Source organism: Pipra filicauda, unplaced genomic scaffold (assembly GCF_003945595.2).
Source record: "Pipra filicauda isolate LSUMZ 115617 unplaced genomic scaffold, ASM394559v2 scaffold258_size1095741_pilon, whole genome shotgun sequence".
NCBI lineage: Eukaryota > Metazoa > Chordata > Aves > Passeriformes > Pipridae > Pipra > Pipra filicauda.
The window spans coordinates 310,978-383,066 of record NW_024104374.1 but is presented as its reverse complement, the minus strand read 5'-3'; the positions used below and the strand labels follow the sequence as shown (position 1 = coordinate 383,066).

At 40.1% G+C, this 72,089-nt stretch overlaps 2 long non-coding RNA genes across 2 annotated transcripts; one reads left to right on the top strand and one right to left on the bottom strand.

The window, feature by feature from the left end:
• The first annotated feature begins 15,497 nt into the window (after nucleotides 1-15,497).
• LOC120323424 lies at nucleotides 15,498-20,223 on the top strand. Its single transcript, XR_005563830.1, has 3 exons — nucleotides 15,498-15,649; nucleotides 19,284-19,489; nucleotides 20,111-20,223. It is a non-coding gene; the product is annotated as an uncharacterized LOC120323424 (long non-coding RNA).
• Nucleotides 20,224-22,898: 2,675 nt separating this feature from the next.
• Nucleotides 22,899-66,958, bottom strand: LOC113992336. The gene is made up of 4 exons (XR_005563829.1): nucleotides 66,879-66,958; nucleotides 38,302-38,397; nucleotides 28,921-29,038; nucleotides 22,899-23,108 (listed from the first exon to the last, which is right to left on the bottom strand). It is a non-coding gene; the product is annotated as an uncharacterized LOC113992336 (long non-coding RNA).
• Nucleotides 66,959-72,089: the final 5,131 nt, after the last annotated feature.

Here is a 72,089-nt window from a genome sequence, read left to right as displayed (position 1 = left end):
TGAGTGATGTTGATAAGACACTTCACCTTTTCTGGAAACATCATATCTCTGTTACATCTGGTTCCAAGAGTCTTCCAGAGAAAGAAACTTTCACAGCAAGGTTCCCTGCCAAAGGACACTGGTGCAATTCCATTGGTTTCAATAAAGCTCTTCCAGTTAGAACCAGCAGACTTGATGTGTGTTGGAGGAAGTGACGAGGAAGAGAACAATTGTTATTCTTATTTCTTATGCAATTTCCTGTGACAATATCCAGTTTCTAGGTCCTTACACAGATAAGACAGCTGTGTGTGAAAATACCCTCCTGTAAACTTTTAATTTAATATAAAAAATATCACCCTCACTTTTTTTTTTACCAGGCTGTTACTTATTTGATATGATATACAGATACATAAATGTATATAATAAATTAAATAGGAGAGTTGCTATTAAAAATGTATTATCTGATTATAGTAGAAGTTAACTTCTGGGATGAAATCATGTTTAATAACATACTAGTTAAAATACGTAATGCAGTTTCAAAAAATAAACAGAGCCTACATCTAAGGGAAATTTGAATTAAGGCTTTCTCTCAATCTTTACAAATGATTTTTTCTTTTGTACATAAAATTCAATAGTAGTATGAAAAGGAAAATTACATAGCAATCACAACTGCGACTGTATTAATTCTTTATTCTACTTTTCTTTGCTATGCATGATTATAGTTGCATGATTATGCTTAATCATTCCTGAAGAAGCACTGTCTTAACAGTTATATTCTTATGAAGCCTTTAAAAATTGCGTATTTAAAAATACTAAAAATAATCACCCAAAGAAATGGCTGTATCCAAATAATCTCAGAAAGGAAAATAAAACACAAAATGGCTGATGAAATCACAAAACTAATTTCAAAATTCCTCTCGTAAAGATTAAAAAAGACAATGATAACTTACATTTGTTCTTTCAAATGTAGCAAAACCTTTTTTTTTTACATGACTGATGACATTTCAAACATAATTTCTCATCTATCTGTAATGAATTCTCTACCTCTGAGACTCAGGATTAATTTTAAACAGGATCTAAAAAATAGCAATAATTTGTGCTTTTGGGAATCCTATCCCCAAATAATCTTTTTTTTTTTTTTTTGTGTGGACCGTCTGACAATGACAGTAAATAAATAGTAAATTCTTATTGTTGAATAACATTCTATTGGGATAACACTATAAACCTCACACAGGCAAGATGGGTGATGTACCTTTAGGAGTTCTGAGGAGTTGCCTAAAGGATGGGAAGGACCAAGCAGTAAAGCTTGAGCAGGAGGCAGAAGCTCTGAGGGGACCTTGCAGGGGACAGTTCCTGGTGACCTCCAGAAGAGCAAACATATAAAGTGGTGTTCACAAAGTGTAAGGAGTTGCCAGGCAGTGCTGGCAGAGGCACCACTGAGTAAGGTCAAGAAGGTTTGAAACTGGGGTGTCAAAAGAGGTGAGCAAGCAGGAGAAAAGGACAGGCTCTAACAGCTCACAAGGCTGTTAGAGCCATGCTCAGCTGTAGGGCAGCCTCTGCACAAATCAGTCCATCAGCAATGGGCCAGTAGCCAGATAAGTCCTTGTCTCCTCCCTGCAATGGGAAATGATTATCAAACCTGAGTTACCGTGATGGATGCACTTTTCAGTAGAAAATCCACTGTACAGGACTACTGTACCCAGATATTGGGGCCACTACTATCTGCCAAGTGGGAATTGTTTGAAGAATTGGGAGGACCCCCAAATGTGAGTTGGAGGGTGATCTGTCACATCAAAATGCAACAATAAAACAATTTTGAAGACTACATGATCTTACACTAAGGGTCAAATGGAAGCCAGTGTAAGGAAAAGAAAAAGACAACCACAAAAAACCCTGTAGTCCTGGTTTTGAATCCATGTGAGAGAATCTCTTCACTCTTTTGCCCATATTGAATTGGATCATCACTAATGGGTGCTAGGAAATGCAGAAAATTTTATTATAAGCTCTGTGTTTAAAACTCTGATTTCAAGCACATTTTCCCCCATGCAGGCTCAGGACTTATGACTGCTTCAGAAATTAAGGTTTAGAGAATGATGGAACATTTGAATGTGTGTATAGTCTATTGACAAAGGTGAAAAGTAGCCTATTTTAATAATTTTTTCTGAAGACCAAAAATTGAAAATAATATTTTAAAGGAAGGATTCAATTAAATTAAAATGAAGTAACATATAGTTGTACAGAACCCCAGGCTCTAACCATACCCCTTATGGCTCATTTCCTCCATGGGTAAGTGTACTATTCCACAGCAATTCAGTATGTTTTCTATCTCCCTCTGTTTTTCTGGACTGTGAGTGTCATTAGTCATATTCTCCTATACTGTTACACATTGAAATACACTGGGGCTGGGGGTGCAGGCAGAAGGTTGTTAATTGCCCACTCGATATTCTGACTGCCCTGTGAGGAACTGAGAGCAAATTGCTAGAAGGAAGCTGGTCATGGAAATATAAAGACAGGCCGCAGGTTTTGTTAAGTTTCACCTGTGACAAGAACCCATCAGAGGAGAGAGCGAGAGAGAGATCCTCCTCCGCGGGACAAGTGTCTTTTAGTAGTTGCCTAAGGAGTTGAGAGACCCATGATGTTCTCCCCTGAAAATGCTGCTAATGGACATGGGATGTGCTTGTAGCACTCTGAAGCTGTTGTTTGCATATTAGACTTAAACTACTAGTCCCAGGGCAAAGTGCAGATGAAATGTTTTCACTGAATGACCCTGTATATTTGGAGCTTCTTCTTTTCTTCGTTTTGAGAAAGGTAATATTTGATATGATCTTGTTGAGACCTTGAAGTGTCAGAAGCATTTGAATCCCAGGTGGGAAAACACCTAAATGTGAAGACCATATGTGCACCAGTTTAGTTTGCGATTTTAAAAGAGTTTTCTCTGATTAGCCAAGAGAGAAATGTGATTTTGAGCCTACTTTAATGAAGACAAGGGAATAGGGTGCAAGGTCATTTTTTCCTTAACAAAGGAAGAACATAGAAAATGTGAGAGTTTGAAAAATCACATGGCTGACAGTGACATTGCTATTGTGCTGGCTCCCTGTCCAAGTAAGGTTCAATGTTGCCTTTATCAAGATAAGCACGATTAGTTCCCTGGAGAGTAGAAGAGAAATAAAAGGCCAGGTCACCTATATATCTAGCTTTGGACATAACTAAAGAGCATCAACAAATTTTGCTTACACAGATCTCATTGGAGTGCTTTGAATTTAGGATTATACCTTGTGGGACATGTCTTTGGTAGATGACAGTTATACCTCTTTGTCTGATGGATAAAATAGGCTAACTCTATAGAGAGTAATTGGTTGTGCATGATGCTGATGTTGGCATTTTGAATACGTTCTGAAGCATAGAGGGTGCATGAAGCGCACAGCACTCTGAAACACATCTCAGTCCCTTGAAAAGACTGGGTCAATCACAAGCCTTACATGGGGAAGAAAGATGTATATCTGGGGAACCTCAATGGAAATTTTGACTGATGAAAGAATTGTCCCTACTACCAGAACCTACACCTAGTCCATGGGTCGCCCAAAGAGGACTAAAGATTGAGCAAGGCTGGGACATGCCATCTGTAGGACATGGCTACGATATCTGAAAACAGCCCTGAAAAGGTAAGAACTAAGCTGGGGCACCAAAGGTGTTTTTGGATGTGATTCATTATCTACACCGCCATCAAAACAACATAGAGCATTCGAGAGTCGTGAAGAAAACATGATGGAGCTAGTAAATTGATAAAGGTGGAGGAGGAAAATACTGTGAAAGGAAAGATCTCATCTCCCCATACAGAACATAACTAATTTTATTAAGACTATGAGTGTCAGTCATTATTTATTTATGCCTATAATTTGCTAAAGGGTAAATCTGGACAAGTCAAGATCTTCTTGTTACCATTAGTGGTACACTAATTGAAATATTTTGTTTTGCTTCAGTATGCTGTCTGGATTATGTGGCAGAGAGCTGTATGTTTGTGCAAGGATGTTTGATGGGCCATTGAATTAGCTCAGCATTAGAAGACAGCAGCACTTCACTGTTCTTAAATCTTTCTTGTTCCTTCAGTACTTCCTGCTACATTTGTCTGAATCTGCCCTTGCTCAAGCTATTGACACAGAAAAGCAAGTTTTGCCAAGATTATTTCCTTACACCTAATAAATTCTAAAATGTCTAAAGCCTTGTTCTTTGGGTGAGTTTTCTTCTGGTTTAAGGAGAAAAATAGCATTTTGAGAACAAAATCCTTTATTCTTGTTTTGTGTGGTATTAATTTCCTTCCTAGACAAAATCTTTTCCTAACAGCTCCATCCCACATAGGCACCATCAAAACTTTTGAAGGCAGTGCGTCTTAAATGACTTAGTACCTCCTGCTATGTTTGGCATCTACATGTCTAAGTAGAGAGGTCTGGGAATTTCTCAAGGAAAGGAGTTTTATTTGAAAGTGCCCGTTCATAGGGAAAGCACACCCGAGTATCAGGAAGTACACCCAAGTATCAACTCTGCCTGCCCCAGAACCATTACTGCCATAGCTGACCTCTTTGGGAAGGAGTTTGTTCCCATTTCAAGTCTTGTCTTGTCCATTTCAATTGTAGCTCAGTTATTGGTACGAGGAACTCAAAAGATATCACGTGTCTCCAGTTTTGAGATGAAAAAAGGAGTTTTCATCCAAGTTTGAATTACAGTCCAAAAGAATGGGCCTTGAAACCTACCACTGCTCTGGGTGCTCAGCAAAGGTTGTTACAAGTTCTGAAACTCTCATCCGCAGTCCGTATCACACATTAGCATCCATGGTCCATTTAATATTAATTTTTTCTCAACTTTCTTAAGGGAGCACTGGAAAATACTTCTCTTCCTTCCACTCCCACTTTTGCAATCTTGCAAGCTGAGACTCTACTCATCAGTCAGATGAGCTGCTGTTATAAATGTAGTCATATTCCCCTTTAATAAAGCTATAATGAGCCTACTGGGGACCTGACTTCCAATTACATACTAGAGTTTTCTGCTGGAAATAGTGACTTTTGGCAGCACAGCTCTAGCAGTCATCATACTGTCCTTGACCTGGAGCTTGTTTTTTGGAACTGATGGACTCTCAGATCTCTCACATAATCCAAAATGTTGGATTTTGGTGGTGAGAAAACCATAATAAGAAACATAAATAGGCGTAGGATGGAGGCAGTGCACACATAAAGACATGTTCCTGTGAGCAAGGCCTGACACATGTACATACCTTGACTGATTTCCCACCTAAAATGAAATAAATGATAAAGTTGACTTTGTTTTCAGCAGGATGTGGTTTTCACCTCTGCATGCTATATATCAATCATTTCAGTCTTCACGTTTTATTACTGGTTTTGTGTTGAGACAATATGTGGCCAAGTTGTATATCCATGTTTTTCAGCCTAGCCACATTTCTGTAGAAAAATAATTTCTGAAAAAACATGAAAGAATATGAGGAGTCAACATATTTCATGAAAGAGAGATTAAGATTGCATATTTAACATTACTGTTTAGTTAGCCAATCAGATTAACATTTCTACCCTGTTTTTACCTCTAAAGAAACCCACAAATTTAATACTAATCAATATAATACTAATCAAAAGATTATATTCTGCAACAAATATAAATGTGTGGACTGGTATCAATGAATAGGATTAAGAGAGGATTGTGATTCTCAAAATCCTGTGCGTAACAGCAAGATTGTTCTCTCAGCAATGAATATTGCCTGCTGGAGCATGAGAAAACTCAGAACTTACTAAGTGCACTAAAAGCAAAGGTTTCTAGAGAGCTACGACAACTTCTGAAGATTAGAGCAAGTTTGGGGTCCCGTTTCCACATGGTTTAGTAAATTTTTGAGAGATACTGTTAACCCTCAGCTCTAAGACATTTCTTATGACATTTTCATTGAAACCAGTGAAGTATTATGGAGCCTGACCAGATGCCCAGATCTAATGCTTCAGAAGAAAGAACTGGGCCAAAGAAACTTGGGAAGCATGGGAGGACCCTACTTTTAAGGAAGTTACTTTCTTTAAGGGAGGTGTTCATGAGCTGTCTGTTTTTTTGTATTCCTAGTGAGAAATGGAAACCATAGCAGAGCAGGCCATCAGGAGAGGAGTCGGCCCCTCCACAGCCGGTTGGGATTTTTCTGAAAAGGTCTAAATTTGGACGATTTGGTATCTCTGCAGGTCAGTAAGTGACGGGTCTGGCTGTGGAAATGCAATAAGCAACAACATGCTAAATGAAGGACAATCCAAATTATTTTTCATATACTTTGATTAGAAGGGAGCTGAGCGGAGAGCAAAGGGACCTATCGTAGATTGTTTCCCTATGCCATTTTGTTTCTCTTTCTTTTTTTTCTTTCCTAAATAATGTGCTGTTTGAATAAGCCTGTTTGATTCACTGCTTGCAAGCAGGGAATATATTGCTCACTAACTATTCTGGCAGTTTGATTTGTTTTCTGTCTGGTTTTGGATGGTGTCTCAATATGATGTTAAAAGTGGTCATCTAGATGCAGAACCTGGTGCTTGCTGCTGCCAGTTGTGGTTTGGCAAATGGTTTGCCCAATTAAGTTGTATACATTAAATGAAACTGTCGCCAATGTGCCAGACAGCTATACTAAATGTTCAATTAGAAATCCATCCAGTTTCTTTAATTCCAAGGAATATTTTACAAACACATCCTAATACACAGGAAAGCATTCACCTACTGTAATGAAGTTACTTTTGGAGTGCAACACAGGAGATGTAACCACTTGAAGCTGTGAGAAAATGTATCAGCAGCACACATCTGATTCTTCTCATTTTCTACACAATTCCATGCCAAAATTTCTACAGCTAAGCAAATAATATCAAACAACATTGTATGGCATCTCCTTCACATGGGTGGCAAGAAGAAGCATAGCATAAGGGTTATTATAAATATTGTGAATCTGTTTGATAAAGAAGTTTTCTAAGTTAATGTTCTGAAGCATATCAAGCTAATATGACTATTAAATTTTTTCAAATACCTTTACAGCATCCTGAGAAGGAGCCAAGAAACTAATTTTTCTTATTTTGCAGCATTTGTCATACACTGAAGTCTACAGGCAGTTTGCTAGAAATACCCTTGTAAATACTGTCTGAGTGAAGACTTTGTGGAAGCAGAGTTTTCAAGTACAGCCTTGTGAAATCCTGTGTTGGTTTCACAGACACTTTCTAGAGTGGTCCCACTGGGCTCAGTTCACAAGATTCTTCATCTTTACCTGCAGGCTTCAAGTAGCCTCAGTAAAAACAAATTTAAACTGGGACATTTTTTTCTTAACCTGCTATTGTTAACACATACCCCCAAAATCCCAGTTGTATATTTTACTTACAAGGACCTCTTAGGTTTTATCCTAGAGGTCTTTTAGTCCCCTCTCCTCAGCTTTTGTCACACCTGAGATTTTCCAAAGAATGAGTGCCAGTCCCATTGTCATATGACGTTGTAGAATGGGGAGGACTGCTAGGCTTTCCCCACAGCCCCAGAGCTGCCTCACTTGCTTCCTATTTCTCTATAGGAAAAACAGGGATGGATCCTGCTGCAGAACTATCCGTGTTATCACTCTTTAAGATCTCCCACTGAGGTGGACATATTACTTTGGATTCTCCACTATCCTTGAGTCAAGTAAAGTCAGAAAACTCCCAGTTTTGTCTTAAAAATCTGTAACTTAATGTGTCCCAAACACGGATTATATGTAAAGTTAAAGGAAATGGACAGGCAGCGATAAAAGCAGGTGATGTATATATAAATGCTGGGCTGGGGAAAGGAAGGAAAAAATGGTATTGTGGTAGAATTTGTTTAGAATGTCTTTCTTGATTGACACTCACGTGTAAGTAGCATTTAGGTAAAATATCCATTTACCCTCTAAAAACAATGTGCTCCTATTTAATATTTTTATCAGCGGTACTGAAGTACAGTGTGCTTGCTGGAAGCCATGCAAACAGCCCCAGCTCTGAACTGAATGGGCTTTTGTCTCCTTTAGGAGCAGAAGGATTTTCCTTATCCAGGGAAAGAAAGAAGTCTTTTCAGAGAACAAGACTTTGTGCCAGGTTCTCTGCCAGGAGTCATGGGGTCTTTTGAAGGATCTGGAGAGGCCACATCACATTGGTAAGCCTAGCAGGTCTTGAGGGCCAAGAAGACAGAGGACCTCTCTGCAGCTCCAGGCATTGGCATCCACACTGCCATGCCAGACAAGCTCACCATGAGCAACAGGTTGCCACCTCAGGGAACACAGCATCCTCTTTTGTTCCCTTCCCACTTCTTCTGTTTACTTTCACCACCTGCTCTAAACATCTCTGACAGTCCCAGTTTAACACCCCTGCCTAGTAAAGTCCCGTTCTGCAGGCAAGAGAAGCAAATCTGTGCTCTCTCCTGAGCCCAACAATACTGCTTATTAGTCAGCCAGACAGTTCATGTCTGAGTGACAGAAGGGCATTCCTCTCAGGGGGAGAACATGCTGCTTCCAGAGAGCTCTCTTCCACCATTTACCCATATCAAATCTAGGAAACAGGATATTGGGAAGTAAATTCAGCACAGATGCATAACACATGAAGGTCTGTTGACTTCAGGGTATATTTGTATTGCATTTAGCCTCGGGAATCTAAACCAGAGACAGCCTTTCCTCCCCTCCCCATTACCACTCTGATGTAGATGTCAGTAGACGCATACCATGACACCTAATTCAGATTCAACATGATCGTCAATGGAGTTGCATTATGTTTTTCATTTACTATTTGATTGTCTGCTTCTGCAAGGAAATAGTTCACATGGTAATCATGAGACAGGCAACCATTATAAAAACTGTGTTGTTTTACCAAATTGAAACTCAACCTGTATGACTTGGGGGGTCACAAAACTCTTCCTGACCAGAAAATATATATCCTTAATATATAACTCCTGTCAAATGTGTTTGGAGAAGTATTTCTGAGTTACTTCTTACTTCATGCTGCAAAGGGCCATAAAACATCATCCATAGCAATGTCATCATAGTTATTGTGGTTGGATTATCTCTGGGTTTGATTTATAGAGTGTAACACATCTTTGGTAACTAATGCTAGTTTGGAAGAAGAAGTTCAAGGAATAAGAAGCATCCAGCAGACAATCCATTCTTATTTACTCTTTTACTCCACCACATCTGAGTCTGCACACATTTACCTAGTGCAAAATGTTCCTCTTTTATCTGCCTGTCTCTCAGACAGAGATATATTTTTAAAACAAATAAAGGAGAAAATAAGACATTCTCCCACATACACCTGTCCCGAATAAGGTAAAAGCCCAAACAGCACGTGGAAATGTTAATTGTGTTGTTAAATACACTTCTGTAAGGAGCTCGATATGGCAGTGCTGACTATGGAACAAGCACTGGAATAAAACGTATCATGAAGACTAAATTTAAGCAAACGTGAATGTAGGGGGAGTTTTTTTGAAACATCCTAAACATCCTGAGTTTTCTTTGGTTAGCACCCACTAAATTAAATTATGTACAAACTAACTGGGAAATACTATCTATCTATTAGAGATTAAGCCCCCTTATCCCTGTAATTAAAGAAAGTGTTTTTTCCAACTCAGCAATCCTTCAGCAAAAACAAAGATAGAACTCAATATTCTTGATAGATCTTGGATAAAATGAAGACAGGAAACAAAACCTTTCAGACTGATTTTATGGTCTGGAAAGAAATAGGACTGCATATCTTGCCTTATTTCAACTCTCAGTGGCACAGCATAACCTCTGGACGAGTCTGTTGAAGTCAATGGAGTTGTGACAGGGATTGGTACCAGAGCTCATGCTCTGAAACTACCAATAAATAAAAGACCAGATACATATTTCTTCACTGTTTTATGTTAAACAACTTCTTGTATATGGCAGTAGAAGAAGGAAGGAATTTTCACACGTATTTTCATGTAGCTTACTATGAGCACAGAAACATTGTGGTTTGGCAGATGTTCAGCCTGGTCTCTCAGAAGAGGAGTGGTGAGGGGCTTCAGCAACTGCCCTTGGCTATTTCTTGCTTGGGAGCAGGGGGGACCAGACTGCCTATTTCATTGTCTGTGGATGGGGCACGTGATCACACTGTGAGCACACCCTTTTCAGTGCCTGTGACAATTTAGCTTATACTGAATATACACCAGCTGTACATACAGTCTCTTATTGTGCCCCTATATCTAAAATCTACTTTTGTGTGGTTTTGTGGTTTTTTTTTATTTATTTGGTTTTTTGATATGATTTCTGGCTGACCGGCAAGGAAAGTGGGACTTGAACTTTAAGAAAAGGATCAAGAATCAACAAAAGGAGTTTAACTTCCAAAGTTTGTGTAATAGTAATCTTCTGGGCTTTTGGGGGAAGTGTGCCATTACATTTCCAGAAATGCTGGGAGTGGCACATTGCCTGAAATAACTGTAAGAGGCAGCAGAACAGGAATGAACTTTCAGCACCTGAGATTTATGTGTCAAAGATGCTTCAGCCCTCGTACATGTTTTATGAGCATTAAAATAGAAAGTACAGTCCCTATGTGTCAGGCGGTGAACGAGAAATACTTCTATAAGATTTAGTTCTTTGAAGTCAATTTTTGAAATTCCTTAAACCCCTGAAATTCTGAGTGATTGCTCCATGGGTGTGTGAAGGTTATATCTGGACTTCAGGCTGAGTTCAGCTGCTGGCTGTAATTGCAGGGGAATTTTCGGTGCCAGAGAGATCCTAGGAGGCCACGGGGAAAAAGGAGAGAAAAGAAAAAAGCAGTTGTATTTTGGAGCATAGTTGTTTAATAAACATGTTTTTCCAATAAATAAGTCTGGGAACCTCTTCTGCTACACTGTGCCAGTGTGGGTATGCCTGCATTTACACACGGAAGCTTGACAGCATGGATGCTTGACTCACCAAATATACAGTATAAACTCCGTGATATGCTGAAAGTGCCAAGCTGAGATGCAGATTTTGTCAGCTTTGCTCTCAGTGAGTAGGACTATGCTCTGCAGGTAGAACCTAACTATTTGAGAAGGAACCTACTACACAACAGAAGAAGGTTGTGTTGACCAAAATAAGCATGGGTGTTTTTTTTAAAACTGCTAATGTGGGCAGAGTTTCCTTAGAATGAGGAGATTTTTCAATGGTCTTTGAAGACTCTTTAATTTTTATTTGTTTCCCACGTCTATCTCATTTTAAGCAAACACCTGCTTGCTGCTAATCTTTTGCAGCCATATTCTAAACACCCTGTATACAACACTTGTCACAAGCATGATGCTCTGGCTATGTCAGTGTACATGACCATGTAGAGATTCATTTTTAGAGCAGGATGGTACTCCGGGAGCTGTTCTTTCAGCTGCATCACGTGGGCTTAACCAGAGAATATGCAGACTAAAAGAGGAGGGAGGGCTCAACTAACTACCTCCAGGGACCTAAAGTACAGCATTGCACCTGTTTAAGGCAAGTTTCACTGCAGTTAAAAAGGAAATATTTTCCACAGTTTTATTAAGAATACAATGTTGGGTTTATTTCTATAAGTTCTATTCTACCTTTCCTTAGGACTTCCCTTATTCCTGAAAAATGTAAAGGTCTGTTAACAGAAAGCATGGAGAATCCTCATTAAAAAAATACGTGTACTGCTGGTTCATCTGAGAGGCAGAGGTGGAGGGGGCAAGGATTCACTGAGTGATTGCTTCATGAATGTGAGTCATCCTTGCTTAGGATGTTAGGTTGACTTTCTGGACATCCTTCAAAAAGAACAGAAGGACAGTATTTTGAACAGCATCTACTTTTGCCTTATGGGATACATAAAAATAAAGCAAGATCAGGCTTCCTTTCGTTGGGTCCCAGATGGAGAAGAGAAGACATCCACCTTGCCTGCTTCATCTCTCCTCTTTCCTTGGGAACCCAAAGTCCAGTTAGGGTCAGTACTGCAGCAAATGGTGTTGACTTTTGCCAGACCTGCACCTCAGGTTTCTTTATCTATGCTGTTTCAAAGAGTAACAGTTGTTCATGTATCTTTGCAAACATGATGGCATGCTCTTTTGTTCAGCAAGGGTGATAAGCAAAGGAGATGCATTGGTTAATGATCATCCTCTCACTCCTGTGCACAGGAGCACACACATTTGGGCTCTTTCCTGATGGTAGCTCTTGCTGTGGAAAGGAAGACTTTTCTTGCATGTAGAAATGTTAGTTATTCTGAGATGGAAGGGCCTAGTAGATTCTTATATTCAAAGAGCAAACACTGCCACTATCATTATGAATTACTATTCCTGATGAGTCTAATTCTTTTTACTGCCATTACAGCAGATGCTCACATATCTATCCTCAGTGGCCAAATCAATCTTTCTAAACTTCTCATAAATATTCCAGGAAGAATACTAGTTATTAAAAAAGCATCTCCTAGCCTTGGCAGGAGAAGATAGAGTTGCTCCTCCCAGTTGGCTTTCAGACAGTTTACCTGCAAAGCCTAAGGGACATCAGATATGGATCCCTTGCTGAACATTGCTGTTATACAGGCAGATATTCACAGTGACAGCATACTCCCCTGTTAACAGCCTTTAGTGCAATATTTTTCTCTCTGTGGCTATGCCTCTTTTTTCAGCTTCATCCATCTTCAAGTGTGTGAGTTCTCTTGGGGTTAATTTTAAACTTTGGAGACTTTTAACATGGGGAATTTCTCAGAACACAAGTCAAGTGAACAAACAGGCATCCGCTGGCAGATCCTGGAAAATAGAAAGCCTTGGGAAATAAAACATATGGGTTGCTCAAAAGAGTTGATCTTTAAAAGAATTCAGATTCATAATTTCCCAAACTAGCTGGATTATCTGCAAATAGATTTCTTCTTACCTGCTAATTTCTTTCTCTCTGTCATCTATCAGATTAGCAACCCTAAGCTGCTAATCATCACCAGTGTGTCTCCTAGAATGGCCGCTCCTATTTTCCTGTCTCCTCCTGGAAATCCTGTTCCCTATGGTCTTGTTTTTTACATAACAAAGTACAAAAAGCTAGAAAAAAGTATTTCCCATAAGTTTATGGCTTTATGGTGTGTGGTGGGGAAAAAAGTGTTTTTCCCCCTGGAGTTAAAAAAATAGTAACCACGGAGGGGATGGTGTCATTTGATGTTGACCCAATCAGTGCCCCTGCAAAATTTAAACATATCACAGCAGACTGGAAAAGAAGGATGATGATGTAGTTGGAGTAGTAGTAGCTATGTTTTAGACCATGAGGAGAGAGAGAGGGGCCAGGAGCCCCACTGGGGGCCTAGCCCCCCCCAGCCCCTGGCTGGGGGCTACAGAAACTCGGAAACAGTGTTAAACTGGACCAAGTTCTGTGGCTAAAGAGCTGAGGGAGTCTTTCTCCACTGTGAGTGGGCAACAGGAGCAGTGGCAGAGACAGCAGCAAATGGAGAGCTGTGGCAGAAAGCCAAGAAGATAAGAAATGAGCAGCAAAGACAGCATGCAGCTAAGCTGAGAGACATAGAGCTATCCAACGGAGAGAGAGAGAGAGGACTAAGCTCAACAAAGACAGTTTTGGGGTAAGACTGAATCAAATCTCCCTAAAATCCCTTTGAGACCCCTCCTGGGAGGAGGAGGTGGACTCCTACTTGATGGAAGTCCTAAAATGCAGCATGCAGCAGAGAGAGAGAGGAGCTAAGAACTCAGAGACATCCTGGAAGTTGGACCGGGACAGCCGGATGGAATGGGGGGGAAGTGGCCTTGACCCTGCCGCTGCTGCCACGCAGGTAGTTCTGAGACAGAGCAAAGGAGCTCTGATAGGATGCTTAGATAAGATAGCATCTGATAGGATGCTCTGATAAGACTGAACTGAAAGCTGTCCTAAACGTTCTGACTCAGGGGGAGCTTAAATCCCCTGAGGAAGGGACTTCGTGATATGCCTGCGATGAAGTGAATTTTGCCCCTGCTGGCAGTCCACAGGCGAGACCTTCGCTGAGAGTCGAAGGGCCGAGAGGGGTGAGAGGAGAACCCCTTGTGTGTGTGTGGAAAGAGATACAGTTACAACTGCAGCTATGACTGCTGCATAGAAGAAGAGAGAGAGTGCTGCCCTAAACCTGGAAAGGATTTTTCCTTCTTCCCTTCTGGACTTTTATTGGAGGGAAAAGAGATTTGGTCCAATGTAAATACTGCTTTACCATAGGAAAGTTAGTTAGAATTGTGTATATAATGTACTATAATATTTATTTGTGTAATAATTGTAATATGATTCCCTTCCCCCCATACTGAGTCTTGTGTTGTGTCTGGAAAACCCCTCTCACACTGAGGTGAGTTGTGGGAGGGGGGCTTGGACTCGGAAATTGGATTTTTGGGGGTCTCAAACCACCACATGGTGTTAGCTTCTGTTGGTTGCCTCTTTGATCTCATGTTTCCTCTGGTCTTAAATTGGCTCGTCTCTTCCATTGCCATCAAAAAACAAGAAGTCTTAAAAGGAAATAAGGGTTGAGACACAATTAGGAATGAACCTACGGGCAGAGGGTAGGTACACGAAAATAGGCAGTTCCAGTCCCAGAAGGTTGTCAGTCTGTAATGGTGAGGTTGGAAAAGAGTGGGACAGGAAAACCATGGAGTGATTTGGCTAGGGGAAGGCAGTTGCATAGTAGCTGAGTTAAGCCCTGTTCTTAAGTGAGTTTATTGTTTCCTATGCGCTAGGCAGAATAGCCTCTGAAATGCTTGGGGATAAAGGAGGTGGATGAAATGTTGCCTTTCAGATCAATTTTTGGCTCGTATCCTTCATGTTCTTCAGTTTTTAAGGGTTCTTCAAGGCTGCCTGAAGCCTTGCATTGGCTGCTTTTTGGCATGGAGTTTGGATAAAACTGAAACCTAATTAAAAATATAATGAAATTCTGAAACAGTGGAGCTATTCTTAAGATTTCCTTATGTTTAGTTATCATTTAATTTATAGAATACTTGTAAGGATTAGCACAGAACAGCCCAAGAGAAACATATATGTTATGAGATAGTATGCTTTAGGTCCCATAGTTGTTGCTGGCAGATTTCCCCCCTCCGTATCTTTTTGTTTTGGTGTGCTTTCTTTAAGTCAGAAGGGGAGCTTTGCTGGTGCCAATACTGTTTTGAGAAAGTAATCTTATCCAGTGTCCTCCTACAGCATGAAAGCACAGCACAGGTAGCCGGTGTGGTTTACAAGGGTATGAAACTATGTGCAGCAAAAAGCATTTGAATCCTCTCTATATATCTTTAATAAGAAGAAACATAATTGGAAAGCAAAGAGTGAATTCAAAGGAGATTGACTAGGTCAGATTGGATGAGGCATTGAGAAACCTAGTGTAGTGGAAGTGTTCCTGCCCATGGCAGGGGAGCTGGAACTAGATGATCTTTAAGGTTCCTTCCAACCAGCACGATTCTATCATTCTATGACTACTGCTCCCTGTTAAACTCAGTATGTTCCAAGGCCTATGCCTCTGGAAAGTTCATCCAGTTTAGGACGTGGGGCAGCTGGATGAGTACAAGCACATACTGTATATCCAGTGGGTCTCATAAGGGCCACTTTAAGTACCAGTGATCGCAATTAAATCCAAACGGATTTGAAACTTCACCACCTAATGACATTGCACTTGGGAAGCAGTTGATTCACTGGAGTTCAAATAATGATGGATCAGCATTGTACATTAGCAGGACAAAGGTAATATTTTCATTTTTTTTTAAACCAGGTTGCTCATCAATAACTGAATAAGTTTCTTGATTGTATCACCTCATAGTGCCACAATAACCCAGTTGCGGAGGCACAAGATCGAATATGTTTAGGTTTGTGTTTTCTCATGCTGCTGCATGGGATTCCTTCCCATTCCACTGCCAAGCAAACAGCCTGATTCATTTTCCAGAGCTATTGTCTTCCCTTGGAAAGTGAATCCTTTCTTCTTCTCATGATCTTGTGTTTCCAAGTTTGTCTCTATGATTAGATGGAAAATGTTGTAAGGAGTGTTAGAGGGACACTAAAACTCTAGCTGGGAAAGTTGCACCTACAAACAAGGGAGAGACTAAGGCTCATTGTTACCTGATGTTATGTGTGAATACCCCGCTTTCCATGCTTACATTGATCTTTCAAAATAGATTAATTAAAATGTTTTCATAATACCTTTTGAAAACATACTTAATTAAAATCACCCTTGTTTAGAAATTTTTTCCACTCAGCACAAACTTCTGTGATTCTACGGTTAGGAGGTTGGAACTTCCAATGAGGAAAATCTGAACGAATTTTTTACAGTTGACAGTATGGAATCTTTACTGATGCAATATAATGAAATTTTGTAATACCTTTAGGTTTCTTGTAACCCCAAATGATTCATAATTCCAATTTAAATATATAGGTTTCTTATGAGACATAACGATTTTCTTGTCCAAGAATTAGATCCACAAGAGGCAGCATATTGAGGGGGGAGTAGGACTGTTGAGAGAAGTCAGAAATGAGATAGAGGAGGTAATGGTGGTGCCTTTCTCCTGACAAAAGTGCTCTGACCACCAGAACATCCTGAGCCAGGTGTACTTTCCTTCTTGGGTTTTTCCTGACTTTGGACCATGCATACGGGACTGATAGAGGGAAGCGCTCTCCTGCCTGCATGTGAAATTGCACAAACTGTCAAAATTAAGGCAAACTTGCTCATAACTGTATATTGGAGGCTAGAGTGACTTTGTTGTAAAGATTGGAGAAACCTCTCAGAGCACATATAGTTAGCTGAGCTGAGGTTTGAAGAATTTTACATTTACGCTGAGCCACACACAACTTAGGTCCTAAGTCTTATCCCAATCTATTTATGAATGCAAACCAAAAACTCTCCCTCATCTACACCCTTCCTCCTTTCAACAGGACCAATCCATGGTCCAGTGCAGGTCAATTAACATGGCTGACAGGTTTCAGATGGTGTAAATTGTCACAGGATAAAGCCACCTGAGCTTAAGCAGCATGGCAGAAAGATGATTTCAAGGAAGACATCTGTCAATCATAAAGAGGTTGGAATTCCAAACCAACATTTCACTATTAATTTCTCAAACAGGAGAGCTGAATCAAGACTGCGGATCGTGGAAATTAGTCTGTAGAAATTCATTCCAGTTACCATCAGCATTATGGTGTAGGTAGACTCTAAGTTATACTATATAATATAATTCAAACAACTGAATATTCCATAGTCTAGTTATACCTTATGTTTCTGAAGAAACCCAAATCAAGCAAATGTGCTTCATCAGGTACGTAACCAATTTCACTGCATGTGTGTATGTAGGACCTTTTCCTCATTACTGTGGCAACCTTTTAAAATCCTAAAGCCTAGAGGATAATTCCAGCTGTCCACAAAAGCAGTCAACCGTCCCTTTTTCAGTGAGTTTATGATATATTTTCATGGTTGGATATTAATAATAGACTCGAGGAAACATGGAAAATTTGCCAGCACCTCAGAAATAGTTTCCATAGGAAATCCACAGCAATGCACTTGATATATATACAGGTGAAAGGGCATACACCATTCAGTATTTTTTGTTAAAGATCTTTCTTATTTATTTCTACTTTTCCTGGTCTTTCTTAAAATCTGCATTTCATAAAAAGGAGCAAAAAGTCCGTTTGAAATAGCATAAACCAACAATGTGTTATTCATAAATGTCAAAACGTTCTCACCATCCAAAGCCTCTTTAAATGGGGGCCATTTTGAGTCTTTAGTGTCCTAGTCTGTTGCTGGTACTAATTTTCTAAGAGCTATGATCCTGTTCTATAAATCAGAGAGTTTGAACCCTAAATGGATGTATTGCCAAATCTTGTGGAGAAAGATTCCTCTTTCCTTGCAAAAGCACAGCTCCTTATACTCGTCAGTAAAGTTACAGAGGTCAGTGGAATAAAGTCCAGGCCCTCAGTCTCTCCCTGGGTCCAGAGTAAGGCCCACAGCCAACAAATGAACTTTTCCATTCCAGCATAATGATGGGGATGATAGACTATGTATACATCAAATGCATAAACAGAGAATTAAATTAAAAACCATAATAATTATAAAAATACATCTATATTTTTAAATTAAGACATTATGTGTGGTTTCAAATTTTTTTTCATTCAGTTATTCATGACAAAATAATGTTTAGAGAACAGATAAAGGCAAGCAGGAGGCTGCAAGTAATGGATGTCTAGAAAAGCTGTCTTAAAAACAAGTATACCTGTGAGGAACAATTGGTAGACTGTTGGGACTTTTATGGATAATTACATTACACAGGCTCTCATAATGTCAGATGTAATATAATAAATAGGCTTCTCACTTTGGTGTTCCCTATAGTCAGCTAGAGCTGTCTGGAAGACAACCGTTCATTTTTCTGGTTTGTGTGAAAATTATGCCTTTTTGTCAGGAGCTCTTTACTTTGCTAAACACCCCACAGCCCAGCAGTTGCTCATCACAGTTTTAATTAGATTATACCAAACTGTCAGTGTTAAAACACTGGTGGTGTGTTGTCTTGCTCAGCTCTAACTCTTGAGCTCCTCCAAAGCGCTGAGCTTGCCACAGTTTGGGATGGACTTTTCCTTTGGAGGTCTTAAATACACCAGTCACCACTTCTCACTGTGGGGCTGCCCTCTGCAGCTGGTGGTGCTCTGCACTTTGCAGAGAGTACTCAGGGTCTGGTAAGACTGGCTATCTACTCTGTTATTTTCCTATGGAACCAATGAAATTCTTCTTGGATTTATTTTGTGTGTGTATGCGCACGTGCTTTTTTGGTTGTTTTGCTGGAGGGTTTTTGGTTAGTTTTTTTTTAAGCAGTATAGGAATATTAGTGTCCCCCCCCCAAAAAGGTGGAAATACATATGGAACCTATTTGCATTTTGCCCTTTTCTGGGCACAAATAGCTCGTGAAGTCTTTCAGGAAAGCATCAAGGGAAAAGAAGTGACAACTCTCGAGCTGCTGTGAAGTAAGAATTGCATTGGAGAGGCAAATCTCAGGCCCATGCTTCTCATTGTATCCTCCCCTGCATGCCCCAGTGGTGGATACATATGGTAAAAAGGCATTGCTGGTTTGCATTCAGCTGCCCTGCACTCAGCTGGGCTCTTCTTCACACCTGAGTGCTAAAGGCAGACTCCCGGACGGATGCAGGAAGGAAAGTGGAGCATCCAGCTTCAGCTGGAGGTCTGCCAGGATGTGCTGATGTTTGAACTACTGCCCAGACAGGCACACACAAAAGACGGAATCTGGGAACAGAGGCTGGGGTAGATTTTTTTCTACAGTGCTCCCTGTTCACACAAGACAGGGCTGGCAAACTGACAAGCACCACTTGTATGGTCTTTTTCTCCCAGCTTCTCCAGCATGATCAAAATGGTCATTCTACCATGAGATGGAGGATCAGCTCTTTCCCATCAAGTGTCTCTATCTCTTTGAAATGGCTGCTGACTCTGATGGACTAGAAATAAGCTGGACACTTAAGCATGGAATATTTCACTGCATTTGTGGACACGGCTTGAAGCAAGTGGATTTTTCAGGCAGTGGGGTGAGGAGAGTACTGGTGGGTACTTTTTGTTTTATTGACTGGGATTTTTGTTTTCACTTGTGTAATCTTTATTAGTTCCCCACCCTCCCCATCCTCAGTCTACAAGCCAAGTGCCAGTTCATGGGATAGATCTGTAAAGGAAGAAAGCTCACAGTTTGCCCAATATTTACCAGGAACAGAATCTTGCCCTAGGCATTTCTGTTTGTCATCTGAGGCAGAGAGCAAAATAAATGTAGCCATCTTTCAGAGGCTGCTTGAGGAGCCAGTCATTTTATGTTGTAATGACATGTACATTTAATAAAGATATAGAGTATTCTAAGGAGAGTAAAACTGCACTCTTATCTTAGAGACATATAGACATTAAGAATGAAGATTTCATTTAATTGTGGCTTGCTGCTGTGCACAATTTACCAAAATGGCAGTAAACTGCTATTGAACTGTAACATCTAAAGATGTCTAAGTGCCTGGATAATTTGTGGTTTTTTCCTCCTTTGGAAGATAGTAATAAAATAGCTAAAAGATAGGAAGAAAAAATAGCATCAAGGCCTTCAAAGCAAAAAGAGCTCAGGGGCTCTAATCACAGGAGCCATCACCCACAGGAGAGGTACACCTTGACCCCTTTACCTTTGTTCACAGAGCCATTGTAACACAATGACCATTACAAATAAATAAAATGATGGACTTTTATCCCAGAGAGACACAATCCAGCAGTACTGGTTCTTTTGTAAGTTTGTGAGCACTTTAAAGAAGTTCCCACAGGTAAGTTATGGGCTTAGTCTTCCTTAATTGGATTTTACAGGCCTCTTAAAAGTAGTGTGTGATCCCTTCCTCTCCCTGTCCCATGTTCCACAGCCAGAGGTAAAAGACAATGGCTGTAGTTGTACAGGATTTGTGTCCACAGTTGAAACACTTTATTGTCACTTAGTGGAACTCTGAGGGTCCTGGTTCTGCCCAGGTGGCCCAGGGAGCTCCCTTTGATCCCTGCTCATTAGTGGGGATCCCTTGGGATTCAGACCAACACCCACTGACTTGCCCATGATGATTATCTGGCTGTAATACTTGAACCCTATGGGACTGACAGAACCATTTGCATGTCTTAAGAGTGTCCAGTGGGGCTTTTGTTTCAAAATGACTATGATAAGATGTAAGTCAATGGAGCTGACAATATTCTGTTTAAGTATAAGATGTAGGAGGCACTTCATATCCTGGCACGGCAGAGAGGACCTCAGGTCATGATGAGGAGGCATGGCATCCGAGTGACTGGAAAGCATTGGCCTCCTCAGTAACAGAACTGGTAGCAGTTGCAGCTCCAAGATAAGTGTGGGAGAAGATCCAAACAGGCAACCAGTAGAGGAGATCAGGAACAGCACAGACAGAAGGAAAGAAGTGGTAGAAACTCCATGAAGGAAAAAGAGTTCTGAGTTTTATTCAGGCTTTTTCTTTCTATAAAAGTTTTCTTGTTTGTTTGATACAGAGTTATATTTTTTTGTGGTTTGATGGTTTGGTTGTTTGTTTGTGTGGTTTTTTTGTTTTTAAAATATAATATAAACAACATGATGCAAGCTGTGATGATCATTGTGTACTCTGGGCAAGGCAAACATTAATCCCAGCTGCAGCAGATTTTTTTAGGCTAAGCAAGGGCCTCCTGTTCCTTGGAGTTGGTAAATGAAGGATACCCAGCAGTCACCTCTATGTAGGGATGAAGCATGCAGAGCAGAGATTTGATAGATTGCAGTGTTATGGCATCAGTGCAGGACTACCTGCTTACAGTGACAAAGAAAATTGACACCTGGGTAACATTTATCAAATGTATTATTTTGAAGCACAATCCCAGTACTGTGGATTATTCTTATTAATAGAAAGTGTAATCTATCTCCAGGAGATAACAAATAAGTAAAGTTTATAGCTATTATTACCTTCAGATACATTCAGTGTGAGCATTTTGCACTGAAAGTTATCTTGCATTCATGTAAATTACATTGACTAGAAAATACTAATTCTGTCCCCAAGATAACAAATGTATATGTAAAACATTCTAATCTAGCAGTGCTAATGTGTGTAGGGAGGGTTTATTACATTATGAAATTTAGATGAATCACAAAAGTGGAATGCTGATGAAATTAACAGGTCTTCAGTGGTGTGCCCAGGCAGGTGAATGGCAAACTTCAGAAATTAAGAACTCACTCTGCCATGAGAATCCTTCTTTCAACCATCATCCAAAGACAGGACTGTCCACTTTCCTCTGGATTTGCAGTGGGATCAAGGAAAGACAATAAATTGCTTCTTTTATTTTTCCTTACCTTCAGAATTTTATTCTGTGTATTTGTTTTGCTGTTTGAAACAGAGCTAGGGCCTGAAGAGGTAACTCTGAATACTGATCCGAGGAATCTCCTGCTCAGAAGAATGCAATGCTTAGCTAGAATGTACTGCTTAGCTAGAGATAAAAACCAGATCTTAAGGATTAGATGGTACTGTATACTAAAACAATGCTCACACACCTACATAAATAAAGATAAGGGACGAAATAGGGGCTGGAGTCCAAAAGTCTTGCAAAATTCACCATAAAGTCAGCAAAAAACAAGAAAGTTGAAAAGTTCAGCTGAGGAAGAAGAGTAAAATGCAACCCTGTGAGGCTGAAGAAACAGGAACGACCACCAAACATCACCCCAAAAAGACAACTCCGCCTCAGACTCCGCCTATTATGAATATTATAACTAGATGTGGCAGTTGTATGAATATGCATGTGAAAATATTGTAATCACTTGTAGAAATTGTATATAATCCTGTCTTTTCACTGAAAAGGCAGAGCAATTTGTCCAGCACGAGCTGGCTGCTCTCCAACATTGCCTTGAATAAATACCTCGCTGCTTAAAGACTAAAACTTTGTCTCTGAGCAGTTTCTCTGCACCTTTTGGGGCAAAATTCGGCATCAGTTCGTATTGAGTTTTTCATCTCTGACACGTCTGTTAGAAAGGGATGAATAAATAGTCAAATGAGCTGAATGCGTTGTCTGAAGATTAGTGTGAAATTTACTTGAAAAATCATTCAACAGTTGTTTGAGACAACAAAGAAAACTGAGAAAAGTCAGTTACATATTTATAGAAGTGTTGTCATGTTGGTCTACAGTGCCTTTCCTGATTTGCCCACATGAAAATGGGAGGGCTTGCAATTTTTTGCCAGGCAGCTGTGCAGCTTTCTATTACAATGAGTCTGAGCTGGCCCCAGGAAAGCTGTTCCAGAGCTCAGGGGAAAGATTTAAAAATCAAATTTCTTAGTTTAACATGTTACTTTCTAAAATGACTTTTGCACTTAGTTTACCCCTGGGGCTGAGAGTTCAGAGATCACACCCACTGGCTACATTGTAAACAAAAATAATGCCTTGCCAAACTGCTGGGAAAATAAGGAGAAATTATTTACCTCTGTTTCTTTTTGTGCAACTTGCTGTATTTCCAGTGGAGGTGAAAGGTGCTGGGCTGGCATCCTTGGACAATAATCTCCTTCACCGATTTGTGTTAGTTTGCTGCAAGGTTTCTTTCACACCAGATTCACCCATGGACCACATTTTGGCCAAAGGGGCTACCCCAGAGGTGCCAGAGTAATTCTGTCATCTGCAGCTTACTCAGTCCTTGGCCACCTGGAAACTCACAGAGCTCATAATTAATGTCATTTCTGGTCACACTTTTTGTAATGTAGACAGCATATACCCAGGACTGTACTGAACCAATCAAGTGTTTCACACAGACTCTAAGCAGTTGTCAAATGGTGATGGTGTTCAGTCACTGCTGAGCTTGACCAGATCTAAGAAAATAACCTTGAGAGCTAAGGCGCAGTATGGATTTGCAGCCTTGGTGCACAGGAGACAAAAATATTGAGAGTGAAAGAAAAAAACCCGCTTTTAGCTAAGAATGAAAGGCAAGTGCTATGAAAAATGTCTGAAAACATTGATTCCACTTCTAAATGCTTGCTTAGTTAGCAAAAATGATTGTTGCCATTTCTTATTTGATGTTGACAAAGTCAAGATTTTCTGAGCTTGGCCTGGTATCAGAAGATAGAGATATTTGAATTTTCATATCAGCGAAAAGGCAAGGAACAAGGACTGAAATCTGAGGCCTCTGAGGTTAATGGAGTTTTGCCATTGACATTCAGTTGAGGCAATTTTCTTCCTCGGTACGTTGTGGATCAAGAGTAAGGCATTAATCCTCTGATTTAATTTTTTTTTAGTTGTCTGCAGTTTAGAAAATATATTTATCAATCTTTAACCAAAAGGAAGGGGTTTACAGGCAACTGAAGCACGTTCTTTCAAGATTTACAAAAAGAATAAACTAGCAAAACCATTATTTGTCCATGAATAATTTTAGCTAGGAAAAAAGATGAAACAGTGAAACAAAACTGACATTATTTAGAGGATTTATTGGAATTCTCCACTAATTTTTTTAAGCACTAGAACAAAACTTGCTTTAACAGCAATAATGTTTTCTGGGTTATTTATATGGGTTTCTTTCTGAAAAAGCTGACTCTGTACAGCAGACATATATAAAAAAAATAAAAAGAACATTTTATATCTTTACCTTTTAAGCTTTGTATTACTTTTTATCTTGAATCATCAGTCTATCCTCCAAAGCGTTTGTTGTCATTAGTAGTGGAGAAGAATGAAAATGTGGTTCTTAAATATTATGTTCATTCTTAAGAGAACATTTCTTTCAAATTTATTGTAATGCACGACTTTGTTTTTCAATCTAACCAGGTACCATTTACTTTGAAGAAACCTCTAATCCTTTCTTTTCTCATTTTCTGTCTCTTACTGTTTTGACTCCAAAGAGGGAAAGAGATTTCTTTGTTCATATTTTTCTTGATTGACCCATGAAAATGATGTATGATAGAAACATTAAAAAGAAATATGTCTGCTACTCCCTTTGAAAATTTGTTCTTATGGTTGATGTTTTCATTGCAGAGCCATGATCTGTTATGTGTGTTTATTGTAAAGATTCAGTTTACCTTTCCTTATTCCTCTGCAACTCCCAAAGTCTGGAATAGGAGCACAAAACTTGAGAAGTGGGCCCATGAGAACCTCATGAAGTTCAACAATTCCAAATGCAAGGTGCTACACCTGGATTGGGGTAACCCCAGGCTTAATTACAGACTAGGAGAAGAACTCATTGAGAGCAGTCCTGCAGAGAAGTACTTGGGCATTCTGGTGGATGAAAAGCTGGACATGAGCCAACAGTGTATGCTAACAGCCCAGATGGCCAACTGCGTCCTGGCCTGCATCAAAAGAGGTGTGGCCAGTGTGGCAGTGAATCTGATGAGAAACTTGTTTAAACATGTTTTAAAATGGCTCTTTGTGGTCCCTTTGCAAACACGTGTTTCTTCTTCCCAATACCCCCCACAGCAACTGTTATCTCCCATGCAAGTCCTGTCCCGAGGCGTCCCATTGGTCCTTTGTTTAACCCCTTCCTATTGGCTGTTGACCCTTTACCTGATGGTTTTTTCTGTGTGACCCTGAACTCGTGATTGGTTCCCCTTTGACCCTCCTAAAAGCCTTATAAACCCCTTCCCAACAATAAACTCTCTCTTGCCTCCTCTCCACGCCCGGTGTGCTGTCTCTGTGCCTGCCATGGGGCCGCGTGGGTGGTGGGGGGAGGGGAGGGCACCTCTCCCCTCCAGGCTCGGGGCCTGAAAAACCCTGTTTCTGGAGTTCCCCTTCCCCGTCCCACAAGACGTCGGAAATGGTTCTTCAGACGGAGAGGGAACTAGAGCTGGGCTCCCCCACGTCGAGGATGGGGAAAGGGAAACCCATAGGCCAGCAGGTCAAGGGAGGTGATTCTCCTACTCTGCCCTTGGGAGACCCCACATGGAGTACTGTGTTCAGCTCTGGGATCCTTGGCACAAGAAAAATGTGGATCTGTTAGAGTGTGTCCAGGGAAGGGCAACAAAGTTGACCAGAGGGATGGAGCACCTTCTCTATGAAGACAGGCTGAGAGAACTCATCATCCTGGAGAAGACTCCAGGGAGCCCTTATTTCAGCCTTCTAGTACTTAAAGGGGGCTGATAAAAAAGAGGAAAACTGATATTTTACATGGACAGACAGTGATACGACAAGGGGAAACGGTTTTAAATTAAAAGAGGAGAGACTTAAGAGAGGAAAGAAGATGCACCATTACATGTAAATTTCTAAATAAGAACAAATAGGCGGAGTAGATAAATTCACATCTGACTGCAGTATGTATAAATTCAAATCTTCTCAGGGCAGTTATCAAAAACCTCTTCGGTCCACCACAAAGCCTTATAAGAACTGTACAAATACATGCAATAAATCTAGATTTGCCCTTTTGAGTCATCTTCAAATCACCATCAGCTGATATTTCAAAAAAAGATGTTACCGAGTCACATTTACTTACAGTAACTTTAATTTTAGTAGAACCCATACATTTCAGTGAATCTGCTTTTATTGCAGATAGGCATTTGATACCCTTCTGTCTCGAGAAGCATCTATTCTATTGGCCTTAAGAAATCCTTTGATATCAGTAGAATTCAAGACCAATAGAGAACTAACACTTGAAATTCACAGACACTGATGCTGAACAATTTTGATACCTCTTAATAGGCACCAATACCTTTCAAACTTGATAGGCTTCTATACCCATAGGTCATAGAATCATAGAATGTTAAGGTTTAGAAGGGATCTAAAAGGTCATCTAGTCCCAACCCCTCCTGTCATGGGCTGCGACACCTCCCACTAGACCAAGTTGCTCAAGGCCTTATCCAATTTGGCCTTGAACTCTGTCAGGGTTGGGGTATCCATGAGCTCCCTGGGCAACCTGTTCCAGTGTCTCACCACCCTCAAAAGTAAAGAATTTCTTCCTAATATCTAGCCTTAATTTCCTCTCTTTTAGTTTGTACCCTTTACTCCTTGTCCTATCACTACAGTTCCTGACTCTCTGGTTTCCCTGTAGTCCCCCCTCAGATACAGGAAGGTTGCTTTGAGGTCTCTATGCAACATTCTCTTCTCCAAGCCGAACAACCCCAAACTTTTTCAGCCTGTCTTTGTAAAGGAGGTGCTCCCGTCCTCTTAGCAATTTTGTGGCCCTCCTCTAGACTTGTTCCAATAGTTCCATGTCCTCTTTATGCTGAGGTCCATCCACCAAATCCATGTCTCTCCAATTTGGAGACAAGGGTGTCATGCAGGACAGTGTCAAACTCTTTGTATAAGTCCAGGTAGATGATGTCAGCTGCTCTACCCCTATCCACCAATGCTGTAGCCCCATCATAGAAGGTCATCAAAATTTGTCAGGCATGATTTACCCTTAGTAAAGCCATGTTGGCTGTTTCCAATCACCTCTTGAGACTGATTTTTATACTGGTAGACACAGAGACCTATCAACAACAAGACTCTTGGATATCCATAGGTGTCAATGCCTATGAATGCAGACATCTATTTTTTAGGCACAGATAGTTACAGCTATTGATGGATAGATACAGAACAGAACATAGATAACTTCTAATCTCAATAGATGACTATCCCTATTAGTCAAAAGACCAATTTTCATACCGGTAGACATTAAGAACTATAGATAGTGAGATCTTTTGATATTCTCAGGCACCAATGTCTATCAATTTCAAGACCTATCTGTAAGCATCAGTATCAACACTGAGTGGTAGACCTTTTGTTCTCAGTAGACATCTACATCTATCAGTCTCAAAAAATTTCTTGTTATGGCTAGACACCATGACATACCAGTAGTGAGACCTTTTAATATTTGTGGGCATCAATGCCTATCAATTCATATGCCTATAGACATTAATTTCTATAAGTATTGCCCAGAAGCTGATTTTGATTTTGTTAGTACCAACATCTGGTGGGGAGACCTTTCAGTATCATTAGTCACTCATCAGTTTCAACACCTACAGGTGGACATCAGTGTCAATTAATAGATATCGTTGTCTTTTGAGTTCTGTAGGTGTCTACCTCTACTGATCTAGAGAATGTTTTTGATCTGAGTAAGCATTGAGATCTATAGATAACAAGACATTTTGATATTCATAGGTATCAATACCTTTCAATCTCAATAGGAATCCAAACACTTTGGTGTCAAGAAACTTTTTGATACTGATAGCAATCAAGACCTGCAGATAGTGAGCCCTTTTGATGTAGATAGGTATTGGGGTCTATCAATTTTTATATATATCTGAAGGTGTTTATATCAATCAGTTATTAACACATCAACGTCAATAGACATTGATACCTTCTCATATCAATAGGCATTTATTTCCTTCAGTCCCAAGAATTATTTGTTTTCATATTGTTACAAATCCAGACCTAAAGATAGCAAGACTTTTTCAGGCCTTCAGTACCTGTCGATTGTTGACTTCATATTAATTAAAGTAAATTACATTTTCTACAAAATTTTAATGATTGCCTTGTAGTGTACTAAAGTTTAAAGTAAGACTGTATGGTCCCAGCTAAGTAGTGATGCAAACTTGTATTTCCCCAAAACTGAAGAGCTTAATAAGAAATGATGTGAAATAATTAAAGTTATTCTTAGAATAAGAAAATTACAGAAAATATTCCAGTTAACAATAATTTTTTTCATGAAAAATTATTATGTAAGTGCACATGAATTTCCTGATAAGTATCAGTATAATTGTAAAAGATTAAATCATATAACATGTAAGAGTAATTGCAATGTAATTAACCACTGATCACTCCATTTCTTTTCCTCTGTTATGCATGTGTATAGGAAGACAGAACAATTAAAAAGTTATAAAACAGTTCATGTTGATTTGTACAGCTCTGATTCAAAGCGGAGCAAAATCCCAGATGAGCAGAAAAATTAAAATTGCACTGTGGCAAAAAAAAAAAAAGTATTAACTTTGCTCTATTTTTTTTGTCCTACTTCTGAAAGCCTGTAAATTAGCTGCTACTTAGGGTTCTAATACAGAGCAAAACATTTGTTATCCACTTAGCAGTGCTAGTCATCTCTACTATGGAAAATATCAGTGTTAGCTCACTTCCACTAAAAAGCACTCAAGTATTTTTAAAAAAACAAACCAGAAACAATTATGTTTGATCTAAAATCCAGCACTTACATATAAAAGAAATACAACTTGAAGCTTACTAATGCATTTTCTGTGTCCCCTGTATTTGTATTGAAATAAAAATAAAGTCACTTCCAAGCAAATGCACTTATTAATTTCTCATGTAGCTGTGTCGTTTTCAGGAGGATCTAAATTTCTTTCTATTTTTGTCATATTTGTTAAGGTTTGCATTTGCTGGGCTCCAGTGACAATGTTTCAGTGAAATAATACTGAAATAGCACAACCTGGTACTGTCTGTGGATCACTGGTTTTAACTCACTAGTTGTTTTGTGGGCAGTGATATTGTTCTTTTATAAATCATTACAACTTGTTACTGAGATGATGAAAAAAACCTAGAAAGTCTCACATACCTAGATATACAAGATGGTGAGAGAATCAGGTTGGATCCTGAAAAGATGGGATCATCCACAACTGGCAGGGCTTTGTAGGGACTCAGCTCTCTTATGCACCAGTCAGCTCACAGCCCACCTGTTGGTAAGCAAATAAATTATTCATTGAAACAATAGTTTTATTTCCAGATAAACACTGAATTTTAGAAGTGCTTTTTCTCTCTCTCTTGTTTTGACTTTTGTTTGTTTGTTTGTTTGTTTGTTTTTAGTTCACTTTTTGAACTGTAATTCCATGTGATTGAAGAGAGAGGGTTGAAATCATCTCTTTACTCTCAGAGTCCTAAATCTTGACCTGGGTTTCTGCTTGGAAAGAATTTCTTCACCATTTCATTTTATTTCACTATATGTATATATATATATAGTGATATAATATGTTATAATACATATATAATACGTTATAATACATATATAATACGTTACAGGAAATGTAACTTCCTCCTTATTGTCTGCTCTGCCTCAGTGCTAACTGGGACAGACAGTGTGAAGCGATCCTGGTTTATGGACTGTGAAGGTGTGTTTTGCTCCTGGGTCTTGGCTGTGGTGGCTCACTGGGGACACGCCAGCAGGAAGCAGTGCTGGGCACTGCATTTGCACAGGCTGTACAGATATTTTCAAGGCACTTCCATTAATGTGACCAGTCATTAGATGTCAGCCTTAAGTCACCATGAACTCAGCAATTCAGATCAAGATGAGCTCTGTAGTCATCTGTCATCCTTTCACAAAACTTCTTCCTCAGGATCTCTCTTATGTCAAGCTACCACAGAGGGAATGTGTGTGCCAGTAGCTAACTTTGTATACAAAGAAAGGACTTGTTCTCTCTGGTTATAATAAGATCATCAGGGCTGCTCTCTGCAAGCTCAGCTAACAGGTCTGCCTACATGCTTAAATCAAGTGCAGTTTGTTTTTCCCCCCCTCATTCATATGGGTCCACTGTGAATTGCACATCATCTTTCTTCACAGTCTGTGCAAACAGTATCAAGCACTTGTATATCACTTTGAATCCTGAGTGGCTTGCTTCTCTGAGGAGGTTACCTCTTACCTGTTCCTCTGAGCCATCCTATACTGCTCATTTTGTCACTTGCTAATTTTGTCTCACTGAGTGCTCTAAGAGCATGGGTAAGTCAGGTTGTACATGTATTCTTTATTTCATTTGAATTACTAAAACATGATCTCCTTGGATATATTACATGACAAAGCATAAACAAGTCATAGGTAATAAACTGAGTATGGTATCTGAATGCCCTCTGCAAGGTTTTCTCATCATGTCAAGAATGCCTCTCCATTTTCCCGATGCATTTACAGTTGCTGTAGTTCTATTTATTAGAAGCTATGGTAAAGTCTGTACAGCAGAAATATTATACAGACTCCAACTTTTGGAGATGACTGAAGGAGAAACTGTTGGCTTCAATGGTCTGTTACTGAATGTGCATATCTAGCAAGTCCCTTCAATTTTAGAAAAGGTCATAAATAATGCAGATCCCTCAGGTGCACCTTCTCTTCCTTGCGTGCCATTTCAGAGTGAGGTACACATATGTGTATGACAGAGCACATTATGAAAGACAGTCTCTAGCTGACAGAAAGCTGTGGCTGTAGTGTGGTCAGCATCAGAAATCCAATCTGAGTCCTTCTGTTCAGACATGTATGTAGACACTGCTCAGTCTGGATCTGTTTTCTTTTGCTGATCCTACAGATGCATCCAAATGAATACATGGCAAGTCTTAACAATGCACGTAGGTGTGAACTTCCTAACAGACAAGTTGCCTTCTGGAGGTGTCACAGGTCACACACATCCACTTCCCTTGGCATATGAGGATGTGATGGCTCTGAGTTTGGCAGGACACAGTCCTCAAGGAAGAGGAGGAGTTCATCCTCTAGGATCTCCCAGCAAGAAAACCAGTAGGTAGTGACTGATTGTCTCTCCTTTACAAGGGAGTCAAAATATATACCTACTCACCCAGAACTAGTTTCCAAACTGAAGAATCCACGTGGCCATATGACCTTTGCTGGTTGTCATGGAGTCTTAATGTGTCAGATATCACTCTGAATTGTGGTTACTTAACTGGTACACCAGAGAACCAGCTACTGTCCTCTGTGGAATTTGTGTTAGGTGCTGTACAAACACCTCAGGGAACAAAGTCCCTGCAACAACTCTCTCATTCAGTGGGGACAAGTCACATTATGCCTACTGCTGAAAGCTGCAGCCACATTTTTCAGCTTTTAGTGCTCCAAAGTTTTTATTGCTAGTTAAATAAAAACAAATTCAAGTTTTCATCTAAATGAAGCCTCTAATTTTGTGGGACCCCGTGTCTACATTTTTCACGTGGTTGTAGGAAGGGAATGAAATCTCTGGACAGCACTTATTATCCATTCTCCTAGGCATTCATTCCATATTCTGATAAAGATCAGCCTTAGGCTTTCAGGTTATTGATCTCAACCAAAAGGCAGATCTCTCAGCTCCAGCAAGTGTTTCTGCTAATATATTTTCCTTCCAACATTAATACGCTTTCTAATTTCAAACTCAAGAAGCAGTAATAAATTGCAATCTGTGGTTTTAGCTTGTAAAAGCAGAGTGGACCATATGAATATGTGTTGGACAGCTTGTCACAGCCTGCTGCAAAATCCAATTATTTCTGAGGTTATTATGCCTTCCTTCATTACAGCTATTCTAATAATCTCAAATAATTAGCTGAGATGCTATCAAACTTCCCTATAATATCTGAAAAAGTGCATTGGTGAGTTTGAACTTGTTATCTAAACCGATAGGCGGAAAATACTGATGTATTCCTCAGGAAGTCAATAACTCCAAAAGTTACTTTTAAATACAATTGGGCCAAGTGCTGGCTTCTTCATTGGATGGGACTGTTACAAACTTATACTTCTTCTGGTAAGCTATTTCCCCGTAGGCCAGGTACCCTACCCACTTGAACTCTTTGAGCTCGTGGTATTACAGGCCAGGGAAGGTAACTCAACTGTGAATGTTGACTCAATCTCCCCACAGAGACCTGCAAGGAGAAATGGGTCTGTACCCTGAAAAGAGAAGGTGCAGCCTTGCACCTGAGATGGGGCAGAGATGATGTTGGCTTAAGACCAGGATACCAAACCAAGATATCATTGTTGGCCTTGTCCTGGTGCAGTGCACCCACGTAGCTTCTTCCTTGGGATTCTGTCCAGATACATGGGGTTTTATTCTACCTCAAGTCTTAAGCAAATCAGTTGAAAGTACCTGAAGGCAGGTTAGAAAATAAAAGAGTGTTGGGCCTGCTGTTCAGTGAGTCTGATACAAAAAAGTATGAGCTCTTTTTCTGCTTTTAACATATAGCTTTCTGAATTAATTCTTAAATATCTGGAGGAAGGTGTTGCAGTTCCTACAGACAGATTTAAGGAGCAAATCACACTTTGGCATTATTATGTTTATTATGTGCACTGGTATTGTAAAATCACAGTTAACTACTGTGAGTTATTTGCTTATTATGGATCCTTGGAATTTATGGGACAAAGATCGAGTCTAAACAAATCTTTTTGATCTTTTAATGAATTTTGTAAAGGCAAGGGTAAGAAAATCCCATCTGTATTTTTACATATTTGAACATTATCAAAACTGAGTTTTTCTTCAGCTGTTGATGTAGGAAAAAAAAAAGAATTTTCTTTTCCATAAGCTACAGAGCAAGCCTCAATCCTAACATTAAATGTCGTTACACAGCTCTGTGAAATATAATAACCCTTTGTTTCATTATAGAGCTGCATCAGTTTTTCTAGATGATACTAACAGAAATGTTTCGGAAGCAGTTAGTGTTAAACAAATGGTCTGGCCCTTGGGTGACATTAGCTAATCAGATATAAATGAGGGCTTGAAAAATAGGATAAAACCAACTTAATTTGTAGACTGAATATTAGTCAGATGGCTTTTACTTGCCCTTTATATTCTGGAGGAGTTTTGTCAGAAACAAGCTAGCTAGATGAAGAAAGAAGACAGTGATATTTGTCTGGATCTGATCACAGTCAGCTGGATTTTTATGCACCGTATTCAATTTTTATTTTTATTATGCAGTTCAAGTTCACAGTCCTGAAGAAACTGAAAGGCTGGAGCTAGCTTCTGAAAATGGGCTACCAAGTCAGCTCAGGTCCATACAGATAGCCGTGAAATAGGCACTTCACAACTGAAGGGCCAAGACCAGACCAGGCCTGGACAATTTCTGGTGTGGAAGAGAAGCGGCAATGGGCAGAAACTGAAACACAGGAGGTTCTGTCTGAACATCAGGAAACACTTTGTTTTCTGCAAACACTGGAATAGGTTGCCCAGGGAGGTTGTGGAGTATCCCTCCATGGAGATATCGAAAAGCTATCTGGACACAGTCCTCACTAACTGGCTCTAGGTGGTCCTGCTTGAGCAAGAAGGTTGGACTGGATGACCTCCACAGGTCCTTTTCAACCTCAACAAGTCTGTGATTCTGTGAAGAGGGGTAAGGACTCAGGGAAAGAACCTGCCTCATTTTATATTACCTGGGAGCTAGAGACATAACATGCAGTAGCTTGGCAGAGTGACTCTGCCAAGAGTTGCTGTGCCATTGTCGTAGCCCATAGTCCAACCTCTTCCTCAGCATGAGAAACCAACCTGGCTATCAGTAGTTCTGCAACAGGAGTCTTTGACAGAGACAAAACTTACTGGCATAGGCAAAGTTCCAGCAGTCTGCCACCCTAAGCAGCTTCATACCCTGCTCATGGCTCAAGACAGTCAAGTCTACAGCTCATTTGGGTTATGTTCTCATGAATCCAAATTCTGTTTCTTCTGGACTGTATGCCTTTTCATAGTCCACTGAAGTCCTCTTCCAACCCCAATTTTTTTTAGTAGTTTCAGTGTGTCCTACCTTAAGGATCTCTGAAATCCATTACTGGATAATATGTTTTAACAGAAGCATAACTAGAAACACATTATTATGAGTGACACTTTTTTAAAACTAGAGTAACTACAGTGAATACTTGTCCTGAGAAGGTTCAAAGGGTTACTAAAGCTTTTCTATAGCCTGTAATTGGGTATCATGTTTTCCACAAGCTCATTATTCTTCACGTTATCTCTAAAAAGTGGTTTAGTGGTAGACTCAGTAGTGACTGTGTAATCCTTGCACTCAATGATCTTGAAGATCTTTTTCAGCTTAAACAATTCTGTGATTCTATGATTTTGCGGCAGCTAACACGAGTCCCCTTCATGTTGAAGCCATGCATACTGCAATGACCCCAGTCACAGCATAAGGTGCTGCAACCAACAGAAATTGGTGCTGACATTTCATGGCAAGCTGAGTTCAGGTTTGTTGTGCAATACAACCAATTGATAAAAAAATTGATCATGGGGCAGATGTGATCTCAAATTGAGCTTATTAATGTCCACATTTGAGAATATTTTCATATATGTATTTACAATTCTGAAGAGAGAAGAAGAATATAATCTTTGGAAAGCTGCCAAGTTGTCCAATAAGTTGTTAGTGATTGAATAGTACCACCAACCCAATCTCTTCATCACTTAGACCCCATGCAACTCTGCTTAGACTTGATTCATGACAATTAGTTCTGTCTAATGATGATAAACATGACAAGAAATATCCTCCAAAAACTTTGTGCACTGTATATGGCATCTGACATATGTACTTCATCAGCTTGGGACTTTCAACACATCTACTTCAGATATGTTTTACATTGCTCTCAGCATGCCTCCCATGCAGCAAAAGGATGTGAGTGCATCTCAGAGGTAGGAAAAGGTTGCTGTGCTCTGATTTCCAAGTTCACTCATGCCTCTCAAGTTTGTTCATACATATATACCTGCAGTTTCACAGCGATCTCTCATGATAGTAGTCACATAGTTAAACTTTATAAATCCTGCCCTTAGATATTGTAGACAATGAATATTTACCCAGGTTCAAAGAGAGACAGGAAAATTAATGGCATCTCTAAATTCATACAAACCATGGATGCATTAGGAAGTCTGTGTGATGTATAACTACTGGTCTTGGGTTAAAAAGTAACTGAGGAAGAAAATTTAGATATGAATGTCCTGCTCTTCTGCTATTCCCTAGGCGTCTGCTGTTGCCTATGTCAAAGGCAGAGTGGTAGCTTAGCTGGCTCTTTGGTCTGACCCACTGTGTCTGCGTTCATGCTATAGAGCTTCATTTACTCAAGGGAAAGACAGACGTTCCTTACTTATGCACTATGAATTGTTCCCCAAGAAATATGCAAAGGACCTGGGTGCCTGTATTAGATGCCTGCAGTTTGAAAGTGTGCCTCTACTGCAGGAACCTTGGTGAATGAAGAGCCATCATAGCAGAGGAACGGATCTGCTCAGTTTGGTCTGTCAGTCTGATGAAGGTCTGCAGGACATTATTTATCCTGGATTTTAATTGGTGGCATGAGATTTTCCTTCCTTTTGTAAATCGTCTCACCCTCCTCACATTGGACCTGTTGTCAAGGTGTATGAGATGGGGCCTGAGCCCTGAATCTGTTTCTGTGACTCAAAGCTGCTGGAACATTATTCATCAGAGCATCACCCAGAGCAGGGACTGTGATGTCTCTTGCCTCTAGCCACTATGTCAGCTCCCACACCCAGGCCAGGAACAGTTTCCCTCAGTGATATGAACTGATAAATGTCATCACCCTTCTTTAAGGTTAGAAAGCAATGAGAAAAGTTTTCCAGGACTGGAAGTTCAAATCTGTGTGTCTGAGTTTGAATGTTTGCGACTCAGTCCTTTACAGAAACTATCTGTAAGTAAATTAATTTAATTATTATAAAAAGTTGACATCCGAAGACAGTGAATAGGAAAGATTTAACCAAGATGACTTAGATGACATTATTCTGGGAATAAAATTCAGCTTAATTGTGATTTGTGTGTTTAAATAGAAAGACCTTTAAATCCCGGTTAATCTGATATAAAGTTTTATTGCCATTCCCAAGCACTGCAAAATGTTGAGGCAGGCTCCAAACATCCCTGACGAAGTTTCAACCATTGCTAGTTCCTTTTTTCCCCTTAAATAAAGGTTTATTTTTAAATTTGCTTTCCCTTTGATTGCTTTTACCTACAGAGATCATATTTTCGTGTTCTTCTCTTATATCAAGAACGCGAAGGGAAAAAAGGTCAAAGTCTCATATTGACAGTTGGGTTTTCTTTGTGGGAGAGGGAAAAAAAAAAGCTAGAGATTTCCATGGTCCTCCTCCAAACTAGAGAATATAGCAAGATTTGTCATGAGCACTGAGAAGTGTAAAATATTAATGGAAATCTGACAGTATTGTTCTCTGAAATGGAAAATTTCATTTTCTAATGCTACCGTAAGTTCTCTGAGGGGGTGAGAGGTTTGCTTTTACACTAGAAAAATATTCACAAGTAGTCTCCAGAGAGGGACGGAGGGAAGGAGGGAGGGGAGAAGGAAGGAAGGAAGCAGGCAAGCAAGCAAACAAGCAAGCAAGCAAGCTATGATCGGGCTGCAGCATGAGGCGTGGAGACTTTTTCTTCACTTTCCTGGAGAGCAGGAAAACACATACCACCTCAATAAGCTCTGAGCTTTATACCGATACTTAGTTAGTTAGTTAATTTAGTTACCCATAGAGTAATGCTTATTGTTAAGTCACTTGCAGAGTATTTAAACATGACAGCACAGCCTTAGCTCTGCACAGCCTTAGTTCTCATGCTACCTTTAAATTGTCTAGAAAATAAGAATGATGAGTAATTTTAACATATTTAAAGGGATGAGGAAGATGAAGATGTATATTTCCGTGGCCTCTTGGAGACAGCCCTGCCACAGCCTTGACTCTGCAGGGGAGAGGATAGCCTGATTTCAGCACAGAGAGTGGGTGGTTCTCTGCTAAGATTGCTGCTCTGACCAGTCCAGTAATTAATGTCACTGAGGTCATCTAGCAGACATGGAGTGGTAACAACTTTCAGTTGCCACTGACCTGTCTGGATCCTAGCCAGAGACCTAGAAATTGAAATTTTTGCAGGCTGCTACCAGACCTTTTAGCTGCCTTTTACTTAACATATTTCAAACTGTGGAGCAACAGAAGAGGAAAAAAAAATCAAAGGGAAGCAGATGTTGCAGGGATGATAAAGAGTGAGGCAAAAGCAATGGGAAATTGGGTTGGGAGGTAAATGATGTGGACAGATATAGACCTAGAAAGGAGTAGTTTCAGATGTCTGTCTGTTACTGGTTATTGGCTGTGCATCCATCCCACATAGTTTTAATATTGAAAGACCATGAGTAGTGTTTGGTTCTCAAATACACAGGGGTTATTTTTCTACAGTTGATTTCCTAATCTGCAAAGCAGACTTTTTTTTGGTTGACAATTAGTAGTGCTGTGGTGAGTCACTTCTCTACTGATGCTTCACTCCCTCCCTTTCTTCCATAAATGCTTCTAAGAATAGCTGCTATAGAAATAACTTTCATCTAGGGAAATAGCCCAAAATAGCAAAATCTACCCCTAAAAGTTATCAGACTGGTTAGTCATTAGCAGACTATTAGACTGGAAAGAATAAAAGCCTAAAAGTAGCTAACAAATGTGTTCCTTATCAGTTTATTTTTTACTATGATTTATGCTTAAAAAGTGCAACAAAATTTCAATACATGCATGTTTCTATAGGTAGAAGGAAGTTGATTTCCTTAAGGTGCTTTACACATTGCTAAAGTCATATGTAGACAACATTACATTTACACGCAAATTATCATTATATCACAAGAAACAAAAGATTTGAGTTCCATTATGTTCTGATCCTGCTGGATTTGGTTTTGGTTTTTTTAATTTTTTATTTTTTTTTTTTTGAAAAGCGGAACATGGACCAGAAACAGATACAGAAGCTGCAGATGTGCTGAATTTTGCAGACAGCTATGGTGCTTTAATATCTCATGTCAGAACTGGCAGAGAAATTTTGCCTGAAAATCACAACACACAAGACCCTTTTTACTATAGTATCAATGAGAGGAGGACAAAAAGTGCGCTTTGTGCAGCAGAGAGAGTAGTGCCCAGTGGACTGAACTTGTAAACTCAGCCCATCCGGATCAATGTAGTTTAGCATGGTCCTGTGCAGCTCAGTGGGCTTGTCAGTCTCTTTAGATTCTGTGCTTTAGATAACAAAGAAGATTTGCCATAGTGATGTTTGGCAACTGGTTAATCTCCAGGGAATTAAAACCAATTACTTTTTATGTAGCACTTTTGTTAGTTTTCTTACCCCCTTAAGAAGGCTTGAAGGTAGCTAACAGGAGTAGCTTGTTTATTTAGCTAACTAAGAATTTCAGAGTTCTCTCCCTTCTGGACTTTCACAACTAAAAAGCCCATGTCAAACCCTCACATGCACTGGGGTCTCAGCTCACCTGTGTGTGAGTTCAAGTCTCTGTTCTTCTGCAAGTAACTTCTCAAACACAGTCGCAGTGTAGAAATAGCCTCATCCTCTTCTTAAAACAAGCAATCTGTGTAGGTTATAAGAAGTAATTGAGTCAAAGTAGCTGAAGCCAGGAGATAAGCCTCTTAGATCAGAAGAGGTACACAAGTGGCAAATGAACAAATGCGTGTAAATACACGTTGAAGAACGTGGGGTGGCCCACGCCATTTTCCCTGCACTTTATGCTCTACAAGTTGTATGTCATATTCCCAGGAATCTATCGGGGGGAAATCATAACAAAGAGAGAGATGTGCTTCTTAGCTGTTTTTCTGTCTTAGTCTTGTCTCTGAACATACTCTGAATTGTTGGTCTGCTTAGGATGACTGAGTGTGGTAGCAGCACAAGTTGTCACAAATTGCTCAGTTCACCATCCTGTGGCTTGCTGTCCCCTCAGGTGCACTTTAGACACAGGCTAGCACCATCCTAGGCAAGCTGAGAGCTGTATTTAATTTCTAACATAATGATTTATTTATTGTAGTATTGCACAGTCATACCGACTGACAAGGCTGAAGTTCACACCTTGTGGTATTTTTAAAGACAAGTTTACTAGTTCTGTGCTCCCTCAGCTTGGCAGTCTTGTTCACTGGGTTATATACTCTGCCAGGCTAGCTGATGTGAATCACCAGCCAGTTTGGTGCTTTGCCTCTTGATTGCTAAACCACAGTGCTTGCTAATATGACAAATGCTGATACACTGTCTTCTCACAGACCAAACTTGTTGCTGTCCTCACAGTTTCATTGGTACAAGTTCCTGATTCAGGAATGCATGCAAATTTGATAATTAAGGACTAGCAGGACTGTGTGGTGATTCCCTCCAGAAAACTGAAGGACTGGTCATGTCAAGAGAACACAAAAGCAGCAGATGTGCTACAGTGCTACAGAAAACTATGGCGCGGCAAACAGCATTTGTTTGAGGTGTCAATGGCACCTATCCCAACTAGGGTATATGGGGTTATATCTAGGGACTGAGGGGAAGTACAGTCAAGGTCATTCATTCATCAGATTTTATATACTGGCTGTATAAAGTAGAGTTAATAGGACTGTTAGTTGTTGTAACACTGCTACCATTTTAACAGAGTTCAACGTTTGAAAACTGAAAATTAGGACCTGTCTCTGTATTATCCTTAGGGTCAGCACTGACATATTTATTCTCTTTTAATTAGTCACAGCTAGCTCTAGGGTGGGTCAGGGGAGGCTGAAAGTGAGACTCTCAGAATGAGCATTTAAATCCTTCCTTACTGCACAGGGATAAACAGAAGAGTATCTCTGACTCTCTGACCTCCAACACTGTGTAAACTCTCTTAAGTATTAATTCCTAGTACAGTATTTGCTACAAAGGGACACACACCATAAACTCTCAAAGACAGAAAAGCAGTCTGGAAGTGACAGCAGAACATGTATGTACATTTATTTTTGGTTACAGAAAGGGCAGGCCAGTCAGAGTGTGGATACACTGCCCCTCTCATTCCCACTATGTTCATGGGAGGTTCCCCTCACACAGTCAGGAACAGTTCCACTCACAGGTTTGTATTGTTACAGGGGTACTGAGGCTCTTATCAGTCAATGGTAACCAGATATGCCATGTAGCTATCCCATCTCACCATGCCTGCAGTGAGTAGAGGAACTGCAGTACCAACAGGCCATCAGGGGAGGAGGTTTTTCAGTTGGCACAGCAGATGTTGAAAAGGCCATTTTACTTACATTATTGCATTCATTATAAGGTCATCCCCAATGATAATGCCATATATGGGGGCTTCACCCTCCTCTAGCGGAGGGGAAAGGACAGGGGAGCACATGAAAGATTTGATACTAAAATTGTCTGCAAATCTCTGTTAGGTGTGGTAGAGAGCAGATCAAGCGGAAATTTCCCTCTGTGCCTTCCTTCGCATAAATTTCAAGAAGAGAAATTAAGCACTATAGTGATTTGCAAAGAACATGGCTTTGGTTAATGTCCTCAAATTAACAACTAGGATAGGGATTCTGCACCAATTGGTGCAAGGAGATAATGAACTACTGCAGTTTTTGGAAAAGAACTGGCAAAGATTTCTTCAGGGTTTTTTACTGACAGTTTTTGTGTCCATTTTATTTTTGCTTCCTATAAGTATTCTAGCAGAAATATTTCCTGGCAAGAATGTGCTTCAAAACAGTCAATATTTTAAGTATTTACTGATAGCAGATTTGAAATCCCTGAAATTTGAACCAAACACTTTCACAGAGACATAATTATTCAGTAGAGGCACAGAAAAAGCTACAAAAAGCTGCTCACAACCCACAGTTTTTGGAAATTATCCTCAGAGTAAGCAAAAATGAAGAATAAGGTAGGAGTCTTCAAGGAGATTTGTAGACAGGAAAGAAATTACCTACATGTCCAAGTAAACTATTTAAATTTTTATTGCTTAAAATTTAGTTATTCAATTCTACTGGTAACTATAAATCTATGAAGTATCCATGTCCCAATACGGTAGGCATTTCAAAATTATTCTTCCTAGTGTTTACCCAAGAGGTTTTCACTGAGAACAAAGAGATGGTATAAATGAATGCAGGGAGAAAAATGAGCCTCCCATCACCGTTTTAGTGACACTACTTTTTCATAATTTTCAACAGTGACTTCTAAGCTAAACTTGTTACACATTTGTGTTACCATTAAACCACCTTATCAAAGCTATTCCACATGGTGCACTGGTCAATGCACACTCTCTGTGGGTTTTCTCTGACCTTATGTGGCTTTGGTGTAGGTCTATCATTAGCTATTTTCTCATAACTAAGTGCTGATCTCAGAACATCAATGCTTCCTTCAGCAAACTGTTGATCCCAGTAGTCTCTTCTCCCTTTCTCCCATTCTCTTCATCTTTCTAACCTTTTTACTGGTTTACTTGCTCTTCCTTTCTAATGTATTAAAACAAACCTATAGGCCAAGCCACTTATTTCTGTTTTTCATTTTACAAGTGTTCTTGTCAAGTTGGACAGTCTTGACAACTGAAAAAAGAAACTTCAGGTTAAGGCTGATCACTGAAGAGAGGTTTCTGTACATAGTAGCACATCACACCACTTGTGACACAGAGGCTCTTTGGGACCCTCTGCAATGTAGCTTCTGATAGAATATGCAAAACAAACAAGACACACAAGAAACAGAATTTTAAAACGTAGGCAGCTTGCACCTAAGTAGTTGAAGCTGCCAATTTCAATAAATATATAGAGATTTGAAAAAAATATTAGCTGTATCTTTCCACACCCACATTTCATAAATGCAGACGCCCACACACTTTGTCATATATATTGCATGCTACTTTTCTGGAAAATATCCTGGAATTTAATATAATATGTGAGTTGATAATTTATTTTAGGCTGTATACATCCATTTAGGAGACTGGCTATTGAAACACTACTTTCATCAAGCCACTCTGTAAATTAACTGATTAGCTGTGCACGGTGCAGACAGTGACAGCATTGAACAGTGTGAATTTGAAGAAGCATTCTATTTCATGGCACAAATTGTGGGAGCGAACTAATGCAACTTTGATATGGACAGCACAAGTTTAATGATGTGATTTCTGGTCTGAAAATTTTTCTGACTATTGAAGGTCGTTGTGCTTTTCTGTAAGTTACAAAAAGTACAAAAACTTCAAACAACTGTTCAAGTTAAATTCCTGTTTGACTTCCTCTCTTAAAACAAGAAAACCAATCCTTTTTTTCAGTTTCACATAGTACTACACACTTTGTTGTGAATTTGCCCCTGCCCATATTCCTGCTGTCATTTCTGTCTGATTTGGGTTGAGGGTGAAGGAGTTAGAGAAACAAAAAAAAATCTTCAGGTAAGCCAGCCAACATTGTACTGCTCCACACAAGTAAATTCTGTGCTCCTTCTGTACAGGAAGAGACTTTGATTGAAAGCTCAGCAAAACCAATATTTATTACCAAGAGGTGGCCAAAAAACCGAGAACCTGAGAGAGAGGAAAGGGGAGGAAAATAAGCCCTCAGTACAACTCCCCTCTCACTCAGATGTTGCTTACGAAGTTATCTTACTGATCCCAGAATGCCTAGAATTACCCATAGCAGAAGCTGCATTCTCGGAGTCGGCAGACTCACAAGATAATGGGCGTCCCCCCAAAATGCAACGTTGTCCTTTGATGTGAAGCTTGCATTTCACTCCCAGCATGAGCTCTGCTTTTTATATAATTAATTGGTGACGTCTACCTGTGCAGGTGTGGTCAGCACCACCCAGCTAGAGGCCTTCAGTCCCTTCCCTCAGTATGCAAGCGGCATCTCTTCTGCACACATGTGGGTACTCTGGAATGTCCCCGTGCTGGCGTGCTGCACCTCAGGGGGTCTTTCCTAAATGAGTCTGGGGGCTTACTTCATCCTCCTCCTCTTTACTTTCCAGTTCAAATGCCCTTGGAGGGCCATCAACCAATACTGAGGTACCAGTTAATTATAGTTTATACAAGATACTCCCTTCAAGGATGAAGTTCTAGTTTATCAGTGCTTGTTTTCTCATAACTTGGTGGGAAAAGAATAGATTCTCACAGGTGGCTGAGCTAACCACATACCAAGATGGCAGCATCTAATTAAGCACGAATACATCCCCTCATCCAGATCATTGATAAAAATATTAAACAGGACTTGCACCAATACTGAGCTCTGGGAACACCACCACTGACTGGATGCCATCTGGATTTAACTCAATTCACCACCATTCTCTGGGCTCAGCCATCCAGACAGCTTTTTACCCAGAGAAGAGTACACAATCTAAGCCATGAGCAGCCACCTTCTCCAGGAGAAAGCTGTGGGAAATGGTGTCTATGGTTTCTAAAGTCCAGATAAAAAACAGCCATAAGTCTGCCCCTCATCTACTAAGTAGCTCACTGTGCCACGGGAGGAGGTCAGGGAAGCCAGGTAGAATCTGCCTTTTCTCTTCTTCTCCAAAGTGGTTTCTTGTCTTAGTTCTTTTTGACCACAAAATTAGTTAGTTCAGAGCCTGACCTCCTGCCATATTGCAGGTAGGAATAAGAGCTCAAACAGTTCCTAATTGTCCTCAATTTAGCTCTAGTTCTCTTGTTGGAAGGCCTTTATTTCCATAGATAATGTTACAGTTGACTCACTTCTGCCTTGCATGCTAATCCAATGCTTCCACAATCCAGGAGCTTTGCCATCAAATGAGCTACAAGCCAGAGGCAATCCCTAATTAGTTAACTCTGACTGCTAGATGCAACTTGCTCTGTAGCAGCCACTGAATTATTATTTTCTGCTAATCTGTATCTGACTAAACACTTTTGCCAGTGTATTCCTGAGCACTCCCCCTTCCCAGGGAGGTTAATTAAATGACAATTGCTGCTATTTAAGGTCAGAAATAGGGGACAAGATAACATAAACCCCACAAAATTTAAGCTAAAAAACAGCTCCAAAAGAGACAAAACCATGGATGGGTATCTACTCTGGCCAGCATAGGGTCAGTAGCGCCAAGGCTATCCACACATTTAGCGGCAGCAGCAGCAGCAGCTCAAAACTCCTCCATCGCTCCCACTGCCACAGCACTGTCTGATCACTTCCTGCCTGCCTCGCATCTGACCAACAACCAGCTGCCTCAGCCCTGCACTCAGAAAGACTGGCCAAAAATTCATTTAAACCAAATGTGCTCTCATTACTTTTAGAGTCCTCTCCTGGTGAAACACAGCATGACACCGGGACTAAGTATTATTTTGTTTTAATCAATGTTGCTGATATTTGAGAGAGAAGGAGAGGGAGCATGAGCAACTCCACTGCAGCCTTTAATGCGGCTCTAGTGAGATGCTGTTATATATCGGGCCGTGTCTTAGCATAGGGGTTTGTTTGACAGGCCCTGTCATCATCTACCTCCAAGATTATCATTCATGCTGCTAGAAAGACAACTTTATTGGACTAAATATTGGCATGTGTCTGTGAGGCCCACACAGGTAAAGGCTCTCCCGGGACCATGTGTCTGAGTCACTGTGCGTGGGTGTAACAACTGCACTAGTTATTATTAATCTCTCTGAAACCTCTTTACAGTGATTAAGGGAGTACTGTATGAAAGCAATCTGCTTTGTGGGTTCTCGCCAAGGAAGACCCACTAAGCAGATTTTGTTGGATCCTTCAGCCAAACTGCTCTTTTCTTGGCAACCAAAATGCGCATCAGCATAGATGTAATGTCAATTTCCAGCCTTTTTGTAATGTACTTTATTCAGGTTATTTGGATGTTACACAAACCACTAATTCAAAGCACAGTATTTAACATAGCCAATCACTTTTCTGATGTGCCAGTGTATATAAATAAACTTGAGCAGGAGACAAGAGGTCATATTTAAAATAGAAGGCAAAAAGCAGGTGTATTCTTGTCTCCAATTCCCTTTTCATGAAGAAAGGACTTCAGTGAGAGGTTTCAGTATGAGATGAATGACAGGTATATGTCAGCAGGTGATGAACTTCCTGCAAATTGTGGCCAGAACAGCTCAGCAAATTGCCAGGGATCTGCTCGTCTCTTTCTCCAGGCTGGGCATTTGGGGAATAGAAGATCCGAGCTCTCACTGAGAAAGCTGTGAAAATGAGATCATGTGGCAATGGCCTGCAGCTACATAGAATTTCTGGTAACCCTAGTTTTGGGTGAAAATAATGATCACATAGAAAGCTTTAGCCTATGTGTTCACTAAACAAGGCTGGTAGCTAGTTTCCGTGGCTGAGTCGGAGGGGAGCAACTCATATCCTCTAGAGGAAGACTCTAGCAGGTTTCTTCTGACCTATTTTCTTTGAGCTCTGGTATCTTTAACTTCTGTTTACTCCTGTATATATGTATATATACATTTTTTTAAAAATCTCACCCTTTTTTCCTCTTCCCATCCCCATTTCTGGCAGTTGATCAAAGCCTGGGTTTACTATTCTACTAGGTGCCTTATGACATCTTGTTCTTACGCACCAGAAAGTGACTGTCTCTAAAGCAACTTTATGAAGCTAAGTAAAACAGGGTAAAATGGCAGCAAATTGAAGTTTTTCCAGCTTAGTCTGTCCCAGGAGGTTTGAACTGGGGAAAACCAACACACTCTGAAGGAAGCAAAAAATAAGAATGAAAAAGAAACAAGACAGTCTCAAGAAAGGAGAGAAAAAAAGAATCTAATATTAGGTAGAATGTCAAATAGATATTTGGAGTTCAGAGTCCTACACCAGGCTGACTATACTCAGCTTTGACTACCTACAGCACTTTTTATATCACCAGCTTTGTGTCATTAAGTAATTAATGTTGTGGTGATGGGCCATTTCCTTCCATATCACTTCGTTCACTACACATCATATGGTCATCATTTCAGTTTCTGTTGTGTTAAAATACGTAACCAGAGTCAATTCCTTTTGGCTTCATCTGTTCTGTGTACCTGGGTTGTGTTTTATGTTTGGTGTTTTTTTCTATTTCCAGAGAGCAAGAGATCCAATATGAGCATGTAGCCTCTGAAACTCATTTCTTCCATCTAGAAGGCAAAAAAGCTTACCTTTAAAAAAACAGAAAAGGACAGACACACAGAAAACTTCTTGCTAGCTTATTTTGTGCCCCTTGCTAAGCATGTCATAGAAGCATGGAAGCATAGAATCACAGAAACATGGAAGCATAGAATCACAGAACGGTTTGGGTCAGAAGGAACCTTAACGATCATCTAGTTCCAAGCTCCCTGTCTTAGGCAGGGACATCTTTCACTAGACTAGGTTGCTCAGAGCTCCATCCAACCTGGCCTTTAATAGTTCCAGCAATGGAACATCCACAACTTCTCTGAGCAGCCTGTTCCAGTGCCTCACCACCATCACAGTAAAGAATTTCTCCCTAATATCTAATCTAAACCTACTCTCAATTTGAAGCCATTCCCCCTTGTCCTGTCACTATTCGCCCTTGTAAAAAGTCCCTCTCCATCAGTCTTTTAGGCTCTCTTCAGATACTAGAAGGTTGCAAATAGGTCACTCTGAAATCTTCTCCAGGCTGAACAACCCCAATTCTCTTCCCCTTTCCTCATAGGAAAAGTGCCCCACCCCTCTAATCAACTTGGTGGCCCTTCTCTGTACTCACTCCAACAGGTCAATGTCCGTCCTGTGCTGGGGACCCCAGAGTGAATGCAGCATTCCCAGTGGGGTCTCACTAGAGCAGACCAGAGGGGCAGAATCGAACTGCTGGCCATGCTGCTTTTGGTGCAGCCCGGGATATGTTTGGCTTTCCGGGCTGTTGAGTGCACATTGTTGGCCTCTCATCCACCAGCACCCCAAGTCCCTCTTGGCAGGGCTGCTTTTGATCCCCCAGTCTGTACTTATCCCTGAGGTTGCCCCAACCCCGGTGCAGCATCTTACCCTCGGTTTTTTTAAAACTAATAATATTCCCATAGGCACACTTCTCTAGCCTGTCCAGATTTCTCTGGATGGCATTTCATCTGTCAGGTGTGTCAGTCATACCACTCACCTTGATGCATTCGGTGATGTCATATCCTTCTGCTTTCGCATACATAACCGTAAAATGATACTAACTAAATTATGTTGTTTACACTCAGAGGGGTATTTGGCTGTATAAAACTGTGCATCCTCGAGTGATTTTCAAAAAGGGCTATGCAGTCAGAGCATCAGCCTGCCCCTAGAGCAGGTAGAGGAACTATCCTTGCTTTACTGCATTTGATATAGTGCCAGTTATCTCATTTTAGTTTCATCTGTTCTATCAATCTGCATGAAGAGGCTGCCTAATCATGACCTTGCCCCTCTCTACTGCCCAGAGAGTGACGTACAGCCATTGGTGCAGAAGGGTGAAACAGCTCCGTTGTGCCTCTAGTCCTTGCAATAGGAAGCAAGACAATGGTGGGCAAGCCTCCTTTCTTCCTCCTAGAACTTCACAAGCGCTGGAAAGAGTAAAGTCTTTTATTGGTGCTTTGAACTGATTATATTTAAATGAAAGACCATTCCTAAACATCAAATACCAATAAAGAAATAGGATCATGAAGACTTCGCTGAAAGAAAAAAAAAAACAAACCACAGGTATTAATGTTAATGAAATCATAATATCCAACACCTATCCTTGATGAGTTGTCCTGTGTTAATGATGGAGGAACAGAGGAAGTCTTTATGACCCCTTGACCTCCCCAGTAAATCCACACTTGAAAGGGAGGCGATTAAAATGTCTTAAAAATCATGTGCTGGAAACTGAGAGAGCTTAACATTTTCCTTATGCCAATGTCAGATGACTTTCTCAGCCCCTACATCAGTTATCTACCAGACCAAAATGGAAGCAGGAGTGCTGGTATGTTAAGGTAAGATGTCTTGTAAAAAACTTCAGGTTTCTTGACTTGGCACAGCTCTACCTCACTGCCTTCGTCCAAGGCATGAAACATCTGAACTTTCTACACAGATTATCATGATCTATTTTGATCAGTTTTCCTTTTTGTGAGAGTGGGAGTGCATGAACATGTGATCACAGAACCACAGAATCATAGAATCACAGAACATGGCGAGTTGGAAGGGACTCACTAGGATCATCAAGTCCAACCCGTAGCCCTACACAGGACCATCCCCAAGAGTCACGCCATGCGCCCAAAGGTATCATCCTTCCCAGTGGAGAAGGCCTTTTCAAGCTTTACAGACCAGTTGCGCTGGGCTCAGTCAGCTCTTCTTCCTGAAAATGCAGTAAAAATTCATCCAAATTCCCAGCTCTGCTCAGCAGCATGAAAAAAAAATAAAGAGAGAAATACAAGCATAGCTATAACCTATCTGGTGGAAGAATAGAAATATAAAACTCTACCAAGTAGTACAAAATAAAAGAGTAAAAGTTCAGTGTGGTAAAATGGAGAAGAGATAATAATCGGTATGCTAGAAGGATGTGTGTTAACAATTACAAGGAAATATTTTATACTTTCTGAGATCCAACAAAAATAAAATTGAAAAGAGATATTCAAATTACCTATACCCTGAATCTCTCACAGAGACTTTTGCTTGTTATTAGCAAATGTCTATGTGACAACAATAAAACCTTGTCTGATACTACAACAAATATGAAGAGGAAAGAGCATTACCGAAAGACATCAGCAATCTGCCTCTGTTCAGTCTTCCAGTAATACGTTATAACTTCTATGACTAACACCAGTGACTGCAGATTTTTACAACCACCCTGTTTGCACAAGACTCAACTGCAATGAAATTGCCTTCTTGCTCCAGAGAGTCACAAAATTTAACTTGTAGCCATCTGAGAGCTGTTTGCACAGTGCTGCATTTGTATCGGTGAAAAAATGAAACAAAGAAACCAGGCTCACATTTTTTTGTTCACGTCCTCTGAATTCTTGTAAAATTATATCCACAGGAGTTTGGGAATGTAATTTACTTATTTATGTTACTTAATATATATTTATATATATAATAATTATGTTGTATTTATTAGATAAGTACAAATGAGTGATAAATTTGATTCCTGGGGGAACCCCTTTACTGCCATCCACTGACTCTGAAACCAACAGCTGCTTCCTCACCAAATAGGAGGCAAATTCAGATCTTGGTTGCCCTAAACATATTTTCAAGGTAGTATCAACTACACCAAAGTATTTTGAGGAACTCCCAGCACATGTTTCTCTGTATATTGTGATACATCAGCTTGTGGGCTGTTATGGCTCACCGACTGGGATTTGCTTCTGCCATCCGTAGTCACCTTAAATAACATCTCACTGTATGGATAGTCTCCCTCCAGAAAAGCAACCACCTGTAGGCTTTGGAGCAGTGTTTGCAGAAAACCAGCATGACTTCATCCTGGTGGAGAACCTGAGTGCTCAGCCGCTATGGAAGCTAAACAGCACACATAGGGAAGCATACCTTTCATTCAAAGTCTGGTTGCAGAGTCTGAACCAGGAAAGTCTGTGGTCTGAGACTGCATGAGGTTGCATTGTGGAAAAGGATTGTGCAGTGTGTCAACAGCTTAGAAGACAAAACAAAAATGGGTTATGTTTTATGCTGCAAATTTTGATTTTTTTTTTAGAGTTGTTTTCATCAATTAGTCTCCTTTCTGTTTCTAGTGGGGTCAAAAATATTTTCAATAGAAAAGTAATCTTCCAAACAGAAAGGCTATTTATCTCTTTGATATTCTTTATCTATAAGGTGTTTGTATTTCTGAACAAGGCACTATAATATACAATATACCAGAAGCAGTACACATATCTCAGTAAGGCTTCAGGCCAACAGCTGAATGAATTCCTCAAAGTAACACAGAGACCTTTTTAGGATGCTAAATATTTTTCCTGTTTGAAAACTCAGAATGTTTTGCCGTATATGCAAGGGAGATTGGGGCCTGGAAATGGCTTAATAGACATGTTTGTAACAAATAACCTCTGTCAACAATGGGAAAAAAACCCCAAACCAGCCAACAACCTAAAAACTAGCACTACTGTAAATTGTATGTTTAAAAAAAATGGAAAAGCAATTGTATCTCTCTCTAACAACCATCCATCTTCAATATTAGTCATCCTCAGGAAGTCACAAAGGTTTATCTGAAAATCCTTTGAAGATCCTCTCTGCTGTCCTCCCACATGAGAAAACTTGGCCCACTCTGCTATACAAGCACAGAGCAGAGCAGCCTGCACTTGTGAGGAAATTGGTCTTACTTTAATTGCTTTGTGTACTGACATTGTTGCCTAGTGATATTCTTCCCTTTACCTAAGGGCACATACATCTCACCTCCACAAAAAATCATATTACACCAGGACCTTACACATAATTTAATAAAAGAAACCCACTTTAACTGAGCAAGATGGAACCCCATTTGGACATTTGAATGATGCTCAAATGTCCAATGGTTTGAGAAGTGGCTCCAGCAGATTGTGGGAAATTGGAAAGAGTGTTTCTTAGGGCAGCCACAGTCATCTTTGAAAGAAGGATGAAAGCAGCCCTGGAGCACTGGGATGTGCGTAGCCCAAAGGGCACGAGTTCCATTGCTTCTCCTGATGCCTGACAAGAACACCCCATATGTACAGCAAAACATGACAAAACTGATGTTTTAATGCTGTGAGGACAGATAAAGCATGAAGAACCTCTTTGTGCCCAGTACCCTGCTCTACACCAGTTCCAAGACTCAGGATCCTTCTACCTCTCACTCTTCCAATTCACGGTAGTTATGAAAAGAAGTGGAGAATCCTACAGGAGGTAAACATCACTGCTGCTCATCTGGGTTGTGAAAGCAGGCAGGAGCTGTTATGTCCAACCTGAGTGAGACACAGCTCTGTCATGTAAAAGAATTATAGGAAGACCCTTTCAACTACAAAATTGTTAAAAACTCCACAGGACTTTCAGCTGTTTGTTTTTTTGTTTTGGAATTTTTGGGTTGGGTTGGTTTTTTTTTTTGTTTGTTTGTTTGCTTTGTTGGTTGTTTTTTTTGGTCTGAATGTCTATCTTTGTTCTCAGACCATCACAATAGTACTGTGTAATAGAATCTGTTCATGTCTCTTGGTCTCTTGCTGTGTTTCATTTGCAGCTGTATGATGTACAATTAGCTGCTGATGTACCTGGCCTCTAGTCTTTAGCATGGTTTATTGTACTTCACATTCTCTACATGCCATAGAAAGTCAGTCAAAGTCCTAATCTCCTTACAGAAAAAATAACTTTGAGTTATGAAGCCTGACACACACTAAAATGCCTGTTGGAATTTCTGTGCACTTGCACTTTCTGTGCATGTGAATATGTGTGCATGTGTGCACATGTATGCGCGTGCACCTGTGAGAGAACAAGAGAGGGAAAGCATTCTTTCAAATCCACATGAGCAATCCAGGAAAGCATACTCATTAGTGTTTGTGGCAAAGATACTAGAATGTATTGAAGAAAAAAATTTGTTTTCTATCTGCAAGTTTCAAAAAGTTGTCTTTTTCTGAAGGTGAGTTTTCATAATAACTGTGCATACTCTTCCACAGCAATGTAAGCAAACATCAGGAGAGCCTCAGTCTTGCCTTAATTATTGTGATACATTTTTTGTGTCTTGTAAACAACTATTTATTGCCATATTTAGACCAAGAATGTGGGAACAGGGAAATGTGACTGATTAAATATTCCAAAAATCAGGAAAAAGTAAGACTAGAATCTTAATAACGAAAAATATGGCCAGAAAATTACTTTCATGAACAAGATTTTAGAGCGAAACATAAGGTTTAAACAGACATACAGTAATTTAGATGAACTCCTGATCCTGCTAAAGCAAGTAGCAAAACTAATTTCTTAATGTGTCATGTGAAAGAAGAAAATATTTCAGTGCAACTTCTGTGTATTGGGAAAATAAATATTTTTTTAAAAATAGTTTCAGTAAACGCATTGTTTTTTGGTAGAATTAAAACCTCTCTTAAAACACAAACTGAAAATACATATAGTTTTGCTGGAATCTTGGCATTTTTTTTTGATGTGTGTGTGATAGAGCTAAATGTAATCAAAGTGAAGCAATTTCAATAAAAAGGAAAAAAAAAGAAATTTTACATCAAGCTGCCTTTCACTGAATCCCTTGACAATAATTTCACAGTATCTTTACTTTCTGCCAACGTGTGGCTGTGACTTCTCTTGAGGAACTTCAGCATCTAGAAAGGTTGACGTTTCAGTATTGCCTTCCCCGCAACGAACCTTCTACTTCGTGACCTACACATGCTACCAACAATTCAGGAAGAAGATGAGGCCATGGAGGTGACTCCCTTGGTTCCTCATGAACATGGTGTTGAACAGAGGTGCCACAGCCAGAGGAACTCCTCCCTGACAGCCTTCAGGAGGGCAGCTCGTCATGTTCATGGTTTGATAGGCATTCCCATGCTGTTCTCACCTCCACATGTAGATGCCACACAAGCATTACTGGATTTAAGTTTCACAACATCTCTGCAAAAGAATAATGACTGTGCCACCTCAGATTACAAAGGGTAAATTAAAAGACAGGTGTGGCTGCAGGTACAATTTATTTGGCTAAAGGTAGCTATCCATAATATAGCTGCAAACATGACCACTCTGAGATGGCCAGAAAGAAACAGTTCCCTCTGAGGGATATCTCATCCTAAGAGAGCAATAAAGTAAGTCTGATTAACTGTGCTTTTGATATATTAATTTGCCTTCATTTCCAGCTTCTGGAGGGAGGACAGACATGACAGTCTCAGATATACCTTAAGATCACCCTATGGTGAGGTGACATCATTTCCACCCTACACACCAACCTCTTATAGAAAGCTTGCACCCCAAGGGAGACTAGCATCCAGGTCTCCCAATTACCAAAAATCAATCTTCATCCAGTACCACAGGGCACAGGCATGAATGGACTTCTGTGTATGCAGTGTGGTGTGTTAGGAAAAAGAAGGACCATGATGGGAAGAGGGGAATGGGTAGGATGTTATTTCAGCAGTAGGACTTCCCTCAGAGGCTCTTGGAAGCCTTCACCCCAGGGAAATGGATGTCTCATCTTTAAGCCTCACACACAGTAGAATTCAATGTGTGCAACCTGGAAGCCAGGGTGAGTTTCCAGTAAAATTTCCTACAAAGGAAGAGAAAAGCCTTTTGGCTGTTATCACACCACCTTATTTTTGAAAACAGAGAGCCAAAGGAAATGACGGATCCAATATTTAAAGGCCTTTGAGACTCTCTGCTATCTCTGCAGCCCTTATAACAAAATGATTAGAGTGATTTTTTGGCAGAGAGTTGTGCTGGGCACAGCCCTGTCATCTCTCACAGTACAATTGGGCAGTAGAGACAATCCTAGTATGGTCCATCCGTATCTAAAACCAGGCACAAGCTGGCACTGCTCTCAGCAGATGATCCACATACCCAAAATCTTTTCTCATCTCTAAATCAGTTTCCTGGGACTCAGCTGAGCTGTTAGTAGAAGATTGCCATGCTGCTCACTCCACCAGCAGTGTCCAAACCAGCAGTACCCTGGTGCCCTGAGGAGCATGCATGTTACTATGAGCAGTGAGAGGAGTTGGATACTTTATTATTTTGTGTCTATAAGAAAGGTTGTTTGTCCTACTCAGCTAAGGCAGCCACGAGATGTTGCTTAGCTGTATGTCAGGATCACAAGCTACAGGCACAAAAATGTAAGCCCCAGCTCTGCCTTTGTTGCTAACCCCCATCCTTCTACCTTCTGATATTTTTCATTTAGATCAACATTAATTTTCTTTTATTTTCAGCCACTTTACCTTGTTTCACACTCTTTTTTTCTTCCTGCCTTCCTCATTGTGAGAAGAATGTACAGTTTTGCAGATGGGTAAAACCAACTTTCAAATGCAGACAACAGCAGGAATATCCTGTACGGACTCATCTTTCCCCTTCTCAACCAAGGAGAGCTGACAGAAAGTATGAATCATCCTGCATCTTTGCATGGCTGTGTCAAGTGTACTTGGATTTGAGGCATGGTGCAGAGTTCATGTCCTGTTCTCCTGATATTCCCTGGGAAAGTCAGCGGGCAAAGAGGCAAAAGGCAGCTTGGGCCTCATCTAACAGCCAAAGTGATGGGCTGTACCTCTCTAGAGAAACCAGTCTTGCCCTGTCTGGTGACCTAGTGGTGTTCATTGCTTCCACTTGGGAGAATAGGAAGGTTGAGGAGACACTAAGGGCCACCTCTGAGCCTTAGGCCCCTCTGGGCACTCTAATCCCTTCTGTTTTTGCAGGCTTTTCCTACCATCACATCTGCCTGCCCTGTTTTTTCTTCTCTACTCCTTTTCTTTCTCTCCTCAGGCACCCTTCCAGCGGCAGCACAGGGAGGCAGGGCAGTCTGACACTGGCCTTTCAATTTATTTAAATACTAGCAATTCACTGAGCTGGAAAATTATAAATCTGCAATTTTATTGAAAAAGGTGGTCACCTTCTTCTTTGGAGCCATGTTCGGAGACAGTGAAATAATTAATGGACTTTTATGTGACACAGAAGCAAAGAATGGCAAATTTTATGAAGACTGGTAAGACAATTTTTTTTAATTTCTAAGAAACCAACTTTCCATATGTAGTTCTGCTTATTGTTACACAAGAAGAAAAGCTATTAAAACCATCCTGTGCAGGTGAAAATGTTGTCACATAACCTTTTTTTCTCTGAACTAACACAGATGAGGACAGTAAGTGGCATTGAGGGATTAGTAATGTCTGCTAACAGTGTGCATGTGATGCCTACTCTGCACCATGTCTAGACACCTTCCTAGCATTTCATGTAACAGTATTTCAAATCCAAACAGAGACAGACCAATGCTGTCAGCACAGCTCATTGTAGTTATGAAGGGCATCCTTACTTGATGTGCTGCTGGGAAAGTTAAGCAAGACACACAAGCCATAAAAAAGTCTTCAGGTAGGCAATATAAAAGGGGAGGCAAAAGCCACCAAAGTGGAGAATAAAGGTGAAAGGTTTCAAAGGTAGAACAGGAGTCTCTTGCATAGAGGGGGAGTATAAATGAAATGAAATGAAATAGAGCTTGTCATCATCCTTTTTACAAAATGTGGGTGGATTTATGTAGCTGTAGTGAATTATGACAGCAGTGAGAATTATGTGTGCAAAGAGCTACTAGGCAGGTGACACAACCCCAGTCTAGAGGAGAAAAAGGCCACAGAGCTGTGCAACTGGTCACAAAAATACAGAAGGGGTGATGAGAGATGAAGTATCATCTTCTTTAGAGAAATCCTTTTGAATCAAGGACATGATATGAAGTTAGAGTGGAGTACCTCCTCCAGAATAATTAAAAGTGATTGTCTCATTGTTTTGAATAACAATACTTTTTCCAAGTTAGTAAACCCACTTTGGCAAGAAAAAGTCTTCCAGAATAAGTCACCAAGCAACTAAGACCTATAAGAAAATGATCACTCTGCAGAGAGAATGGGGAATACAACAGCTGTAGAGCAAACTCTGTTGCTGATGGTCACTTGCCTATGCTAGATGATTAAGATTTCCTAACACCCAAACGAAATGGTTGGCTGGGGCCTAAGCCTTTAGCACTCTTGGGAACAAGCCCTGCCGAGTAAAGATAGCTGAAATGCCAGGTTAAAACCAGACTTCTTCCACCCTTTCAGTTCTCCTTATTCTGGCAGTTCTGTCATTCAGTCTCTGTAACACATCCATCATTCAGGAGCTGAGTCATGTGCTTAGTCCCTTATTTACACAACAAGCCCTGCAAACATTGGGCATAGTTAAAAGGACATGAGCTAATGATATCTGTCAAGAGAAACTATTAATTCAAACCCATGATATTTAAAAATAAAGTAGAAGAGCATTTCAGTTTATTTCCCTACTTATATTAATATATCGATCATCATTAATGAATATAGCCTAGGCACTAAAACAAGAGCATCTGCTGTTAGCTTGGAAAGCAAATTATTATTGCCTGTTAACATCTTTACATAAATATTTGGGAAATCTATATATTAATTTTATATTTTGTCAAGGATTCTTTCTCCTCTTGGCGCCACAGCCTCTTCAGGTTCTTATTTTCAGTCTCTCAGTAGTTGCATATGGTTATAGTAAATCAGTCCTGATGAACCACAGGCACTTTCACACTTGTTTCCATATCTGGGTGCAGCACTTGGTGAGAGGAGCCACTCAGGCATATGGCCTGTAATAAGCTGAGGTCCAGTGAATTGGAACCTCCTGCTTCAACAACTATTTGGCCATTTGTTTTCTTGCTGCAGCTCTTTGATTATTTTCCTCCCTTTGACAGAATGATGAAATCAGCCACAGGGTTTATGTGCCACCTCCACCAAATGCTGCCCATATTCCAGTAGTTGGGCAGAAAAATGAGAAGATGGTCAGGGATAAGGTGTCCATTGACTCTGGAAGTCCTGAGGATTAAAAAGCACATATTCTGCTGAGGAAGAAACTAATGTATGTGCAGTTAAAACTTCCCAAACCAGCTATGGTGGCTTGTGGTGACCTTTTTGCTGAGGTTGTCCATGCAGTAATTGGCAGCCTCAGTTTTCTCTCTTACACCGAAAATGGGATAATTATTTCTTACGGTACATATCCTCAGTAATAATTACAGAATTTCGTTTAGAAGCACATCGGCTTAAAGGTATTTGAATACTTTAATCCATGTCAGTGAAAAATATCAGTTGCAACAAACAGGTGACATACCCAGTGCAATGGCAGAATAGGGAACAAGGGTCAAATTTTTCAAACGAATGAACAAACCTAAGGCTTTGTGCAATGCAAAAATCCAATGAAAAAACAAGCAAGGAAAAAAATAAGCCTTATCTCTGGCCTAAAGAATGCCAAGTAATGCAATTTCTGAGGAGAATCCAAGGGGACTTCCAGTAATCTACACCTTGTTTCCCTCCTCTCAAGCCTATATCTTAAGCACACAAGCTGATCAAACATTTATTGCTACTGAGGATGCAGGACAACAGCTGTGTTGCCTTTTGAGCCCCAGGACAGCACAGAGAGAGGTCTACATTCGTCCTAATTAGAAGCAACTGAAAAGTTTTACAACAAACTGTTTTGCAACAGAGAGTCGAGCTTTCAGTTGCAGTGAATTATTCATGAAATCATTCTGCTTTCTGCAGAACACTTCAATTTTTCATTGAAAACCCAAGCAGGCAAACCAAGAAACTGCATTAAATACTTCAGTTCTGGAGAGCCATCACAACATTCCAGAGACTTCAAGTCCCTCCCGTTCCCATTCTTTGTTGTGGGCTTTGCCCCTCTACCAAACTTCATTTCCCAGCAACATTCTGGCCAGGCAGCAGTGCTGATGCATATCTTCCCACCCACACAAGAGAAGAATACTGATCATTATGGAAGATGCAAAGAAGTTAAGGAGTCGCCGCTTTGCGGTTTTTTGGGTCTTGAAATTTTCTACCACCTAACTCAGTCATTGTTGAAGGTATAGGGAGGAAAAAAGCATGAAGAAAGGGCAGTGTGGAAGAAAAATGGACAGGAGTGCTTTCAGCCTACTCAGCTGCAGCTGTTGGTTTGCGTAGGAAATGAAGCGGAGCTACAAGACCCTCCAAAAATGAACAGGACAGTCACTGAAGTATGAAAAACCAATGTGCAGAAAAAGAGGCTACTCGGTCTTGTTCAGTGACACTCATAGGATGTGTCAGACAGCTTTCACAGAGAGATCAGCTCAGCACCCAGTCTAGAAATCAAGGTACAAGAGAAGTGAATATGTTACATGAAGGTGAATTTACGCCCAAATAACACAAAGAACATCACAAAAAAGTACAAAGGAGATTCAGAAAAACAGTCTTGACATCCTCAAGGCAAAAGTACGTACTGACAAGAAAAGTAACTTAAAGTCAATTTCTGACTGTACTTGCTGTCTAGAGAGGATTGCTTTTGATATCTCCAACCAGAGTCTCAGCTGATCTAACTTAGATGGTTGATTTCAGTAAAGTCCTTGGCCATTTACCTGTTGAGCTTCTCAGTCTTAGAGAACTGACATATTATCTAAGGTGAAAAATACATGCTTTGGCTATGCTTAAACTTCTGTTCAAGCAGAAAATTCCATGAGTTCGAGTCTTCAAAACCAACAATGCTTCCCCACAGTTGTTAAAAAAAACAGAGGTAAAAGGTCAGTTTCACTCCTGAGATCAAAAAAATATTGGCATTTAGTTTTGAAAAGAAAAATGAATCATCCTAAGCAAGGTGAAGAGTAGGGATTTTAATGTAGGGAAGCTCTTAAGTGTATCTGTAAAGAGGATCAGAAATAAACATGCAAGAGAAGTTTGGCATCTTTCTCAGAGGGAGAAGTTTTAAATGATTGGATATGTTTGAAAGTTGGTGCGACGACTTTCAGAACCAAAAGATCAAGAGACTCTTGATCAAGGGAATCTAGGAGAGGCAGAAAGAGAGGCAGAGGTGAAGAAATATAAGCCCATAGCAAAAAATCTTTTTGACTCTGTTTCAGGCCTTTTCCTTTCTGGTTAGAGCTGTGGTGGGAAGGAAAGGACAGAAATATGTGAGCACCTGTCTTTTAAAGCTGGGTAGCATCCACTGGTAACATCATCAAAAATTTAATTTGGGCTCTGTTTGAGAAATAAACCCCAATCAATTCTCACTCATTCTTCTGTACAAGGAAAAATAATTGGTGAGCTGATCAGATAAGGAAATGCCAAACAGGATACCTGATTATAGCAGAAAGCTGATCTATGGGATGAATTAGCCTCTTGATTCTCTGAGTGACATAGAAAACTGGAGAAAGATAAAGAAAATTATCAGACCCTGGCAAGGAATTTACTGGATTGTTTTGACTGTGCCAAGTGATTCCCAGGGCATGACATTCAGCGGTGCTTCTACTGCTGCTCCAGAAGAGCCTGGCATATGGTTTTGCTCTAGCTTAGCATTGGTGGGAAAGTTTGTGTGTGGATAACATGGATGACTCGGTCACTGATAGGAGCTGACCATACACACAGTTAGAAATCCATGACTACCCTGCATTTAACCAATCCTTTTACCTCAGTACTGGTCATGCAGAAACTACCTGTAACAGAAAAGAAGTGCCTAGCATAGCTGTAAGGGTATGCACCATCCCCACGTCCTACTGAGGTCTTTTATCAGGCTGATGCCATGTGTAGGTGCCACTTGCCCAGCTGACACCTGTTGGCTCAGTCCCAGTGCAAGGGTTCACTGGTTCAGCTGCTGCAGCTGACCACAGCTACTGCTGTGCTCACTTTTGATCAGCTGAACTTGAAATATAAGTTGCTATTGAGGCAGGCAGTGACTTTTCTTTCTTCAGGATGTGGATGCTGGTAACTGTTTTAAAATTCCATTTTGAATATTCCTCTGTGTGTGTGTGTGTGTGTGTGTGTGCGTGTGCATTCTGTTACTTGCAATATCTGCTTAGAAGCATTAAAGCAAAATGTCTTTGTCAGTTTTGTCTTTTTCTATTTGACAACTGCTGATGTCATTTTACTTTTGTTTGTAAATCTCAGCCTGTTTGCTGCTGAGTCACAGAAGAAGGCAAGAGATAATAAATATAGCCCTTAATAAACCCAGAAAGCTGTGGACCACTGGAATGACAATCAGAAAGGGAGTCTTTCTTAACCAGCAATAGCAGAACAGAAGGATCCTGTTTCCTGTGCAGATTTCCCTGTCACTCACAAGCTTTGAATGATGTGGGTTGCATTCTCCAAAACAGAAATGTGAATATCAAGAGTTAGTAGCAGAGACTGCCCTATCTTTGGAAACAGGAGTAGAGGAAGCCCAGCATTTCCCATACAGGCTCCCTAAAGCAACTGTCCGCTGACAGAAATTATAAAATGCAGAACAGGGAGCTGAAGCACAGAAAGATGACTTTCTCACCCATGTTCTGATTTTCAGTGTTTACACCTCATCCTCAGTATTCCTCAATCTTTCACCTAGCTTGACTGAGGCATGAAGTATTTAAATCGTTGTCTACATTTTTAAGTTTTAGGAAAGTTCTACTATTGCTAAGACCAGCACATTTTAGATTTACCAGAGGACAGCAACGTCAAAGGAGTTGACTGTGTATCTGCATGATATTGAGTCATTGGTACTTGATTCTCTAAGACTAAGAGGACAGATCCACACACTGTGTGATGATACAATTCTCAGAAAATTGTCAGGTTATAGAGTCCACTGATGCATACCCCATCCTTGCAACCACAGAGTCAGGTGAAGTGATAACTACAATGGGAGCACTGACCTAATGAATGGAAAAAACTGAGAGTAGGACCCTACAGCTGTGTCATCGTAGAGATTACAAGGTTGTCCAGCTGATAACTTGAGAGATGGACTGAGACAACAAGATGTATCTCTTTTTCAGTACCAATTAAATGCTTTCTTCGACTTCTACAATGAGAGAACAATATGACTAATCCGTGGACTTGGTGATATCTCTCAGCTTTACTCAAGACAGCATACAGACCCTCCAATGTTTTTCATCAACACAGTCCAAAATATTTTCATTAACTGCAATGGCTTAAAAACAGCTACCACAAAGCCCTACCTGCTTTCTTGAGAGAAGTGGTGTTGCTGAAGTACCATGGGGGAATCACAAGAGGGATCATGGTATGCGTCTGAAAAAGGCTGGTCACAGCATGGCAACCAGTGGATTGAAACATAAGATGTGCTCAAAATGATCGCTGGAATTAAATTCTCACTACAAACACAAGTCTCTTAACTTATGTTTTGGCTTGAAAACATTCTGTGTTTCTCATGGCCAGGTTTATTTTATTGTAAAGGATTCACTGAAGCAGGCAGTAGGATAATGTACAGACTTCCTTCAGAGTACCAAGAGCAAGAAAGTATCATTTTCAAAACTGTGATTGGCAAATCACAGTGTCTGAGGGCTGTAGTGCCAATGCAGACTCTTCTACATGCACAGCTATCAATGTAGTGTATTTGAGAGGCTTACAACGTCTACTATTCACAGCTTTCTCCTTCCCTCTCTTTTTGAAGTTGCCTCACACGCAATATAGTGCTGCTACTTCCAAAGTCCATTCCCCTGAGGAAGCCCAGAAAGTCATTCTGTTGTTCCCCATTTTATTTGCATCCACAGTAATTACTCAGGCAGTAATTGAAGGGACTTTGAATATTTATTAAAACTACATCAAAGGTGTAGCACTGTTTCTCCTTCCTACATGACCTGCAAGGAAACAAAAAACCCCAGATAACTCCATTCAAGTTCAAGTTATTTAGTCCTATTGCTTTCATCTGAGTATTTTTTCCTAAGTGCTTATAGACTGGGTTTTGTTGTTGTTCTTACCATGGCTAATTTAGTTCTCTGCATGTGTTTCAAGCATTTTGTTAAGGAGCTGCATTGTTTATAGTGACATCGATGATGAATTTTCTTCACCATCAGCCCCTCTCTGAGGTCCTACACTGTCTGAGGGAAATGCTCCCAGACTCACAATTTCTTTGTCAGGCCAAAAGGTGCACTATAACTCATTATTTCAGAGAAAAATGCCAGCAGGACTGAAATCTGCAAGTTTGCCTACTCAATGTGAGCAGCAAAGAGAGGTTGATCCCCTGCCAAGCAAGAAAGTTAAAGTGGTGAGAACATTAGCCTGCTAAGCCATAGAGCTAGACTTGATTGCAGAATAAGTAAGGATAAAACACATTCACTGAAACATGATAGCTTCAAATAGATATTCAAAATGTACGTCTGCAATAATTTCTTCTACTCATACTCTAAAAAGATGTCATTGCCTCAGTGCTAGTGGAGCATACTATGTTACATACTTATCTTTTTAATGGCTTTGACATTAGTGCAACAATAAGCACAGGATTGACAGCTTTATTTATCTATTTATTTATCTATTTATTTAAGAAAATTCCAAGCACTGAATAGAAAATCATTAACCTCAGCTGGCCTCAGGGCTTTCTAACTGTTTATAACTCCTAAAAATATGTGCAGGGTTTTTTTTAATAAAAGAAGGAAATATGGTTTTGTCGTTCGGTGTGAGCTGTGATTTTCCTTTTCTATGGGTAATGGCAGCAAATTTAAATAGAAGCCCTTCTGAACTCAAAAGAAAACTAAATTAAAGTAATTGAATGTTTTTATGGTGACTGGTGCATCAGGGACATCAGTCCAACTTGTCGGGGGCTCGATATTTTGGTTATGGTTAAATAGTTAAAACTTTTTTAACTTTTATGGTACGGAACCAGAGATTTAGCAGAAATGCTTACCATTGTCTTCACCTTCCACAGTGCCTGATGTTGGAGTATTCTACAAATTAATTTTCTTTCTACCCCAACCACACATGAAAAACAGAGGATTTTGGCTGTTCCAGCATGTCCATCGTGTTAGAGTGCTGTTCTTTTCTTATGAACATCAATCTGGGTCATAAATTGGATTAATTTCACATTAACCGCAGCTGGAAAGTAAGTAGGAAAAAGTAAGGAGGTATCATCCATGGTGTTTGGTTTTGCTCCTTTGAGAGGACAGATATTGCTGTTTTAAGCTGTCTTCCAAAGAGTTGGGATTCATTAACCTCTGGAGCTGCCTTTTGTGGTGGTGCCCCACCAGCCTTAGAAGCATGAGGGGTTAAATTAGACTAGAATCTAACTTTTTGACAGTTGTGACTAGTGTAGCTGAGTAACACTGTAGGTAACATCTGCTGGTTGCGTTAGTCAGGGCTAGTTCCAACTCACTTTAGTACACTCTTCCTTCTCACCTTGCTTTTTATCCTGTACTCCAGCCACAACCAGTTAATTCTGCATGTGGCACATTTTTTCTGCAGTTCTGTGCTATATTTTAATAGGTTTTGCTGCCTGTATTAACCAAAAATTATTAAAACCATAACGTGCTTCAAAACAAGCAGGTGTCAGAAAGAAATCTCTCTTGTAAGTATCCTCTTCGCTGCTGGCAACTATCATTTGCAGTTACAAATTAGATCATTTAAACCTTGTCTAGCTGTTGCCCACATTTCTAAAGCATCTTCTTCCTGATGGAGCTTTAACTTTAGCTGTCCTTCCATTCAGGGTGTTTTCTTCATGTTACTCCTGTTGACGTCTTCTTGAGAAATTACTCAGGGCTGAGGCATCTGACAGAGGTCTGCCACCATCACTGCCTATACCCTAGCTGATCGCCACTGGCTTCCAGGAGTTACTTAAGCTTCTGTGACACAGCACAGCCACCAGCAGCCATTGTCAGCTGAGGGCTTCCCCATCTCTGGTTTGAAAGTCATAAGTATGCCAGGGAGTGCAGCATGTACTTTTTGTAGGTGGTAGTACCAAGGAGCAGGTATGTTTGTTTCCTGCACAGACACTGAGCTTTGCAGTTTCATTCTAGTATATTATGTGCTTATTAAATATTTTTGTGCAGATGTCACAGTGGGTAACCAGAAGATGAGATGGATATTGAGACTAAACTATTTGAAATAGCACCCACTTCTCTGCACAGAGCTCAGCTGCTCTGTCTGCATTGCTGTCCTTGGTCCCTTAATTATCTGCACTGGGGAATGTATCACTGGATGCTTGTGGCCCACTCTATGCTCCCAACTAATTGTTGATTTTTTTTTTACCTTTTGTTTGTTGTTTTTTTTATTGTTGTTGGGTTTCTTTTGGTTTTTTTAAAGAGGCAATAAGAGGATGGTAAGTATTCAGATCTTGTCATGACTTCAAGGGAGGGAGGAATCAGACTACAGTCCAAGAATGGGGTGTTTGGGTGAAAACTTATCTGTCTTATGGTGTAGAAAGCACCATTGCTGGAAGTAGATACACAGTCTGATACCAAGTCTTGTTACTCTATATTACAAGACTTCTGAGTTTCTGAAACATATTATGTGATGCAAATCAAAGAGGATTCTGTTGATGTCAGTTCTGAGGGTTCATTGTTAGATTCTGATTTTAAATACAGCTGTAACTTTTTGAAAACTGAGGGGTAAATCCCATGCTGTCAGAACCCATGGGTTTACGCAGAGTAGTGTACATTATTTTGATGTACAGCAAACTTTAATTATTATTCTAATCAGGTTGCAGTGCATTTGATGTATATATCCAGTTCTCCATTTACACTGCAGTGTATATAATTGCTACAGTTGTCCTCATGTGTGTGCATATTTATACTTATAAATACATATGCACTCAAACTATATATAAAGGTATATTTATATACATACACCAAAACTTTCCTTTATGCACACAAGTATATTAAAAAATACAGACACACAAGCAGGTGTATATAAATCTGCAACCTCTTGTGACCTACAGTAAAGAATTACAAATTGGATAGAAGATAAATTTTCTTTTTTTTTCTGTCTAGAAAAATGAATCTAAAGCATAATTTGCAGCACAGAAAGGAAATAGTTTTGATGTTTATGAATCTCTATTGTCAAATTTGTTCAAGTAAAATACAATACACTGGATATATATACACAGCAGCTCTCTTCATGTTTAAAACATTCTAGAGAGCTTAACAAGTGATAACCTAAGATAAAGCTGCTGTTGGGTCAAAATATGAATTAAACAAGTGTTGCCTTTAGTCTTGACATGAAAGCATTTACAGAGCCAATGTTCTAAATCTCCACTGGCAGAATATTCAGAGGTGGAAAACGAAAGAGCACTTAAGATGCATGGGCCCTTCCAGCTATGGATTTATAATGATATTTCTGTAGAGCATTTTTAGAACACAAAACCTGACTTGGGCAGTAAGGAAGTAATACCTCACCCGGATATGTAGGGCCTAGAGATTAGATGTGCACCTGGAATACCTTTAAGAGCTAACAAAAGCCTGAGAATAGTTGACCTTCTGGAGGACTCACAGCAACAGCATCTGACCTGGTGACCCTTCCCTCCCCCATGCTGTTTTCTTAAATTCATGCAACTTCAGGCTTTTTCTTGCTTATATTTTGTAAGTATACGTCATGATTATGCAACTGCCACGCTGAAAGCTCCTAAATGGGTATAACTGCCACAATGGGTCAGTCATAGTTTGTCCAAGAAACTACTTCCCTTCTGTGCTAAGTGATTCGGCCAGAAGCAGAGGAGAGAGGAATTTTCCCTCTGTGTCCAGTCACAGAATTTGGCTGAGCAGTTTATTGTGTTGCTGTCATGTGGATGAACACCTGTCGGGCAAGATTCAGAGAACCGGGAAGATCTGGGTGGATGCCTTTTTCCATACAGCATTGAAAATCTGATGAATGGTTATGGTTTGCTGTTGTTCCTCAACTGATCCCAGCTGAATCCAGCTCTCTGGTGTGGACCGTACTTCATTATAGTCTTGCCCTGTTACATTGTATTAGAATAAACTATTTGTCCCTTCTTGAACCCCAAAATGTGCTTTTAAATAAATTGCATTCGTTTCAAAAATCTCTGGTTCATTTGAAAATAGCCTTCAGGAAAACCAAACGGCTAACAACAAAGGGGAAACTCTGAGGGCATTTAGAAGTAGTCAAGACTCAGGTCCCTTTCATCATTATAAATATTTCATGTAAAGTGTAGTAGACAGAGCCATGGACTAAATTGTCCTTGACCCAAATTTCATTTTTTGAGCAATTTGTTTTAGGATCATTCCAATAAAGAGTGAAAGTGGCTGAAATTGAAAAAAATTGGATTTTAAATACTTCGCTCCAGAACCGCTATCCAAATCTCCCATGTTGCCCACACTCCACCAGTGTGGACTTTTGTTTTCCTTTCTGTAAGCTATGCAAATGCCCAGGACTCCATACTCCTGACTACACTAAAAACTTCTTTCTAAGCATCTACAGTCTAATGAGATTCTAAAAACCATGTGAACGGACACTTGTCATAGATTACACCTAGACCATAGGGACAGGATCAGACACCAAACAAAAGGAACAAGCACCTGTATTTCCTACAAGACCCTCCTGGTTAGGAAGGGGCAGGCATGGGGTCTGTGTCCTCTGCATCCTGCCAGAGTCCAAGCATATGACTCCATGCTGTGGAAGGCATCATAACCTTGGCAAGACAGGCTAGACTAAGCACCAGGTCTCTCCCCTGGGCTTACTGCATCTGCACAGGATGCATACGACAGACAAACAAAATGCAGGGAGGGCTTGAGCAGTAAGAGCATTCACCTGCACTTGTGGAGATATTGGGAGTCTAGGCCCTCTTACACTAAGGATGACCTGCTACCTTTGAACAAAAAATTGAATGTTACGAATCCATTCCTTTGTGTAGACCCCATTTAAGATCTATGTAAGGTGTGGTAAAACCTTTACTGAATGCGTTTTATTCTTTTACCTTTATAAATGGCTTTAAGGGAGCTTACCTGAAGAGCAGGTACTTGCCAAAGGGCTGGTAGCTGATTGCAGTAATTCATCAGCACTGTATGGCAAAGAGGCTGCACCACACATCTCCTGCTGAGGAGCTTACTTCTTAGTGGTGTAAGAGCCCACTACTCCTCCACCATGCTGCCCAGCATCACTGGATGTAAAAGTGGCTTAAAAGGCTGCTGCTAATGTGTACTAGAGGTTAATTGCAGGAGTTGGGAAAGCTGATGTTTGTCTGAAAACAAACACAATATATGTTTGTAGTGGAAGTTGTAAACAAGGAGGCATGCTGGGTAGGAGGCCTCAAGCTAGCAGAATTTTTAAAAAATCCTGAGATTTGTCTTTACATTATTTATAGGCTGGAGAAGATTCATTGTTTGTGAAACAACAGGCAGCCTTTGTGCTACATCTATTGACACAGTGAAACCTTCTTGGAGTGAAATTTGCTTTGATATCCTGTAGAGATTTCCTTCCAAATTCTGAGTTTCTCAAATAGGCTGTTCTCAGGCTTGCCCCTTCTCTCACATGCATGCTCTCTTGCTGTGCCTTGTATGATGCATGCAACACTTCACAGTGAACCGAACCCCATGCGGTGGGAGAGAATTATCAAGGGTGTATGGTATCTTTAAAGAACAAATTAGTAAAACATTGATTCTTGTTAACTCAAATAAAAGCAAACTTCATGAAGGCATTAGCAAAGAGCAAAATAACTGTTATGTACACAAATTTGGTGTGTTCTGTGCAGAACACAGCGTGACATAAAGATGCTACTTTTATAATATTATCAGAAAGCAGGGAACAAAACAAGAAAGAGTACTGAAAGACTAATTTCTCCCCCAGGAAAACAAGACAAAACGCTGTGTCCTAAGAGAATAGTCTGTACTCACTGCCATCCTTTATCCTTCATCCTTCATGGTAATGCGAGAGCAGTCTGCAAGGGCTCAGTGGGCAAAATTCTGTTGCATGCAACTCCTCTGAAGTCTAAGATAGTACACTAGAGATTAACATAGCCCATTTCAGACTCAAAAGTGGTTTTGCACTTTATTTATTATGATTTATTGAACTGCAGTAGCCCCTAGAGGCTCTCAGTAGGACTGCTGTCCCACTATGCTTCATGAGCTAACAGGAAAGGACAATGATGGGACACTTGGGCACTCACTTTGATTTCACTGGGGTCTGTCACAAGCTCAGAAGTCGTCTTTAATTCCTTTCCAGAGATCAGGTTCATGTCCTGTTTTTGTATTTATCACTGAGTGAGGCCCTATGATAAAGACCCTCAGAGCTGATGGAGTTACTACTACCCACAGCTTGCTGTTGTCTGCACCAACTCATCCTCACCTGTTACAAACAAAATTTGCCAGAGAGAAACAATGTCCTGCAATGTCATAGATAAGCTTTACAGCAGAGATCTTCTATTAGCCAGTCCCAAGAGCTAAGGAAAAACAAGAACAACAACAAAAAAGAAGGCAAAGTTAGCAGTACAGCTGTCAGAAAAGCAGTGGAATAGTCAAACAGGAGCTTCAGTCATTCCCTCTGGGCTAGAAAGAGAGACATCTTGTCATGTGGAGCTGTTAAGAGAAAAGTAATTAGAAGCTAAGGGAAAAAAATAAAAGGAGACCTGTAGTATTACCCCCTCTAAAACAGATGTTTTAAATTTCTAGACTGCTTTTTCTTTACGTGGGGGGAAACTATCTTTTTTTTTTTTTTTTGAGGGTGGTGTTGATGTTTCTTCTTCTACCTTGCCAAAGTCTTGAAGCTGCAACATTGCCAGAGAAAGTAGTTTCACTAATAAATAGGTTTTATACAATATGAAAATACCACTACATACTGCAGGGACAGGCAAAGGATAGAAGTAGACATGACAGTAATGCTGGATTCCTGCCCATTAAACATATCTGAAAACAGCCTCTGGTACAGCTTGGACTGGCTAATAGGCAGTTTAACTTGCTCAGCACACTGTTCAGTCCTAAATCCACTTTGACCACCCCAGTAAATGGTCTGAATGGCTCTTCCATCCATGGTATCCTGTCGTGTTTTATATAGGTAACATTTTCTTTTTATAGGAGGTTTCTTCTAAGCATCCTAAATTGTTTTGAAAACTTTTCAAAGCTCATTAAAGTCTTGCTAAATCAGTAAATATATTTTAAATTAATTTCAATACAATCGTTGAAGGCATCATTGCTTCTATCATGGAGATTCATCCCAAGGTGGATTTGCTGTACTATGCTTGAAATCCAGAGGAGGTTTTACATTCTAGAGCAACACTACTCTAGAAAAATCAGTCAGGAAAGGATGTGTATGACAAAATCAAATGTATCAAAAGGACAGCAAAGAAGGCTCTTGCTTTCAGAAGATAATCTTAAAAAATAAAAATGACCTGTAACAAGTCTTTCTGAGTAGTTTAATTTGTCTGAAACAATCAAGGGATCTCCATAAACTAAAGACTGATCTTTTCAGCGCATGGCTGTGTCCTGATCCAAAGGGACTAGGGCTTTCTAGTCACCAGCCAGCATTAGCTCTGCAGTTTTCCTCATGACTTCTTCTATTGCATATCATTGCCTATCAATACTTATTGAGGCTGGATGTAGTTCATGTCTCGAGGTATTTGGTTATGGCAATTTAGACCCAATTCCTCTGCTGGCTCTAACATGAGGTCCTCAGAGAGAGATATAGAAGGTACCTCTTTGTATCTGTTTTTCTCAGTAGCAAGCAAAGACTAGTTTCTTCTCCTCAAAGATAAGTACTGAAAGTTGTGGATATGACAAACAGGAATAGGCAGGAAAAATCATCTAAGCACATCCACGGGAAGGTTGTAGTCAATGAGTAGAAAGTGCGAAGAAAAGGACGTGAGGAATACAGTCTGACCAAGCAGTGTTTGTTAGCGTGTTGCTGCTGCAGACATGGTATAGGCACATAGGAGTTTAAGGAGACAGAATATAAAGAAATCAAACCCACTTTTTCTGTAGCTATCTTTTCAGTTAAAGAAACCCAAGTAAACTCACTTTTCATCAATTTAGCTCTGTAATAGAGGCTGAGCAGTGAGGGGGAGGGAGGAACCCCTGTCTGTCTGCTGGGGTCCTAGACCACCCTGCTAGTCATGGAAGGGAGCACAGATACTGCCTGGTAAGGATGCTCCTTGCATATGTGTTGCATGCTCAGTGAGCAAATTTCATACCTTGAACTATTGGGCTCAGTCAGGCATTTATTCTTGCTGAGAATATGATTTTTCAGCTTTTCCTAAAGCTGGGCTTGACCTAAAGACTGCCTGCACAAAGGTAGGGGCACAAGGCAGGAAATGCTTAGAGGTTCCACTTATATAGGAACTGTAACAGAAAAAAAATAATGCAGAAGAGAAGCAGTACAAAAAATCATTTATCATATCAACCTGTGAAATGGGTGGTATTATTAGCATGCCTAATATTTATGTTAACTCAGAAAAGATGTCCTGAAGTGCTATTACTAACGACAGCACTGCATTGTTATGTAAATGAAGCTTCCAGCCAAAAGGTTGAGTGGTGCAGTTCATACTGCAGTTTTTGTGGAACAAAGACAAAAGCTTTGCTTTTGGCCGCTCTGTAGGACTAACTTTTTTTTTCTTCCTTAAGGTCCAAGATAATGGCATGACCAGGTTTAGCATACGAGTTTAGCAACAGCAGTTGAAAGATACTTAGAAATATAGGGACAAAATTAGGATGCAAATTCTCTGGATCCTTTCTCACATGCTTCCCACAGAAGGAAATCCAGCTTGATATAGATTTTGCACATAAACTGAACAAACCCTAAATATTACAATTTCACTGCCACCACTACCTTAATGCCCCCACTGGGCTTCTTAAATATAGTTCTTTCAAAGAGATGCTGTCAACGGGAGCAGAAACCATTTCCGTAGTGTCCACTTAGAGCTAGCCGGGAGCTAACCAAAATATCTCCAGCAGCTGGTGAGCACTTAGGATCTGCATAGTTTCCAGGTCAGAAGGAATTCACAGGGCTCCAAAAGTCTGCCAGAATTGATTTGGTGAGCCACTGCGACTTGAATTTGAGGGCAGTCCATAGTATGTATTACAAATATGTTTCCCTTGGGAGTTTAAATTTTCCTTCAGCTCAGGCTCTGTAGTTAGTTTGCACAATGCGATTAGCAGAATTTGTTGCTGCAATTGGAGTTTGCAGTAGTGGTTCAGTCAGGATGTGTGAGGCACAATTGAATCTTATTCATTTTTTCCTGACTCTATGGACTCCTCAATGCTAGTGCGGGTAAAGGATTGTAAAAATCCATTTGTTTGTCACTACAGCAAAAGCTCTGCCTATGAATATGTACACAAAGCACAGCAGTTGTAAAAGCAGCAGCCATTTTACATTGTCACTTCTAGAAAAGAATTTGACTTCACAGAGGGAGAGAATGCAACACAGGACAGTCAGGGATTTTATTCAGGCAAGCATCTTCAGTGATAAAGTAGTGGGTGTAGTCCTTAGAGAGAGGTTCTACCATTTTAATCACAGCAGTAGAGTGGTACGACTCAGAGTGTAGGCAAGTAATAAAATAAATTTTGAGAGCCTGTTCTTAGCTACAACATTCCTATGTTCTCACTTTATCCTTCTTTTTGCAGCCTCCATGAATTAGGTTGAGTTATAACATAATGTTAACTTAGATGAAGGCCGATTTTGCAGGCAGGGCATGCAGAGAGGGATTTGTGTATTTTGAGAGGGTACTCTGTAGTTCAGATCCATTCCTTCACTTCCAACTTGTAAATAGCAAAACTCTTCGTTGTTTGGTTTTCAAAGGCAGCAAAATACGTTGGTCTATCACACTCTGTAAGTCACCTGTCACTAGGAACTTCTGAAACAGCCCAGCTTCCCTGCATGGCTAGCAAACGACAACTACCAAAACCTAAATGCTTGCCTTCTGTGTTCTTTGGGAAACAAGCAAGCAGAACAAAAATTTTAAACATTGGCCTTTTCCAGTGGAGATTCTTTCGTGTACTGGCACTTACAAATCTTTTCTTTGTATACTACCTTCTTCTGGCTTCATTCCCTATATCATCATTAGCTTTGTGTTCTGGATAGCATGGTTAAATCATTGTGAACACTATAGTTACATTATTAAAGTTGCCTTGGTTGCTAATCCAACGCTGATTGCTTGTTACCTTGGATTGTATACTGGCTACAGCTCACTGCCTTTTGTCCCTGTCTTCCCAGGGTACCATCTCTAACCAATTATCTAGTCTGATGTTTTTTTGTTATTCTTGCTAGTTATTAAGCAGCTCTCTTAGCTTTTCCTTTGGCGTAACAGCAACAGTGCTAAATTTTTATCCATGGAGTAAACCCAGCTCAGTCTGCAGCACAGTAGGCTTCCCTACTTTGCCGTGTCAGACCTTGGATGAGATGCTGAAGTGGACTAATAAATGCTATTTCTGTTACTGTCGCCTACACCCAGGGAGGTAAACTCATACCACACAGCTGAGGTCATGTATCAACTATTCCTTGTTCTCTCTAGATTTAAACCAGCAACTCGTGACTGACTCTATAGCCTGCACAAATTCCTAGAGCTATCTAAAGACTTTGCCATGGATTGTTTCAGCAGGGTCCAAAATAAGTAATTTAAACCAGTGGAAAGAGACAGTTGGGAACTTAAATTTTTCTTGCAGACTGTTCTGCTTTTCAATAATTCTAGTTCCCAGTTAGAATAAAAGCTATTCCTAAAATAACCATTTTCTACAATTGCCAATTCTTTAAAAAAAAAGTCAGTAAAGGGTCATTTTAAAATATTTTCCTCTGAATCATTTAGTTTTTGTTTAATATGACATTCAATGCTGTAACAATACATCTTTAATATACCTAATATTTTACATGGATGTTGTGTTTTTTCAAATATCACTCAGTGTCTTTTTTAAAACTCACAGGTTAGCCTTACAAACCCAGAGCATTAAAGGCTACTCACTTTGTGGATCTGGAGCTTTTGTGTTTTCTATGTTATCTTCAGGTTTGATTTGTCTGGTTTCTGGCTGTGTTGGATCATAAAATCATAGAACATTAAAGGGTTGAAAGGGGCCTTAAAGATCATCTATTCTCAACCCTCCTTGTCATAGGAAGGGACATGTTGC